The sequence below is a fragment of the Pinus tabuliformis genome, chromosome 7 (assembly GCF_031772625.1).
Source record: "Pinus tabuliformis cultivar Carrire ecotype Pingquan chromosome 7, CPIR1, whole genome shotgun sequence".
Classification (NCBI taxonomy): Eukaryota; Viridiplantae; Streptophyta; class Pinopsida; order Pinales; family Pinaceae; genus Pinus; species Pinus tabuliformis.
This window is the reverse complement of record NC_142293.1, coordinates 619,340,536-619,412,624: the sequence shown is the minus strand read 5'-3', so window position 1 is coordinate 619,412,624 and position 72,089 is coordinate 619,340,536. Positions and strand designations below refer to the sequence as shown.

Genomic DNA, 72,089 nt, shown 5'->3' with positions numbered 1-72,089 from the left:
CTCTAGAAAACAAATTCCCATCTTAAAGCAAATATTTCCACATGGTTTGCGCTCTGTACCAAGCTTCTAATCTAGGATTTCCTCATCTCACACCAATGGTCGTGTCCCAATAAGTGCATTTTATGTCTCTAATCCAAAGAATCTTTGTCACACCTCTTTTTACGTTTTTCTTTCACCCTGAAATTATATTCCTATATTTAGTTTGAGCTCAATACCAAACAAATATGATGATCAATCTTCTTATATGTCTCATTAGGGTGATGGTTACTTGATAAATCTGTGACCTCCTATTCTCATCTCCCATGCATTCTAATAGAAAGCATTTGGAAAACTTGTAATGCATTGTCTTTCAGGAGAATTTTATGTCTCTTGAGACTTGTGGAGCTAGAAGTATTGCATTGGCTAGAGAATACAAGTCAGAGAAAAAATCCACTCCATAGAGGGTGCCTCGCATGCTTGAGTTGGATTATGATGTTTCGTGGGGCTATTTTGACAGTGCCTGTTATGGCCACCCACCTCTCTATAGGGTAGGGGTTGTCATATATTTGAATCAATCTCATTTATATAGATGCAATCCTTGATTGACAGAGGCATCAATAACAAGATGGAATTCTATGTGTCATGCCTCCTACATTAGGGTACTAAAATGAAGAACCTCAATAGAATACAAGTCCTTGGGGACTCTAATAGGAGAAATATAGTCCAAAACATAGGTTTGGACTCTATTCTCCTTGAAATTCAGGGGCTTGAATCATCATTCGAATGAATCACATACAACCATATTTTGAGAGAACTCAATGAAAAAGTTGATGCTCTTTCGAAAGAAGCTTTATAGCTTCCTCTTAAACACTCTAGAATTTATGAATTCAACGATGGACAAGAAATTGATGCAATGGAAGTTCAAATTTAATTAATCATTTTTATTTTTTCCATTTTTTATTGTTATCTCTTTTTGGAAAGCTTACAACACAAAAGATACACAACACTAAAATTGAAAATGTACTAAAACATGATATTACAGATGATACTAGCAAACTGTACAATTTCTATCTTTCACTAACTTTTCACTAACATTTGAAAGTACTTGATGTAATATAAAATAATATTACATACACAAATAATTTTTTTCAAAATACACACATAATAAATATTAAACATATCTAATTTAAAAATATCATAAAACTATGAAATTACATATGAGAAAATATAAGGGAAATTTAGTTTGCATATTATGATTGAAATATTTTGTTATGTACCTTATACATTATTCAACCACTGTTATTAATAACAACCACCTTTAACAACATTTTATCATAGATTCTAAAACAAAAAACAAAAAAATCAAAAATCAATATAAGAGAGATTCCTTCTACATGTTAATTTAGTGGATCCACAATGATGATATTTCACAAATCCCATCCAAAATTATTCATTATTATAATGTTTTTTTATTTTTTTTTATTTTTTTAGATATGAACAACATCCATCGAATAGTCATATAAATTAAATGGTTGATAAATGTTGATGGTCATTAAAATATTTTTGTGTCATTTGTAAAGTTAAAAATTTGTAACATTAAACTAGAAATGGAGGTTGCAGTGAAAAAATTGTTTAGAAATCGTTAATTTTATCTATTGAATTGTATATACAACAAATAATATTCTATTTTATCAAATTTAAACAATCAATAATGTTTTATTCTTTAAAGAATAATTTTTTTAAAAGAACTGATTCAAAATAAATCACTCCTATGGACATAAATATTTAGTCACATTATTGATAAATGAATAGCCATGTCATTGAATAAAACAATGGAAAGAAGCCAAAATGGAAAGTACAGTTCCATGTATAAAAAAAAGATAAACCAAGTTTAAGATCAAACAAAGGTCCCTGCAGCATCAAAGCAAATAAGGAAATAAGCTGAAAAGTGAAAGGTCAGCAAGACTCGATCACAAGGGTTTCGATCCTACAACCTATAGATTTCCCTATCATTCATGTTTGGAAATAATCCCAACTACACCATTTAATATCCATATTTGTGTCATTCCTCGAGTACAAAACTAATCCCGACTCAGATTTTCCTCAAGGCTGAAGCAACCTGAAAGGTATTGAATTTTTTGTACAATTTTTCATCTTTGCAAGATATCCATAAAAGGGAGTCAATATCCTTTAAAATATCTACACTCATGTCGAATGGTCATTATATGTAAGGCTAAACCGTGCAATGTGCACTTGGTGTACATATGAACTGAACTTGCATTGCAACAATTATTTTCTGAAATTGTGCAGTTATATGTTTTATTAAACAATTTATAGTGCTCCCATGTCATGAAATATATAAAAAGGTCCAAGCATGTAAAATAAATATATTATTTCACCATATGTTTTGAAAAACAATAGTTTTACTATATGTGTAAAAACAAAGTTGCAATAAAGCTTTATAAATCTTGTTTTTATAGTGGTAAAAGAGCAAAAACCTCTATTTCTTTCTCTGGTAAATGTATTGTTCTTTCTTGAAATAAAAAGTAACATGTGTGTGTGCATGTTTTGTTCTAAAATTTTATTTTTTAATCCACACATTTTTCCCCTAGAAAATAAAGTGTAAATTTTATATGATAGAAGAATAAAAATAAATTATGTTGATAGATGACTCACATGTATTTAGTTATGAGATCCCTTCTTAGAGGATATTTACATGAAGAAGGTATAGCCTTTACAAAATGGACCGAGAACAATCTAGAAATTGAAAAAATAGGTCGTAGAGGTCATACAATCAGGACTAGAAATGGCAAAGGGTCCACATAGAGGAGCCCATAAACGAGAAACCAACATTACAAAGAGGGTCATAAAACCCCTACAAAAAATATTCAAAAAACCGGGGTAGAGAAAAGCCCTCAGAAAATAACAATAGGCACAGACCACCCTGATAATGGAAAAATCAAGCCTAAAACATATCATAGGCCACCCTAAGGGCCAAGCAAGAAAATTATAGAACTGGGAAACAAAAAAAAGGCTAGAAGGCCCAGAACAACTAGCGACATTGACAAGACCAGCAACCGTAGATGCATTAATAGGAAGACCATAGACAACGATAGTAGAGAACTGGGTTATGGCTCAAAGAAAAATTGAGCAAACAAACCCCATAGCAGGAACACTCGTGGAAGAAGAAATTGGTGAAACCCGAAAACACGCAAACCCAATGCGACATAGAAAGGGTACCTCATACCAGCATCCACCGTAACACCATCAAGGAATAAATACTGTAGCATGTCGATCAAAAGGGAGGCACGAACCAAGGACTAAGGTGGCTAGGGTTTTAACCTCCCCACCCTCACTCCCTCAACTCCTCCTATCATTTATGTATCTTTTAAATCTACACAATACTCTATTTTTTTTATCTCCTCTGCCTCTTTCTTCACATGGTATCAAATAAGTTTTATCAGAGCCAAATGTTTATTAGATTTGGACAAGGAGTCAAGGTTTATATCAGTGAAATATGGTAGCTTCAAGCACAAGCTTGAGAAATCCACAGATTCCTTAGTTTAATGGGAGAAACTATGACTATTGGGTAATCACAATGAAAGAATTATTTTGTTCTTACGATATATAGGATATTGTAGAGAATGGATTCCAAGAATAAGCTAATGCAATAACATACTATGCATTGACACAAGGACAGAGAAATTTGTTGAGAGATAATAGGAAGAAGGACTCCAAAGCCCTCTTCTACATATACTGATTGGTGTATGAGAGTATTTTTCCAAGGATTGTAGCATCGAAAAAGTCAAAGAAAGCATGGGACAATCTCAGACACCATATCAAGGCATGGAAAAGGTGAAAACAACAAAGTTGCAAATGTTAAGAAGGGATTTTGAAATAGTGTATATGAAGGATTCTGAGATAGTAGACTCATTTTTTACACAAATTATTGGATTGGTAAGTCAAATCATATCTCATGGTGAGACACTTTAAGAAAGAAGAGTGGTAAAAAATATTTGAAGAATTTTACGAGCAAGGTTTGATTTTATTGTTGTGGCTATATAAGAGGCAAAGGATCTCTAATATTTCTCAGTGGATGAGCTCCATGCATAACTCTTTTCTCATGAACATAGGTTGAACAGGTCAATAAATTCTTCATTAGAACATGCTTCCAATACACAAGTCTCAATTGGTCATGGTAGTGATAGAGGAAGATCAAATCCTATAGGTATAGGAATAATTCCGTATAAAGGTGGAAGAAGTAGCCCCTCAAGCTCAAGTGGAAGAGATAACACTCAAAGTCCAAGTCAAAATCCAAAGCCAAAAATCAAACACAAGGTCAAAGGTATGACAAGTCTCAAGTTCAATGTCATTATTGCCCAAGTCTCATTATATATGTAGAAAGAAAAAAGTCTTATTCAAGACTAAAGATCATATTGTTTCTTTCTACAGTATATTGCGCAAGTCTCATTATATATGTCAAAGTAATGTAGAAAGAAAAAATATGATCTTTAGTAAACCAAATGAAAATTTTACAAAGGAAAATCAAAACCAAGACAATATGTTTTTAGATTGCAATGTAGTGTTAGAGAATCAAAATTATGTATGGTTTTTACACTCAAGTAGCAACAATCACATGATAGGGAACATATAAATGTTTTCTAATTTGGATGAGAGTGTAAAATCAAAAGTCAATTAGGGACTGATAACAAAGTGTGAGTCATGGATAAAGGAAAAGTCAATATTCTAACCAAGAAGGGGGAGAAAAAGTATATTTCAAATGTGTATTTTGTTTCGGGTTTAAAACACAATCTGATAAGTATTGGACAACTTATGCAAAAGGGGTATAAAGTCTTTTCCAAAATGGAGAATGCATAATCCTAGATAAATTTTCAAGTAAAAAACTCATTGAAAAAGTCCAAATGACAAGTAATAGAATGTTTCCCCTAAGGATAAAACCATATTTGAAGGTAGAGCTTGCTCAAGCACAACTCTCAATGAACCCACAAGAAGATGAAGGAAAAATTGCAACAATCACACAAACAACCTTTCAAGTAGAAATAAAAGATGAAAATTGGCTATGGCATCTAAGATTTGGGCATCTCAACTTTGGAGGTCTAAACTTACTACATAGGAAATGCATGGTAAATGGTTTTCCACTTATAAAAAAACTAGAAAACTTATGTGAAGGATGCATCTTGGGAAAACAACATAGGGAATCATTTCTAGCAGGAAAGTCAATAAGGGAAAAGGCACCTTTGGAGATTGTTCATTCAGATTTATGTGGACCAATGCATACACCCTCAATTGGTGGAAGTTATTATTTCTTGACATTCATAGATGACTACAAAAGGAAAACATGGGTATACTTTATAAAACACGAAAATGAAGTGTGGACCAATGCATACACCCTCAATTAGTGGAAGTTATTATTTCTTGACATTCATAGATGACTACAAAAGAAAAACATGGGTCTACTTTCTAAGACATAAAAATGAAGTGTTCGGGCGTTTTTTTCAATTTAATGCTCTTGTTGAAAAACAAAGTGGACAAAATCAAAGTCTTGAGAACTACTAGAGGTGGTGAATATATTTCAAATGACCTCCTAAGTTTTTGCAAGGATCATGGAATTCAGAAAAAAATCACAACAAGGTACACACCTCAACAAAATGGTGTCGTTGAAAGAAAGAATAGAACAATTATGGAAATGGAAACGAGTATGCTAAAGCCAAATCATTTGCCGAATGAATATTGGGTTGGATCTATAACATATGCAACTTACATTATAAATAGATGTCTAACTAAAAGTGTAAAGAACATGATTCCGGACGAAGCATGGAGTAGAAAAAAGCATATCTTTTATCACATGAAGTGTTTGGATATGTGACATATGCACATGAGTTAAGAAAGAAATTACACAACAAAGAAGATAAAGGCATATTTGTAGGTTTTAGTGATGAATCCAAGGCATATAATATATATAATCCAATAACCAGAAAATGTCATAATCAATAGTGATGTACAATTCATAGAAGAGGAAGCATGGGATGGAAGTTTGGAGAAAACAATTAATATAGAACAAGTTTACCATTAGAAGATAAATAAGAATTAGTAGCAATGCGTACTTCTTCAATTATGACTCCTTACACACCTATTCAAACTCAACAAACTACTCTTCAAGTGACACTTTCAACAAGCAATAGGAAAACCGCATGTATTCAAGAAAATACTCCTCTAAGTGGACAACAAAGATCATCAACAATAGGAATTCTTGATGCAGGGACAAAAACTCCACATTCTACAAGTTCAAATTCAAGTGACACAAAAAATCCAACTTTTGCAAGCTTCAGAAGAATTTTTTTTTAAATTTCAGAGATATTTATGAGAAAAATGAAGGTGAAACTAGTGCAGATGTGAATTCTTCTTTTCTTTATACTCACATGTACATGATCCACTTAATTTTGAAGATGCAAATAAGGAGGAAAAATGGGTAGCAACAATGGATGAGGAAATAGATGCTATAGAAAAGAACGATACATGGGAATTAGTGAGCCTTCCGTAAGGAAAGGAAGTAGCAGGTATGTAAATTGGGTCTATAAGACCAAAATTGATGAGGAAGGAAGGATAGAAAGACATAAAGAAAGGCTAGTTGTTAAGGGATTCAAATAATAGCCTAGAAGAGATTTGCTCTAGTTTCAAGAATGGAAACCATGAGGATGATTTTAGCAATAACATCCAAACATAAATGGAAGGTATATCAAATGGACGTGAAATCAACGTTTTTGAATGGAGTATTGAAAGAGGAAGTGTATGTGGAGCAACCATCTAGTTATGAGGTTCAAGGGAAAGAAGACAAAGTGTATAGATAAAGAAAGCTATTTATGGGTTGAAGCAAGAACCATGGCTGTGGTATAGAAAAGTAAACTCATATTTGTTGAATAATGACTTTAGCAAAAGTGATGGTGAGCCTACCCTCTACATCAAAGAAAGTGATGGTAAGCTTTTAATTGTGGTTTTATATGTAGATGATCTAATTTTCACAGGGAGTGATGATATTCTCATTGCTAATTTTAAATAAATCATGAAAAATGGGTTTGAAATGACAACTTTGTGATTATTAAGGTACTTTTTAGGCATATAAGTGAACCAAATGGAAGATGAAAAATTTATTTCTCCAACAAGGTATGCAACATACATCTTGAAGAGGTCCAAAATCCAAAACAACAAGATTGCTCCAACACCAACAACCATGGGTTTGAAATTGAATAAAGAACATTGGAGCAATAATGTAGATCCAACACTATACAAAAGCATGGTTAGTAGTTTGATGTATCTGGTTGCAACTAGCCCTGGTTTAATGTATGCAATGAGTTTGGTCTCTAGATTTATGAAAACACCAAAGGAGACGCATTGGCTAGCAACTAAAAGAATTCTAAGGTATGTTAATGGAAAAAAGGAATATTACATTTTGTACACTACAACAAATGAATTTAGGTTGGTTGGATATAGTGATAGTGATTGGGCAAGAAGTGTAGATGATAGAAAAAACACATCAGGTTATGTTTTTCATTTCGGTTTAGGAGTCATTTCATGGGCTTTTAGGAAACAATCAATTGTTTCTCTTTTCACAACGGAAGTTGAATATGTAGTAGCAACAAGGGTAGCTTGTCAAGCAATGTGGATGATAAGAATGTCTAAAGATTTAAGGCTTGAACAAGAAGAAACATCAAAGAATTATTGTGACAACAACTCTACAATTGCTTTATCCAAAAACTCAGTCTTCCACAAAAGAAGTAATCATATTGACACAAGGTATCATTTCATCAGGGAGCTAATTAATGATGGAGAGATTGCTTTAGAACATTGTAAATCTCAAGAAAAATATGCACACACTTTCACTAAACAATTAGCAAAGGATATTAGGGTTAGTCTGAAAAAAAACCTTAGCATTATTAATATCAATAACTGTAATTAATAAAAAACATTAAAAATAATTCCAACTACTTTAATATCCATACCTACACCATTTCTAGAATAGAAAACCAACCTCATCTCAAATTTTCCTTAATGCTAAAGCAACATAAAAGTAATTGAATTTTTTTACCAGCGTGAAATTTTTCTTCTCTACCCGATATTCTTAACCTGGAGTCAATATCCATCCATCATGATCATGAAAAAGATCCACGCACAAGTAAAATGGTCATTAAATATAAAGTTGAACTACGCATCTTGCTCAGTTATATGTTTTATGAAATAGTTTACAGTGGTCCCATGTGTATATATATATATATATAATGGTCTATATATATATATATAAAATGGTCAAAGTGTGTTTAATGAGTATATTCTTTCACGATGTGTTTTGAAAAATAATGGTTTTACTGTGTAAAACTAGATTCATGAGGTATTTCTGGAAAATGTGTATTTTTTTAAATCAAAATTAATTATATATAAAGTTGTTTTTACTGTGATTTTTTGGATTTTTGGTGCTGAAATCTGTGGAAAAAATTGAAGTTAAATTTTGATTTGGATTGTTTAAATTGGTTTTTTATTATAAATACGGATTCAGCACTTTGAAAAACCTCTAGGGCACTTTGATTGTGCAAACTTACCCATCAAACTTATAATTTCAATAAATTTTTACCAAATTTTAGAAAAATTAAATCAAAAATCCCTATAAAAAAACTTCTAAAAAGTCACACTAAACACAATATATATATAAAATAAATCTAAGCATTATATATATATAACCTGGCCATCATATATATATTATTATTTTTGAATCCGGGCATCACGCTCATTTTGTTAGGTTTATTTTTCTCATTTGACTCTATCTTCTTTTTCACATGTTATGAGAGCAAGAAGCCCAGATGGAAAGCACGGTGTCACGCATAAGGAAAAAATACGGTCTGGTACAGAAAGCTTAATTTTCTAGGATTAATTGTGGGTTGAACTCTTTATATTCTTATTTACTGGTTTTGGATAGGCTATGATCAAATATCATGTTTATTGTTTTTGGATAAACGATAATCAAATGCCTTATTAAAACACTTTTAATATACTCTTAAATATTAAATTACCAATCCCTAACTTATTCAAATATTATTAAAATATCATAAAACAGGTTCTTTCGTACTAGCATTTCCCGAGAATAACTCTTCAATTAAATACCGAGGATTTGGTGCAATTTGAATATATTTTAATATATATTCATCCCATTTTAAACAGACCGTCAAATATTTAATGCATTTGCCATTCTTCTCATGTTGGAGAGGCGCAGGGTGTTCAAGTTTAATAAATAATTTCTTTAAAAAATATAAATTTAAAAAAATATTAAAATTAAATTAATTTATATATATTTATTAAAATAAAGTGAAAATTATTTTAAAATTTATAATAAATTTATGTTATATAATTATTATTATAAAATCAATTTTAAAAAGTTATTTATTTTTTTTCAATTTTGTAAATACATTTCTTTTCAATACACTTTATTCTATTCTTTTTATAAAAGTGGGTCTTTCTCCTATAGAGAGCTTAGTTATGACTAGCTTTCTCTTGTATAAGCACAAACTCAATAACATAGGAGACCATAGATTTCCTAAGATAGCTTTAAATTCCAGCCAAAACTACCTAAGGCTCAAACGAGGTTAGTATAGGTTAAACCATTGGGAGATCGACGAGAATGTTCCATTGCAAAACATTAATAACATTAAAAATATTGTTACTTCTAAGTTCAAAGAAAAATTGTGGTCTGAGAAAGATTTAGCAGCTAAAAGAAAATTAAGATATTATAAGGAGGTCATCAACCTCACCCTAGAATATCAAAAGTATCTCTCTATTTTAACTAGCTCAAAGAAGAAAATTAATATAGCCAAGATTAAAATGAACTCTCATGAGCTCCATAGTGAAATAGGTAGTTGGCCATCTCTGTGAGAATATGAACATCGATGATGAAAATCACTTCCTTTTATAGTGCTCCACGTACAACCACATTAGATCTCAATTTCATAATGTTTGTTGCAATACTAACCTTTCTAGACTTTTAAGATGTCAAAATTATAGTGAGATGGGGAGGCTTCTCTCCAAGATTTTTGAGCATGAAAATAAAATCTTAAACCAAACTAAATAATTCGTTTCTTTAGGTCTAATAAACCAAAGTTTGGTCTCAGTAGACGTTGATCATTATCATCATCATCAAATTTTTAATAAATTATATAATGATATTTTTATCATTTTAATTTTTTAATATTTTTTTTCTTATATTAAAATATTTAATATTTCATTGAATAATTATATTAAACTATTTATAGTTTGAAACCAATAATTAATATAAACAATAAAGGTATAGATATATGGTTTTGTTTTTAATAAAAATATATTATTTTAAATATTAATAAAATATAAATTAAATTTGGATAAATAAAATAACAATTATTCCTCATACCCTTAAAAATATACTAAATAAAATCAACCCATATATAAAATTATAAATATACTACATAAATTTATTAATTATTATATTACATTTCACGGGTTATATTAGAATATAAAAATTATTAATAAATATAATTTTAAATTCAGTGAATTATTAAAAAATGAAATTTTTTTAATTAAAATATCAAATTAAATAGTGGCATGACTTTTCTAAGAATATTTCCTAAAGCACTTTGAAAAATATATAACCTCAATACATAATGCGTTTAAAAGTTTTAATAATATTAATTTTTATAATTAATTAAATGATTTCCATTAAAAAGATTAAATGATTTTTTTGGTAAAAAAAATAATAATGTTTTAGGTATATACGTTGAATTTATGTAATTATATATATATATATATATATATATATATATATATATATAAAAGAATTTTTCTATAAAGTTACTTTTTAATTTGTTTATAATAATATGTTAAGACGGTATAAATATTATATATAAATAAATATATGTGAAACCATTGACCATAAAAGTTAGACTCAAATATGAATGATTAATATGTGATATAATGCTACAACAATTTTTGTTAAATTTTATTCTCTAAATTATTTAAATATTATAATCATTTTTATTGAAGTAAATTTTATAATATCGATTATAACATAATCTAATATTATATTTTTTATTTCACATTAATTTAAATAATATGTTTCACCTTTTTCTTTCCATTTTGAATAAAGGGTATAAGATTTTAATAAAATTTGTAAACCTTTTTTTTATTAAAGAATACCATTATATTTACAACTCTATTTTATTTGTGAAATTTTAATATATTATGATTTATGAGATTTCATTTTAAATTTTCTTTAAAAACATATTCTTTATATAAGTTTCGTTATAGTAGGTTGAAAACATAACTTTATCCTCACAATAATAACATATGAAAATGTACTTTACTCAAATTGAATGGTAGTAAAATATATCTTATCATTTATAACTTTAATGCATAGATCTTTGAATATCTTCAATAAGTAAAAAATAAGATTTTTGTTTGTATATTTGTATTTTTTATCATTAATTTGAAATAGGCAGATTAATTGGCCTTTGATTCGCAAACTAATAAGTTCTTTTTAAAAAAGAAAAAGTAACCATCATTCTACTCAAACTATAGGTTTTTTTTAATTTTATTCATCACATGCTTTACTCGTAAATATGAAATCATTTGTTTGTTTATTTTTCGAAGTTGATAAATTCAACTTACTATTGGCATGACCACTAATCCATACAAATTTATTAGCTATTGTTTTGAAGCTAGTAATTTATGTTTGAATTCATAATCCCCTAGTTCACATGCTTATAGTTTTAGATGATATAAATACTAATTGGTATATTTGCAAATGTTCTAATTATTTATATATAATTTTTTAGAACTAAATGTTATTTAGTGGCTTAAAAAGTCATTCTCATTCATGTGTATGGTTAATTTATAACTTGATTTCTTTTAAATTTCTAGGTGTCAATAATTTTATTTTTTTTCATGCAATTAATATTTTTTTTATTTATTATAGGTATTTTTTTTATTTTTTGGGTTATAATTTTGTGAAAGTTAGTGTATTAATTCTTATACATATTTCCATTCACATTAAAATATATAAATTTGGTAAATAATTAATAAATTTATTTTTAAAATAAAATAACTTAATTAAGTAATTTTTATTTTATTTTTTAGTTTAGTGAAGCCACTAACATTAATATGTATATCTAATCTATAACTTGGTTTCTTTTAAACTTCTAAGTATTAATATGTTTAATGTAATTGTCAGTAATTTTTTTTCCTTTTCATGAAGTTAATTTTTTTTAATTACAAAATTTTAATTATTTTAATTATAACACAAAACATATCAGAATTTTAAGATCGTTTTTATTATTTCTAATATTTTCAGTTGATAAAACAAAAAAATACAAAGAGGTCTACACATACATCATTACATAAACTCAAAGACAGTGCTACATTAGAAAATAAAATATTAGTGTGTGCATTAGTCATAAATTATCTTATTCAACTAAATTATGCACCTAATCTAGTAGCTGAGGATCACCATTGGAGTTTGAAAATGAGGGGTCTATGCCTATGATTCACTTAGTCAGAACCTTTCTTTTAATGTTGTTCATTTTTTCCAGGAGCTCGACCATACAAATGCTAATTTCCTGTTGAGTGTTAGCCCTATCTGTGAGAACTCTTTCGATAAGAGTTTTTGTGTGCTAGTATAGGTTGATAGTCTCCATATAGGTAGATTCTCTAGCGCTAGTGGAATTTCCAACATTAGGAATCCAATCTCTGGTCTCTCGCTCCACATTTGTGTCTAGGATGAACTTGTGAGCTTGTCTGACTTGCTCCTCTACATCAGATATTCCTCTTTGGACATCATTAGGGATAATATCCCTATACCTTTCAATGGTTTCCATGACATAGGATTGAGCCAAGTCCCTCTGAGGCTTAGGGGACTAAAGATTGGAGATGGTGGCCCCATGTTCTTCTTCCTTGATGGGAGGGATCAATGAGATAATGCCTCACCATGATGGTGAAGGGGGAAGAGAAAGGAGAAATCAAGGTGGGAGGGACGAGCCAATGTAGATGAGAGCAAGTAGGGGTGAATAATAGAGGACCAAGCAAGGGATGAAGGAACCAGAACAAGGGATGAAAATAAAGAGGGTTGGGATAGAACAAGAAGGGGAGCTAGTGATAAGACCAATAGACATCTAGGAAGAAACAACAGAAATGGGGAAAAATCAAAGAGAAATACGCAAGAAGTAGCCTCCTAGATGCATAGGGCCAAGGACCAAGATGGAAGTCTAGAAACAAAAGGAGCTACAGAGGACAAAGAAGTAAACATAAATTGTTGCAAATTCAAAATAAAGATGCAGAGAAAAAGCATGAAAAAGCCAAACTTGAAAAAAAAGATGGCTACACGAAGAGGAGTGACACACATGAGCAAAGAGAAATTGGAATTCTTGAGATGTATGACGATAATTAGAGCCTTATCTACATGTGCTCCATGAAATGATGTTGGCTATCCAGACCTACAATTTTTCAATGAATTCTGCCATGGTTGGTGGATTATAAATAGACCGAAGATCCTTCTTCCCAATGTGTTGTGACCTTCTTCCCGTCCCCTTGCATAATGATCTCGCCCCTGCATATATTCTACCGTGATTGAAACTTTGGGCCCTCGAATGTGGAAACCACCACATCTGTGTACATTCCTACTCCTCACACACTTCCTCTCTACGCTGGTGCAACAAACACAAAATTACTATCTTTGTATCGTTCCCTGCGACAATGACATGGCCATGCAGGTTTCAAGGTAGATGCAACCTACTCCCCTCCATAACTCTTCATTAACCTCATCTCTTGCATTACTTTGCATGGCAGACGAGCACCCTTGTGGTGATATAAAATTGTAAAAGTTTAGGGTATTGATTCTTATAAATATTTCCATTTACATTAAAATATATAAATTTGATAAAATAATTACTAACTTCAATTAAAAAAAAAAACCAAAACATTAATTTAACTTTCTTTTTGTTTATAAAATTAGCTAGAAAATTATTAGTATTTAAATTTTTAGTAAATACTCACCTTCATATTAAAACATAAAAATTAGGTATAAATAAATTTGCATATTATTTTTTTTTTTCTAAATAAAATTATTCTATTAACATGAAAGGGGTAAAATTACATCTAGACCGTAGTCAAAAGCAATTGCCCTATAGGAGCGGCAGAGAAAAGCAGAGACACTGTCCATGACAGAGAGCTGAGCTGAGAACTAGAATTCAAATCCCACGTAGGGGAGCAAGTATTGACCTTCTGAGTGTGCTTACAAAAATTCAAAGAAACATGTAGATTGAACCATATCTTGCAGGTGTGGATCCATTTATCCACATGACCCAAAAAAAAGCCCGATATTATGGGCCGCATTACAAGTGACAGGAGCAACAGAGAGAGATCTACACATCTGGACGCTCTTCCACAATTCTGCACCAACCGAACTCAGGAAGTTCTCTAGCACGAGCTGCTTCAGTTTCATCCCTAGCGCGAGCATCAGCAACATCAGAAGGACCAGGAGCCATTTCCATCACCACGTCTGAGGCAAAGTGAATTGGAATCTCCGGACTCTGCATAGTGAGAGGATTTGGCGCAGAGATAGAGGCAGGGCCCTCTTGTTGGGCACTGGACTCGCCCACCTCTTGGGATTCTTCATGAAAGATCATTGAGATGTGGGCCGTTATCCTTGGACGATTCTGAGTGCAATTGAAAGAGAAAATCGCAGAGCCGAAAGAGGGAGACGGCGAGGAGTCTGGAGGGTGGTGGCTGGGGAGATGGACGTGCCTTCTCCCACTGCGAGTGTGGGGATAATGGCCGGCGGTGAGGTCGCTGGAGAGGGATGGAGAAGTGGAGGTCGTGCTGGAGGGTGCACGCTGAGGAGTTCCCTTGCGGCTCCTCATCCTATGGCGAAGACGGGGCATCAAACAGAACGCAACAACTCTATTAAAACAAGACCGCTCACCCACCGCCACCGAGCTTAGGCTGATTAAAAAAGCATCCGAACAAAGGTAGGAGACCTCTAGAAGATACTGTGGAAGAAACAGGGGCAACTTCTTAGGATTGCCTGAGCAAAACAAGACCCACTATAACATTGCTGAAAATTGCTGAAAATGTAACATTTGCAGCATAAATAGAGTATCTATAAAGCCATCATACCATAAAAAACTAATAAAAAACATGTATCAACTATGAATCAGAAGAAGTGACTAGTGTTGGATCTCTTGCACTAGAACTTGGAGGGACAGATGAGGTAGCTATGCATGGGATATGGCACTCAATTTGAGCTAGACGGGCGTCCATCTTGTCCATGTGGAATCTCATATTTATTTTCTCTCTTTTTATATCCGCAAGGATAGAAAATATATTGTACTAATCAACCCACCTTTCCATTAGAATCATACTAATCAAAGTTTTCATCTTCCATTATTGAAATAAAGATGGGAGGTACCGTTGTTTTCAGTCCCTAATATGTCTAGAGTCCAAAACCATCTGCCCAAACTCCTCTAGTAACTTTGAGTCAGAAAGTGCATGTCCATCTTTAGTTTCCATGGTTTCAAGGGCTTGAATCTCACTACGAATACTAGTGGGAATGGCTAATTGGAAAGCCTTAACAACATCCTATGCTTTTTGTTGGGTGCGCTTGTGGCCATGAGGACCTCGGCCACCCCCCAATACCTCTCCAAATCCTCATGTGCTTATGTTGCATGGCATATGAATGATAGGGGTTTATATAGGAATAAAAAAAACATAATTCACAGTTGAAAAGACACCAGGGTTCAAACCCCAGGTGAGCACGAAACACATAAATGACAAAAGTATCCCAACATCCCATAATTGGTGAGTATGAAGTCACTAAGGGCCCAATTACCAGAAGCAATAATCTTCCAGAGTGCTCAAAACTAGACTCTAACTGACCAGAGTCACCACAACTAAACCAATTCAACCAAGAAATAGGCTAGCTCACATTGTCATCATTGGGGATTGCAAGCATTCGTGCCAAACACCTAGAAAAATAATGAGTACAAGACAAAGGAATTTGAAAGGGTTTAGAGTTACCCAAGAAGAGTTGAATTCCACCTTTTGTGTTCAAGTTGCACTAGTTGATCTTAGAATTGTGGGTATGATGACCACCAAGAGATTGCCTTCCTCCTTTATTAGCTCATTCCCTAGGTTGCCAGCTTGTTCCTGTGACACAACTTCTTTGAGCTCCATGGTGAGATTGTTTAAATTCTTCTAATGCATAATTATGCTTGGAAATTCTAGTATGCCAAGTCCTCTCTTAATTTTGGGAGGCCATCCAAATTACCAAATCAGTTACGACTCACCTCTTTGCTCAAACTACCTTCTTCCTGAATTTCACACCCAAACCTTTTAAGAATGGTAGAGCATCTATTCTCGACAAGGTGACAATTCATCATGTCTTCCTACTCCCCCCATTGGTGTCCATTGGCTATCCTTCAATAATGCACGGGGTGGCCACACCATCCCCTTCTTTTAATACCCTTTATGTCACTCAATCACCAAGGTGGTGGATGCAATTATCCACGACATCATTGGAAATATAAATAATTTCATTTTAAAATTATAGTTAAATTATCTATTAAAACATCTTCTTCTATATTGGGAAAGCTATTCTTCCCAATAATTTAACAATAATTTATTCTTAAATTTAAATTTATAATTAAAAAAAAAAAACTATACTCTTAATTATTAAACTCATAATCTATTACTAAATATTTAAACCAATTCAAAATACATTATCTATTATGGAATATTTAAACAAATTCAGAGTTACTATATATATATAAATAAATTGAAATATGCCATTTAACACATTTTTACAACAAACTTGGTTTTTGAATAGAATTATATCAAATAGAATTATAATATGATATTTAGTATATATATATAAATAAATTGAAATATGCCATTTCAACACATTTTTACAACAAATTTTGTTTTTGAATAGAATTATAATATGATATTACTAAATATTTCAACCAATTCAAAATACATTCTCTTATTGAATATTTAACCAATTCAAATAAAATAGAATAGAATAGAATTGAAATATGCTATTTCAACACATTTTTACAACAAACTTGACTTTTGAATAGAATTATAATATGTATTAATATACATTCGGGTCAATTTAAAATACATTATCTATTATTGAATATTTAAACCAATTCAAATAAAATAAAATAGAATAGAATTGAAATATGCTATTTCAACACATTTTTACAACAAATTTGACTTTTGAATAGAAATATAATATGTATTGATATACATTCGGGTCAATTTCATAGGGACGAGAGAACTGCAATGGCACTGCATTTCTAACAGACACTGCTTTTGGTAGAAGATAATTAGACTCCTGATTAAAAAACTCCTAACTCAATTTCAAAGCGACAGGAGGAAAGCATTTGTATTTCATCTCCTCCTAACTGGCGTGATCGAAATCAAAAGTATTTTACACATGGTCGTCCTGTCTGGTAACTTTTCATGCTTCGCCTTCACTTTCAAATCTGCACGTTTTTCTTCCTCTGAACATAGTAGGAGTTAGTGCTGCTAGGCCTTCTTCATTCCCCATTGATGAACAATCCTGCTGCACTCCTCCGATCTCAGGAAACTGATAGCGCTTCAGCCTATCAATTTTAATATGAGTTGGTACCCCCAAATTCAGTTCGCCATATCTCAGATATGCATAACCCTCTCCTTCATTCTCATCCTGAGGTTGAATGTTAAAGTGCTGATCAACGTCGGTCCATAGAATTTCTGGTGCACTGAATTGGGGCCGGGAATTTTGTGGTAGGTATGACTCATGCAGCTGGCTTACGAAATCTTCCGCCTTGTTACTCGTATAATCTCCCGGACAAACAATATTGCAATCCGCTGCATTTGAATAGGAATGACCAACGCTCCATGGAGTTATTACAGAAGATGCTGACAACGACGAATTGTGGATCATGATCTCGTTCTCATTTTCATTAATGATATGGCCATCGCTTTCATCTTTTTTCTTTCAAGGAGTTGCTGATCTCAACACCAGAAGGAACAGTGATGGAACAACCAAGAGAGTTATTGACAGAGCAATGCATTTCATGAGATTGTAATGTATTCCACGGGTCTACTAATTTATCACATCTCGAGGAATTTGCAGATTTATAAGAATATTCTTGCGCTTGCAGACCTGGGAATGTAAAAGCCTGAGAAATGCTGTTGCTCGTGTGAGTAGAAGTAGGATCAGTCCACAGCCGTGAACAAGAAATTAGCTGGTTGTTGGTGGGGTCTGCAGCAATTTCAAACTCATTATTTTGCTCAGGCTTCAAATCCACTACATCCTGAACGCAAGAGTGCTGGTTTTCTGCAGTAATCATGGCAGAAAATATGTCATCATGTGCCCGCAGGTACCCTTCAGGCAGGACCTCCGATGGCTTGGCAGACTCATGAGGTGCCATATAAGCATCAGAAGCATTTGCAGACACTGAATTTGTATTGTATGTGTGATCAGATTGAGAGAGGATGTTGGTTTCCCTGCTGTTGTTGCTGGCGGCTTTGCTGGAGGAGGAACAGGGGAGACTGTGCTGCTTGATGTTAAGCTTCTTCTTGATGTAAGAATTCCAGTAATTTTTAATCTCGTTGTCCGTGCGTCCGGGCAGATGGGAAGCAATTTGAGACCACCTGCATCGGCAATGCCATTCATTTTGCTGAATCAATGGACAGAAAGCAGGGACTCATGTGACCAATTATTACGAGAGAAATATGGTTGGATTTATCTAGATTGCAGATTCCAGATATTTTTGGAAATAAACTATTGACTTTTCGGAGAAGTTAGATTTTAGAATATTTCTAAAATCAACCAACAATGTCAAGTTACTGAGAAATATAATAATAAAAGTGAACCGAGCTATAAAGTACAACCTGTTACCCAGAATGGAGTGTAAGTATAGGATCAATTGTTCTTCTTGGAGTGAAATTGCACCGTGTTTAAGCCCAGGTCGCAAGTAGTTAATCCATCTCAACCTGCAACTTTTTCCGCATCTCTGGAGACCTGCACATTGTATATTCATGGCCGTATTATTATGATTCGCCAAACGCCTTTTGTTGGGTTGGGGAGGATGTCTATTCCTTAAAAATGTTATATCGTGTAAAAATAAAAATGGTTCATCTGACCTAGGAGAAGAGGGTAATCACTGAGCGACAATGGAGTTGCACACAGAGAAAAGAGAATTATCTGAGGCTATATCTAGAGTTAGCACAGGGACTTGTCTAAACACGTGGTGGTGATATTTCTTTCTTTAAATCAGATACTAAAATTAATAATAGAAATGAATTCAGCATCCTCAAAATTAAAAATAAAAAATAAAAATTTATTAACTAACTCACACCATATTATTAACTAACTCACACCATATCTAGAGTTTCAAACAGAAGAAAAGTATTTACTAAAATAAAAAATAATTATTAAATATCCAGATTTTTAAAGAGAAGAAAAGTATTTATTAAAATAAAAAATTGATTATTAACTAATTGACAGCATATTCAGAGTTTCACAGAGGAGAAAAGAGAATTGTTTTTAGTGTGGATTTTTGGAAGTTTTTCATGGGGTTTTTTTGGTTTAATTTCTCTAAAATTTTGCAGGAATTTATTAAAATCACAAGTTTGATGGGTAACTCCTGCACAATCCAAATGGGTTCGAGGTTTTTCAGGGTGCTGAATCATACGTACATTCAAAAAACCAATTTAAATAACACATCAAGATTTCCTCTCAATTTTTCGACCAAATTCAGACACCAAAAATCTACAAATCACACTAAAAACAACTCCTCAAATAAATATTGACTAAAATACTATATTTATAAATAACAAAAGTGTAAAAAAAAGGAATTGGCATCAGAGAAAAAAAGTAATAACTGAGAATTTTGAAAGTTTGTAGAACCGGGACCGTAAAAATAAAAAATAATTTTGTTTTGCATTGTAAAGGGTAATTAGTTGGTACATTTTGGAATATTGTGATAATATGACGGATGTGAATGAATTTCAAAAATATTTTGAAATATGAAAACCATCATTTTTAAAAAGTATGTTATTAATATATTAGTTAGTATTTTGAAATATGATATTAATAAATTAGTTGTTATACAGTTTTGTCAGCAAAGGAGGAAATTAATGTTATTTAATAAAAAATTTAAAAAATATATAATAAACTTAGAGTTTTTTTTTTTTTTTCATAATTTAAATAAAAATAATATCTCTTAAATATGGTTATTGATCTAATTTAAATATAATATAAATTATATTATTAATTTTCAGAATTTTTAACTTATCATAATTATTTTTAACTTGAATTTTTAATTAATTATATAAAAGTTTTTTTATGGTTGACTTTTGGAACTTATTAACGAGGTTCATTTTCAAGCCCAAGGTATTGGTGGATTTGAAAAATCCACCAGGAAAAATATTCTATATAATTAATCTCAAGATCACTATGGATAACAAAAATCTGAAATAAAAAATATCAATTAATTATTTTAATATTAAAATGAAATTATACTTTTTATCACTTTATAAACTAAATCTATTTTAAAAAACATCAATCATTATTATTAATCAAAATTAATATATATATATATATATATATATATATATATATAAAAAATTTAAAATAATAAGAGAATAGAAAATCAATTCAGTAAAATTCATATTAAATGTATTATTTAAAACTTTGTCAGTGATTAAATATATGGTATGATTGTAAGAAGAATTTCGGGGTAAATCACATGAGGAAAGACTTTTGTCGACGTGTTTCGAACCAACTTGTCCTCACGATGAACAACACTAGTTGGTTCGAAATGCGTCGACAAAAATCTTTCCTCATGTGATTTATGCCGAAATTCTTCTTACAACTATTATGAATCACAGAAGCCTCGATTCATATATAAAACATTTTAAAAATAAATAAAAACCAAAACTACCAGTATAAGTTTCTGTGAACGTTTTAAGTTTCGGTGAACGTTTTACATTTTCATAACTCTGACAGAAATCTTTATAACTATAATAGTAAAATAACTTCTCAATATATACAAATAAAATAATTTTACACTGGAAAAAAACCTAATAGAAAGCTCGATCTTACAGCTCTGGTAATTGCACCTCTAATAATAATTAAAGGAAAGGTTGAATTGAATAAAATGAAGTAACAAGTTGAAGGCTGCATCTCCAATGTCTAAAGGTTGAATGAATAAAAGAGAACCAATAAATACCTGAAATTTGCACCTCGCTGAATTGAACAGAATAAAACAGAAGATAGGGTACTTAAGTAATTACCAACTTGTTTGGCCACATAGCTCCAGGAACAGCCAATAAGGCGGTTGTTCATCATATAATTGACGAGTTTTTTGTCTTCCTCAGGTGTCCAGAGACCTTTTTTCATTTTTGGTATCTCTGGTTTGGAGGAAATGGGGGATCCTTTTTCTCGCCCTGGTGTGAAACTCATGTTTAAGCCCACTTACCAGTTGCTCCTCTCTGCAAGTGACTGAACTTGATGGTGCGCTCTCCAACCACTGTGTTTACCAGTTGCTCCTCTCTGCAAGTGACTGAACTTGATGGTGCGCTCTCCAACCACTGTGTTTACCAGTTGCTCCTCTCTGCAAGTGACTGAACTTGATGGTGCGCTCTCCAACCACTGTAACGCAGGTTGCCAGAGGTTCATCTGCGCCTGAAACTATGGAACGCAGACATTTAAACACACATTCAGAAAAAGAGAGATCGACAAACACGAGGAAGAATGGATGGAGCCCATCAGCCTTCAATTTTCAATGATGGTCACATGGCCACTTACCAACCCTTGTATTTGATTCCGCCTGTGTGTCACCATAGCATATGCGATTCTTGAATGTAAAGGAAAGGGATTTTATAACTCCCTATATTATTTCGCCTCATCTGAACTCAACCATTCTCTCACTGTGGTTGTGGTTGTGAATAATAAATCAAATGAAAAATGACCTCCTGTACTTTCCCATCAACCTTCACGCTTACATATATTTGTCAACGAAACAATAGTATCCGTACTACTCGCCCTCAAATCCCGATGCATGCTTTCAATCGTTGAACGTTCATCCAGTCAGTTGCAGTTGTGAAAGCTAATTACCTAACTTGACTCGGACATTAAATGGCCAAGCAATACCTAACTTCGCTAATGTGTCCAATTATTTAAATGAAAAAACATTAGAAGCGAACTTGCATGATATGTCCAATCATAAAAGTTCATAACTTGGGGCCGTATGTTTCCATGTTTTTCTTTTACTAGATTATGTGTGACGTGGTCGGGGAGATTCCACATAAAGCATAAGCTAGAGTATAACTAAAACAAACCACGGCTTTATAATCAACCACTCTACCCTCATCACCTCCCAATGGGAACGCTTATAGCTTTCTACGGTAAAGCGAATGATGTGATGTTGAAAATCTTTTGCTAACGTTATAACCATGCACATTGTCAAAATAAAATTATTTGTGTTGAAAGTAAAAATAACGTGATGTCAGTTTTTCTAGAAGTAAATTATGTAATCATGACTTTAAAACACTTAACATTAAGGGATGATATTCTATTTATCATTAACATTATGAGTAATATGACTGTATTAATAAAGTGGTTAATTTTCATTCATTCATGTTATTAGTTTTGAGTATGGGTAAGTTGAATGTTATATGAGAGTGTTTTTATGTCCAAATAAGTGGGAAAATTTTATGGGTTAATATTCACATGTGGGCTAATTTTTTATGTTTTTTCAAAAAAAGATTCGCCCACATTTTATACTATAAAATTATTTTACCTTGTAAATAGCCAAAATTTTATATAGACTAATATAAATCATTAGAAATAGAAATATTTTTACAAAAATATTGCCAACATTTTACAATTTTCATATTAAGGACTATTAAAATTTGTCAAGATTTCTAAACTTTAAGATGAACTTTCATTCTTAAAATTTTCCTTGGTCAAACAACTGCCCTCAAAACATGGATTAAAAATTGTGGTTGTTTCTTTGCAAAAATCTCCCCATGAGTTTATGAAATGCCACAATGAAATCCTATTTATGACCATGTTGTTAATTGTGGAACCTATTGCAACTCCATCTATTAGCTTCATTACTATGTTCATTACGTGATCATAATCAAATTTAAGAATATATGGATGAGAAATATAAAATGAGGGAGTTAGTTTTCTAGTTAAATAAGTTCAAAATTTTCCACTAAACAGGAGGAAAAAGAGTTATTTTTCCTACATGATAGGGAGAAAGCTTATCTAAATGTTTGAGCTCTATATAAAATGTGAGTAGTGTATTATTAAACCGGACATAAGAAACTAGAATTTATGAAAGCATGAACTCACTTGAACTACAATTAGAAGAAGAAAATGACCATTAAGATTAATACCAATACCACTATGTTGAGTAAAAAGTTGGTGAATAACTAGATCAACCTTAGCCTTTGCTATTCCTTGAATTCTAACACTTCACTTAGCTATTTTAAATAGGGAATTTTTTAGGGGTGAAATTTTTCCAATTGGCTATTTTTTGGCCAATTTCTAGAAAACATATTTTCCCATTTAGTTAAAAATTACATAGCTTTTGCACATGGGGAATAGAGGAGACAATGAGAAAGTGTTATGTTAAGGAACTATGTTGTGTAAAGGTCACCAGTTTGAAACTCCACAGGAAAAAATCCACCCATGCTAAGGGTTGTGGCCCACGTCGGGTGTGATCCCCAAGTGATTTCGATTGCTTAGATGCCCTTGGATTGCAACTACTCAAGCCATTGGTTAGGCATGCAAGCCTTCTTAAGACTCACATAACCTAACAACAAAAAAATAAAAAGCCACATAACCTAACAACAAAAAAATAAAAAACCTCATAGCTTTTACTTAAGTATGATTAAATTTATAATATTTTCCAAAAACTTACTAGTTTTATTAGTAAAATACATTTATTTTTATTTGGATATTCACATAAATTTTATATGTATGATTTCTCAAATTAAAATAGTTACCTAGTATACTATACATAGGTGTAATATTTGAATTCTCAAAAAATACTTTGGTTGGCATTGTTGTAGTCGATGTATAGAATGCCATCTAAGGAAGTGATAAGCTATTTTACCAATAAATAGAAGTGAACGGGTGTTTCCAAGATCTTGTTCTTGAAAAAGTCCAGAATCGAAATGAATTGATGATTAATAAAAGTCTTATGGTATAACAAACCCTTGGAAATATAATCACAATACAACATGGACAAATAAAAAAGACAACTTGAATCATTATGGCCATTAACACCCAAATATTGAATATAGATATAATTGAAATAAATATTGAATATAAATATAATTGAAATAAAAAACTAGAAATAGAAAGTTACCACTTAATTACCGAGTAAACTAAAATAATAAGAAAAAATATTTTCCAAAATTAAAATTAAAAAATTTAATTTCATCTTCCTATTTGCAAAGACAATAGAAAATATACCCTCCTTATATAATATCATTATTCTAAGTTATATTTTTTTATTAATCAGATCCCTATTTGAAATGAAGACACTTATCAATATTAAAAAAAACTTAAGTTAATAAAAACCTTTAGAAAATATTAATATCCAATATATAAAACAATTAAAATAATAAGTAGATATTAATAATTTTCCAAATAGTTAGCAATTTTCACTCCATAAAAGCTTCACCAAGCACTATCTTCACTAATTTTTAGAAAACTTATTCATAATTAGGGCTCATGTTAACATGATGTCAGTGTTTAGGTATTTTTGTAAATGAGTATTTATAATGGTTGTCATTGAAGTGTATCAACGAGGCTGAGGCTGACGATATCGTGCTTCCTTTCCATCGTGAATTTGGCATAGACTTATTAAATTTTAGTAGCTCACTAATATGGTAACATCCGGTGGCTTTTCGTATAGTCAACTAAAAACCAAACCCAATAGTAATATACTCAACTCCTAGTCCATATATTTTGTAGCAACTCATCACTTGTCCCTGTGACACCATCGTAATTCATTAGCCTAATTCGAAACTTCATTCCTTTTCCTCAAATTCCTATGCTCTATGATATCTGTTAGTCATACCATATGGGTTGGAACTTGAGAAATGGGCCAAATTTTACGTAAAATCGACATAAACGAACATGAATAGTAATAGTGGGTGCATCTATACATTGAGGGGTTGTATAACACCTACTAATGTCAACAAATGAAGGAAGGTATATATTGAGGGGATGGATAACACCTACTAATGTCAACAAATAAAGGAAGGTATTTTCATGAATATCAACTTAAAGTTGGTGTTGTATATTGATAGGAGCTAATAAGACAAATAAGAAGAGGCTTTAATTTATAAATAAGATAGATAAACACCGATTCTAGGCCTATTGAGATGTCCTCGCCTTTATATGAAATGAAAGTTTTTGTACACATGGATTTTATGATAAAAAATAAATATAGTGACGAGGAAAAGAAGAATTTTTTTAATGATCCCATGGGTTTTAGATAGTTAGGGATTGTATGGTTAAGGTGTAATGGTCACTTTTGTTTTTGAAGAATTCATTTTTACTATGCAATCTTTCGCTCCATCTCACTTCTCACCCATTCAATTCATTGTATAACTCTCTCTACTTAATCCTCCACTCTAGTGTACTCCACGTCTCTCCAAACACATGTAATACCACAAAATGGATATCTAACATGGCCTATAACTTTCTCATCCCATGCACCATATTTGCATTCAAATCACTAGTAGGAAGCATTCGCCCAAAATTTCAAGACATTGTTGATGCTAGAATTGCTCTTTGATAAATCTACCCACTAAACACCATAATTTCCAACCACACTATCATCACCCACGACATTAAGCTTCACATATCAATAATTCTTTTCTATTATTAACTTTTGGTTTTCAAAATTCCCCTTTTCTCAACAACTTCTTCTTCCTCAATCTCATGGACCATGTTAGGTTCTCATTTTCAATATTTTTTTCGCTTATTTTTCTAAAAATTTTCCTTCTATAGTCATAATTTATGATTTTTTATCCCTCACCCTCACCCTCACCCTCACCCTCACCCCATTTTGGCACAAAAACCTACAATCTATAAAATAATGCATGAAGGAACCATTTTTAAGGTAAATTATTTATTTTTATAATTTTTATATTTAAATAAGTAATTTTGATTATGAATTATTTTCTAATAAGTCACTACAAGAATATTTGATTCTATAGCAAGTATATAAATTTTGTACCCGATACCATAGTTAGAAGCAAGAAGATGGACATGATCACAAATGAGTTGGAGATGGACATTTGTTCAACAACTAGGTCATGAAAGCAAGAAGACAAGTGGTACATGTCAGTCATTGTCCAAGTCAATGGGGTTTTCATGAAAGGAGAACTAAAGTTCGTGATAACTTATAAACAAATATCATATCAGATCGAATAGAGTATCACATTGAAGATCAATCGACAGATTTATTGAACCAATTTTGAAGATGATAATAGAGGAAATGATTACCAGAAATCATATTTCTATAGGATACTTTGTCCAACAATTCAATTTGATTGGTAATCCATAGGTTTTAAGTCATATAATAAATCACTTAGAATGTTATATAAGGAGGTTATATTATAAGATAAATCATCTTGAGAAGATTTGTATTCAGTTTCCTTTAGCTAATATACAAACAATGATTTGTGTCTACACATGTTTCAATCCTAAGAAATTTGTACGCTGAGTTAAGTTAGTAATGTAGCATTTTTGCATTGAAAAATTGAACCACATTGAGAGCCCATTGTGTAAAGGTATTCGTCGCTATTCAAATCTTGATTTGATTATTTAATTCATGTTATAACTTTCATTTTAATTTCTAATTTTTTGTTTCTTCAATTCAGTATTAAAATTTCATTTTATCCATATTTATAGACTGCTAATTTCAATATGGTGTCATGCTTTCAATATAGCTAAAATAAAAATGACATCTGATTTATAATTTGAGAAATTACTTCACCATTATTATATAAGACATCATTTGAAATGCATGGTTAAGGATTGTAATGGATTGTTAAAATAAGTAATTTATAAATCATATATTTGATTAGTTCTTGTAGTATATTATTTATTAAATTTAGAACATTATTATTTAACAACCGATATTGCACATATAATGTATATGCTTCACAAGATTACGAATCAAGATTGATAATTAAATGAAATGAATTTAAAAAAATTAAATTACTTGACATTTTGGTGCCATTACCAAGGAAGCATTAAAAATAATTAGTTCAAAATTACATAGAAGCAAATAGAGATAGATATAAATGCATTTAGAAAATATTTTAGAATAATTCATGGTAATTAGAATGCATTAATAGGAAAAGAGATTCTAGAGTTAGATTTGTTCCAACCACTTGACCACTCATCACTCCATTCAGTGCAACTTGTGGTGCAATAAGAGACACATTACCTATAAGTACATTTACTAGAGGAGGACACTTAGGTCAAGTTTTCTCAAGATAGAGGGAAATCTAAATAAGAAGGAGAATAAATCATAGATATATCAAGTCCACAATGAGTAGTTATAATCTAGTCTCATCACAATGAAGAAAAATTAACAAATGAAGATCCATAATTACCATTCATTGATAATTCTATACAAGAACCATAATGTTTTGTTTCATCAGTAAAAATTTTGCAGGGAAATATATATATGATAATGAAGAATGAAAAAGAATAGAAGGAATAAGGGTAAGAGTAATAGTAGTTGACATAAATGTTAAAGAAGTATATGGCTTTATTATTCAGGATCCAACAAAAAATGTCAACATGAAAAATATTTCACCATCTGAATGCTTCTTAATTTACATGCTATGATAATAGAGATCTCAAAACTTTAATTTTTTTACTTTGAAGTATTATGTCATAGTTATGGTTACCTTGAGAGGAAAATGATGATTAAGAAGCATCGACATTGGTGTTCACTAGTTCTCTATTCCCCCCCTTATATCTTTGTTTTCATGTTCCTTTTAGGCTTTCTCCTAATCTTGCAGTTCACCCTTCTATTGAGTTTCACAATGACATAACCACCTAGAGGAGGTGCAACTCCATCCTAATAAAATTTTGTCTTAGGAGATAATTATGCCCAATGGTAATGAAGTAGCCACACCTTATTAATCACCAGCACACTTGAAAAAAAAAGCTAAAGAAATTGTTCGGGGAGGTAGAGACCAAACCCCCATGGGGATCTGTTCGGAGAAATGCAACCAGGGTAGATGCCTACCCAAAGAGGTGAAAACCATGAAACATAAGGTCATATCTAGAATGTTAGATGAATGCATACAACACATGAAGGATCACACATTGATATGAAAGTTCATAGGGCTATGATCAACAGAGAGGTCTAGTAATTTGGATTTAGAACAAATGGAAACCCAATGACTGGATAGATCTAAAAATTTGGGCTAAAGGTTTTTTCAGGGTTATATTAAAAAATATAGAAGGCCATAATAAGGTTTTGAAAATGTCCCCTAGTTCTTAAAAAATTCAAACCTCTCTCATGCAATTGTGCAAGGAGCACTACAATTTGGAGAAAGAGGAATTTCTAACCAATCTACTATGGGTTCGATTCTTCTCTCCTCCCAAGGAATTTCTGAACAAACATGTACTAGATAGTATATGGAACACAATTTGAACATTTGTAAAAATATCATAAAGCTAGAAAGAGGTGTCGATACACCTCATATGCTTACACTTGAATATATATGAACATCTCTCCCCCTCTTTCAGCTAGCTTCTTCAAGAATATGATAGTTCAAAAGATATCTATGGGCTATCCTTCCAAATGCTCTAACCCCTTTGCAATGGCCCTCTCAATGCTTATATAGCAATCGATTTGGGAATGCCAAGCTCCTCCTAGAGTTCATTAGGGAAAAAGCCATGAACCTGCCCTGTTTACAAGCCTTTTCCCCTTTGCCTTCATTCTCAGATTGGAATTTCTCCAAATATCTTGATTTTTGGAGTTTCCTTTCTTTTCTTGAGCAAATTTAAGGATTTAATATCTAGATATTTATGAGAAGATTTGTTGGCATGATCTTTTGAACATCCCTTAGGTTCACTAATGCTCCACTTGGTCTAACAACATGAGTTAGCAGGGTGACTAACGCTCCTTTATGCTTCGTAACAAGCTTTATAAAGCAGGTTGATAGTGTATAGAGAGTGTTAGTGTGGATTCCAGGCCTACACTTGTGGTCTTTGCTTCAGTCATCTTGTTGTTCACCTCTGAGTTGATGAGGAGGTCAATTTGTCGTATAAAAATCGATCACTAGATTACAGCATGTCCTCTAATCCTTTCTTGTGTATATTCTCTACTGATGAAAGCATTGAAGAGATCATGATGTCAGACGATGCATCGAGGGATGAACATCATCATCTCTCCTCCTTCCCAAATACCATTGAAGATAATCTCAGTGGTGTCTACTTACCTAATTTTTTCGAGCCTTATATGCATCTTGTTATCTGTTGGTATCTTTGCAAAATGGGGTATTGACTTTATGACATGTAACCCTCATTCGAATAGGGGGTATGGTTATATTATTTTCATTGTTTGCTACTTTAATAAGTGGGTCGCACTAATGCCAATGTTCAATAACACCAGTGAAACAACTACATACTTTTTCTTCAACCACATGATTGCTAAGTTTGGTGTTCCGCAAGAAATAGTTACAGATCACATGAAGCATTTTCGGAATCATATGATGATTGAATTAGCTGCAAAATTGTGACTTTCACATGAAAATTATACTCTGTATTATCGTCAGGCTAACATAAAAGTTGAGGTGATCAAACAAGTTCCTAAGACTATGATTCAACATATGATAGGGGTCCATAAATCAGACTAGCACTTTATTCTCTTTGTTTCCTTGTGGGAATTTCGAATTCAGTTAGGACTGCTATCGGATTAACACCCTTTGAGTTGGTGTATGGTCTAGAAGCAATCCTCCTCATCGAATGCAAAATTCCATCATTGAAACTAGCTATCTATCTTCTTCCTACTAGTTCCACAGAGGAGGAGCGTCTTTTACATCTAACTCGTATGGATGAAACATGGCGCAATGCCACATTAGCTAATAAATCTCATAAAAAGTGCATCAAAGCACAATATGACAAAATTTTCAAGCCTAGAGTCTTCTCAGAAGGAGATCTAGTTCTCTTATATGACTAGGAGTCTAACAAGTTAGGTCCAAGAAAGTTCTAGCCCATGTGGCTGGTGTTGGCTTCAGGGGGCTTGGACCCAAGTTTAGAGTTAGCTGCGCTAACCAACAAAACCCTACACTACTGACCCTTTTAGCAACAACAGGAGTAGCACAGGCTGCAGTCTCACCCAAGGAAGTATTAGGGGATGCTAGAACTAAGTTTTTGCATCCAAAGTATTATGTGATGTGTTTCTATTACACTTAGGGCTTTATTCTGCCTTCGTGAACCCTAACCCTTAAAACCTAGAAATTATAGTAACTAATAGATAAAAAAATCAAACCATTCACTAATTGCTTTAAACATTCATAACATCATGCAATTAAATAGATCTACCCCTTTCGCGCATCTATTAAGTAAAATAAATTGCAGTAAACAAATCAAACATACAATAATTTCAAAAGTAAACAATAACATAAAGGTACACAGATAATGCTCCAAAATAACCTTTATTATGATTAGATCTTCAATTATAGGGTCTTTCAACCCTGAGCACATAGTTGCGAGGGCCTACGCACTCAGCTGCAAACTTACCAAGGACTCCGCTCGCACAGTTTTAGGAGACTTCCCCTTAATCTAAGTATAGAATTGGAAAAATAGACCCAAAACTTGTCTATCTATGCTCTTTGCTATCTTGACTTTTCTATGATCCTATACGAATGTTTTTATATCTTTCTCTATTACAATACCATGGTCTGCGAACCATGGGCGGGTTGCAAAAAACTAACTCTCAACCAACTAAGGGGCTTTGACCATCCTAAAGCCCCTTTGACTCCTATCGACATGTGCGCTCTACTCCTCAAAATGTGGAGACTTTACAATATTAACAAAACTTTTACAAAATTTAACCCCAAGGGATCTTGGCCCAATAGGCCCCCAACACAAATTTGTGACACATCCTGAGTCACTCTATTGGCATTGCCTCGATCTTTGCCTATAGACTGTTGACCTCTATCTTCAATGCTTGAAGATCTACTATTCCCTATGCATCAACTTGATGAAATTCCTCAACCAATTTCTTTGTAGTTGTACCTTAGACTGCAAGGCCCATGGTTCTCTATGTTTGTTGCATAGCCTTCAACTTGCTCTACACCATTTGTGTCCACTGCCTTGCCTCATCAGCCTAGTCTTGTGTCCTTAAGGATATGATCGATGCCTTCCAATGCAACTCATCAATCTAGCTCTGGATGAACTTTTACTCATGTAATCTGGTGAACCTTTGCATTGGTGCTAAGGTCTGTGTTGTAGCTCTGATCTCATCAAACTGCACCTATTTTTCTTAGATTTCTACTTCGATTTTCTACAAGTGTGGATCCTCCTGTAGCGAGGTCCATGGCTCCATGGTCTGTTCAAAGAACTGGCTGTAATCCTTGACTACAGCTTCTAGCATAGTCATGTCTTCATTAATAGTAGCCTCATGCTGCTCTCTGACTTTCGAAGGAATGGTTGGCTGCAGCTTGTTGGACCTCATAATTACTCTCTCTTTGAAAACTTTTCTCACTTCTTTCTCTTGTTTTCCATAAAAGACGGATCCTCATCATTGATAAATGATAGATTTTGTCTCAAGGAGGACATTAAATGATTGACATGTTATACTTTTATGTTTTTTCTATTTGAAATAAGTTTTTGCAAATTAGCTACGGAACGTAGCCTATTCTGCAGCTAACTGTGTGTTCCATAGCCACTTCCATGGTTGAACAGGTTACAGGTGTCAAACGATGAAACTGGCCACATGGGCATCTCTGGAATCGTCTCGACATGGATCCTATCCTAGTCACCTAGCCCAGATCGACAAAAAAGGCAGTTCAAGACGACAGTCAAAGGTGGAGTCAAACATATGAAACCTAGAAGCAATGGGACTCTTTGTCTACCCTTTTGTGGTTAATTAATAAATCCAACAGATCTGTTGAAGCATTAACTCAGATCAGCGACCTATGTCAATGGTTCTGAGCAACCACCTTGTTCGAATTCAAGTCACTTGTAGCTGATCAAATATTTATGCAGACTAGTTGTAATACGTGTAGACCACCTGTAGCTAATTTTTCTCGAAAGACAGTTATGAATATTTTCTTTTAAATATCAGTTGAACAGAACCAGAAGCAGTTCAAAGTCTTTAGATGTATTAAGTTTAAACTTACCAGCTCTGTAATTTTGGACTTTCGTTCTTGTTTTATAATACAAAGTCGTGTGTTGATTGATAATCATTTGAAGGAGCATTTTGAATTAAATTAGCAGCTCAACCTAGTCAGTTGCAGAGGACCCCCGCGTTGAACGAGGTTTTCTTCTTTCTTTTCAGTTTTAAATTCCTCATTTTCTTTTAGCAGTGTTTATAACTTAGGTTGATTTCTTGTAGTTTGATTCCTTTTAGTTTTAATCAGTAGCATAATGTTAGAATTCAATTATGCAGTCTTGTTTCTCCAATCCATTTCATAAAGGAAATGACTTTGTCTCTAAACAGAGTAAGGTTGAAAGTAATGAGAATGCATTGTTGATTAGTTTACTCACTGTTTTTGTTATTTATTTCCTAGTTCAGGTTGTCAATGCATTGTACTAATGAATGTTTTTGGTCACCATTTCAAGCTGATATCCATCCTAAACTAAATGGTTAAGCATTCACTTTACATCAGGGTTGAAACCAATCAATTACCTTCTGCATGTTTTTATTTAGTTTCTTTAGATCATGAAGTACAGAAGTTGCTTGAATTCCATCTTAAGGAGGTTATCTTTCAAAATTAAAGGTTAAGGTAACTAGAAGTACTTCAGTTAAATTCATTCTCTGTATTTATTTCAACATGACTTACAACTTTACCTTCTAGTTTTAAGAATTATTCATGAATTAGGATTAGATGAGAAGACATGATAGATGCCCTGTTTTTTCTTTCTTTTATCTTAGATTTTTACTAGTTTTAAGCTCTTGGTTCACCTTTAGGAAATTTAGATTTGGTTTCTCATAGTTCAAATTGTACATCATTAGGAATCAAAGAACAAAAACCCCCAAAACAATATAAAATACAAAACAACGAAGTAAGAAGGGTTAACTAGCACATACAGTGCACTACACTTCATCAGCGTACGAGCCTCGGTTGATAATTTATGCAAAGAAATTTAGGACACTAAATTGACTAAACACAGCTTAAGTTGAAGCTCAGATATCTGTAGTTGCAATTCAAAACTAACCTTGCCAATCTCCTCCTTCGATTCTTTCACCGTGATAGCTAGCTTCTCGATTTTCTTTGCAAAGGCTGATTCTACTAGAATCTGGAGCTCGGGAAGCTCACTACAAGCCGGCACTATTACTGCTTCTAGCTATTGACTATGTGTAATGACTTCTTCCCATTCTTTGAGTTCCTGTGCCTTTTCCTTGAGCATCTACTGGTTGTTGGTCTTTACTTCACTGATAACCAGTAATGCTCATTGTTATCGAACCCTGAGCTCATCTAATACTCCTTGATCCAGCTCATGCAATGTCTGAATAGGGAGTGCTGCAAGGTTAAGGCTCAAATTCTTTAGATGCAATAGGCGCACCTTGTCCTCTGAAGTTTCAACATGTAGTGATCCCTCTGGTAACTATCCTGCGTGGAGGTCTGTGGTGATCTCTTTTGTCATGCTCACTTGCTTCAGGTACACTTGTCCTACACTCACTTGAATAACCCTTGTTTGGACCTACAATTCCCCTAGGCCCTGTTGTACCTTATCGAATGTCTAATGGTACTCATCCTCAATGTGGCTCCAAATAGTTTTCATGGCGTTGTGGACCACATCGTTGATCTCATCTAGGTCCCCCTGCGTGAGGACCATTGGTGTTGCACTCGTAGACTTTTCATACTTCTGCTTCTTGCGAGGTCCCGTGGAACTCCACTTCTGCCTCTTTCTAACAATGAAGGGGGAATCCAAGTCAGTGCCCCTTTCCTCTTCACACTTTGTCTCTACCTCTATATTGGTGCACTCCATTTCAGATTCATTGAGGTTAATAGTGGCCTGTGACATGGTGGAAACTTTCTCCTTTGATGCTTTTATCTCTTTGGTAGAGACATATTCTTTTGGTGCTTCCCTCTGCTTTGTAGAAGCCTCATTCTATTGTGTGGCCTTCTATTTTACTGCAACCTTCTCTTTCACAGAAGCCTTTTATGCTTCCTTCTTCTTATCTTTCACTGTTGCTATTGTAGTTGTGGTTTTCTTTGCTTCACCTTCAACAACCTCACTAGTTCCTACGCATGCATCAAATTGGGTGAGCGAGTCACTCAGACATTTACTAATGACCCCCATAATATCATCTTCAGCAACCAAGTATGGCAACTTATGCCATGTGCCTATGGAACTTTTCTTTCTGTAGATAGACCGATTATGAAAATCTGCCTTGAAATCAACAACATTAGCATACTGTGCATGCACGCTTGGTGCTAACCGTGACTGTTGGTTTATCACCATAGTCAACTCAGATTCGATTAGGACCCAAAATATCTTTGTCTCTATGATACACTTAGGGTCCTTCATCATCCACAGTGAGGGGAATTTCACAGCCTTGCATAGGTTTGGATCATGCTGTGGGAACTAGGTTTCCTCCAGCGTCCTCCATGCCACTAGTGCGATCAACAAAAGTAGCCATGCATAGTGGAATTACTTGCCATCATCCTGGGCCTCTCAAAAATCCTCTAGGAACTCATGACATAGATACTAAGCCCAATTATATTGGACTCCTTTGGTGCACTACACAACCAGATATACTACTGGTGTCGACACTTCATCAGTTCAACACTTCCTCATGATCTTCCTGACCAATATTTGTGCAACACATTGCAAAATTCCATCTGATATGGAGCTAATTGCATAACTGTGTGACTTCTTTTCCAGCCTGAAGTCGCTCTTCATCTAGTCTGTGAACTCCTTCTCCTGCGATTTCCACACAAAAGAATCTGCAGGGTCTACTCCTTGATAAGGCAGCAATGTTATTCAGTGAATCAACATATCAGTAATTAGAATGGGCCCTCCCAACCAAAGGCACCCATTGTGAACCAGCATCAATAATTGACACACACAGATAGTGTTAATGATTTTGCAGCTAAAATATAGCACCCACAACATGTTGATCAATCCCACTCACTCAACTATGACTGCCCACTTCATTGGCTCAAGTCGTGTAACATCCGACTCCTCATAGTAAACTTTCTTAAGGTATTTTCTTGGTTCCAACTGTGGGAACTTTGCATGATCCCCGAAGTCCTAGTCCTCCATCTTCAAATATGGTATGCAGGCCAGAAAATTGCCCTCAAAAGGTACATTCTTCAGCACCATTGGTGTGGAGACCTAGAATTTCACTGAATTTGGGTCTTTAGTAACCTTGGTTGTGGATTTCCTAGGTGGTATATAAAATGGTAGACGAGTAATCGGCACGACTTCGTTTGCATCAATATCTTCAGTCCCCATAGTTAGCTCTTCCTCATCTAAGTCCAAGCGTTCCCTCAGCTGCTTGGTTCCATCCATCTTACCCTTCTGTCTAATGTTCGTTGGATTCTTGTGCGACGATTTCTGCACTAGCGCTTGCTGGGGCTTCTTTTGCTTCTTTTATCCTATCGTGGAGGCAGATGGTTTAGGCCTCAGTGACCTAGGTGCTATGATAGGCATGGGTCGATTCAGATCGAGTTGGGCTGTAGTCATTCTCTCCCAGAATATTTCGTGCTGTCACTCAGGTAAATTCCCAAATCCTTGCTATGAAAGCTTCTCCTGAATTTATTTCCAAGCCCCTCTAGACATGCAGCAAGTGTTTTGGTGCAAAAGTTGAAAGAAATTTTTTAGGAAGCAGAGTGTTCAAATGTTGAGTGGAATCTTGTATTTATAGCCTAGTTTGAATTCAAATCCATCTATTCCCTCTAGATCCCTTTCATTAATACGATTTTGGTGGTATATTTCCAAAGATATGCTCCTTAAATGCTCTCCCCCCACTCCCTTTAATGGAAAAATCACCATCCAACCATCTACACTGCTTCCAACAATCACTTTTTGGCAAGGTTGTGTGGGACCCACCATTATAGCACAACTCTTTCGTCACAGCTCTCTTTTGCACCTTTCTTCCAATTGTCGCGCAACCCCTTTACTTTGCCAAACTATCCTTCTAGCAGCGTACTGTCCTGCATCCATATAGTCATTTCGCAGGGATGGGATCACCCCTGTACAACTTTAACCAGCTCCCATTGATCTTTACTAGAGAGAGTTCCCCATTCAGCTTCGTGAGATAAACTGCACCTCCACCTGCAATTTCCTTGATGATATATGGCCCAAGCCAATTCATCTGGAAATTTCCTAGAAACTTCATGAACTTACTATCATACAGCAATACCAAATCTCCACTTTTAAAGGTGTGCTGCTTAATGTGGCGATCATGCCACGCCTTTTCGTGAGCCTTCTGCACCTGTTGATGAAAACCAGCCAAGAAATGATTTTCTTCCAATTCAGCTACTTGCGCGAGGCATTCTTCCTTGGTATCTCAATCAACCATCTCTATGAATGTAGCAATCCGCAAGCTTGGCACGATGTATTCCACCGGCATCATGTCCTCTTGTCCATAAACCAGTCTAAACGGTGTCTGTCTAGTCAATTTTTTACAGGTAGTTCTATATGCGCACATAATAGCTGGTATGTGCACATCCCAATCATTCTGATTTTCATTACAAGTCTTCGTTAAAGCATTCTATGGGATTTTATTAAAATATTCCACTATACCATTTGCTTGAGGATGATATGCGTACTTTTCCGATGATAAATCTGGAAATCTTCAAGTAGAGTAGCAATTGTTTCATTAAAGAAGTGTGAATCCCTATTGCTCATCAAAATTTTAGGGTAGCCAAATTGAGAAAAAATATATTCAAAAATGAACTTTGCAGCTATAGGCACGCTACAATCCTTCACGGGTTGCGTCTCACTCTACCTAGTCATGTATTCGGTCACTATAATGATGTGTCTTGCTCTTGTATTCTTTACTAGTGGCTAAGATGGCCCCACAAAATCTATTTCCCACTTATCAAATGCCTGTAGTGACACTTGTGGGTTTAGAGGCAATTCACCGCTTCATGACGACCTCCCTGTTCTCTGACAAACATCGCATGCCCGCCAATATTCCTTGGAATCCTTATCCACAGTTGGCCACAATAGTCCTACTCGTAAGATCTTTTGCACAATTTCTCTTCCCACATAATGTCCTCCCGCAAATCATGCATGTGCTTCAGCAAGGACACTTTGTCTTTCATAATTTAGGACATACCTATGTAACACTTCATCTGATCCCATTTTATATAAGTGTCATGCAATGAAAAAAAAATCTGTAACCCTAACCACCAATTATTTCTTCTCCTATGTTGTATACCCTTCAGGAGCTATACTCGTAGACAAGAATTGGATTATGTTTGAAAATTTTTTGTCTGTGATGCACACAACAAAGATCTATGCATCAGGAAATCCTTCATCCAGATTCGTAGGCTCATCGCCATTCTCAATCAATGAGAGGTGATTTGGTCCAATATTTAATTGCCTTGGCTTCACAACTACTTCAAAGTCATATTCTTGAAAGAGAAGCAACCATCTACATATTTGCCCCCCCCAAACATAGGCTTGTTGACTAGGTACTTTAAAGCGGAATGGTCTATGTACATTTTGAAGTGAGCACCCAACAAATAATGCCTAAAGTTTTGGAGAGCATACACCATTTCCAATCCTTCACGCTATGTGGTGGAATAATTCTTTTTTTCCTTAGATAACTACCTGCTCATAAATTCTATTGGATGGTCAATATCATTGGTGCCTGGTTTGGCTATCACAACTCCTAATGCTATGTATGATTCATCTACATCTACATGGAATTCCTTCTTCCAGTCAGGGAACACTAGAATAGGCGTTGTGACCATTTTTTCCTTCAACACATCCAATATTTTCTGATAGTCACCATCCCAGTAAAATGTCAGATCCTTATTTGTTAATCTCTCCATGGGCATAGTGATCTGCACATATGATTTGATGAAATTCCTATAATATCTTGTATGGCCCAATGCCGATTACAACTCTTTGACATTTCTTAGAGGCTCAAAATTGATAATTACTGTGATTTTGGTAGGGTCCACCATCAACCCTTGCTTACAGACAACATGGCCCAAGAGTATCCCATATGGCAAGTAGAATATGCATTTCTTCGGGTTAAGGTATACCTGATACTTTTGACAAGTATCCAGCATGAGGCGAAGACTGAAAAATGCTTCTTTACTAAGCCAAACACTATGCAATCATTAAAGTAACCTTCAAAAACTTATGAATAAACTCTTTGAAAGTTGTGACTACCACCCTAGAAAATATTGCAGGGGAATTTTTAAGTACAAAGGGCATAATTGTATACTGAAAACAACCCCATTCTATAGCAAAAGTAGTCTTACTCCAATCCTCCGACATGATTTTGATAGAACCCATCTGTAAAATATAAGCTTCATGACCTCCAACATTCTCTAGTACTTCATCTGAGAATGGCATAGGGAATGGATCATGGACACAAGAATCATTCAACTTTGTTAGATCTACGTAGATTTGGAGTTCGCCATTTGCCTTATTTTCCTGAACCACCATAGGGCTAACCCGGTCTGATTCCTTGACAGGCTCAATAAACCTGACTGCAAGCATCTAATCCAATTATTTTAGCACTTTTTCGTTGTACTTAGGATTCAACCGATATGGGGGCTACTTCATTGGCTTCACATCTGGCTTTAGAGTGATCTTTATGACACCCATATCACCTACTATCCCCTTCAAATCAAAGAACTTTGTGGGAAACAGGTCCTGATACTCTTGCAATAACTCCACAACTTTATCACCTGTGTCCTCGTCCCAACAATCACCTATGTTTATAAACTTCGGTTGTGCTTCCGATCCAATGTTCACTTGCTTAGTTTTCAAGGTTTTTGAAATTTCAGGAACTTTTACTCTAGGCCCCAGGACTTCACGCTATTCTTCTGACTTAGGAATACTAATGTTCCTAGGATCTTCCTCACCTTCTTCTATGGTCACATTATAGCATTCCAGAGCATGGCACAACTGCGTACTCCAGTTAGGTTGTACCCATGTGATAGGTTCTTCAGGCATTCTAAATATGGTAGCTTTGATCTCCTATAACGCTCCATCAATACACTCGAATCAATCCTCAAAAATGAAAGTTAGAACAAAAATTTCCTTTAGAACATCCCACTCTGTGGTTCCATGTTGCAACTCTGTTTCTAGATACTAGTTCATCAGAATAACATCTAAAGTGTGGCAGAATATGTGAACTCATTTTGGCCGTGGCTCCACTCCCCATGCTTTTTTCCATTGAGCCATATGCTCACATGTATCATCCTTTCATGTATATTTCTCTTCAATGTGGCTATTGGCATACCCAAACTGTAGCTTCATCATCCATTGGTACTCCTTCCAATATGCAAAGATGTTCTTGTGTGTACCCCACCATCTGCTAGGCCTAGCTCTCATCGCGATGTCTAATGCTTGGAATTGATGTTCCTCCGGTACATCCCTTTCAAATTTATCCAGAAATAAATTTACATATTCTAAATCATCATAATACTATAAGTTGCGTACCTCAATGGATATACATCAGAGTGACTTACTAAGCCTATTGCATCATAGTGTTGATACCTCTTGCAATCTATTTTGTCAGCTTTTGAGGTCCTCATCTAAATCCGAATTTCAAGAGTTGTCCTTCTCTTAAGCAATTTCCCATCCACTATATGGTTGATCCAATATTCATCCCACATAGTAATCTTATAGATCTATCTGCTCAATGTCTTCCTCGTAATAATCTCAAACTGCTTCAATATATCATGCACCCTCAGCTTGGTCCAATGGAGCAATAATCCTCAATGCCTTCTTCTCAAATTTCATGTTGTATTTCCTCAAATTGATGACTGCGTTCATATCGAATGCCCAATCAATTCCAAGCAGCGCCGGGTAGGGATTACTATCATCCACTATTTCAATTACTTCAAAATTGGCTATGGCATGTGCCCCTTCAAGATCCACATTTATTCCATGTAGGCGTCACGTAGGAATAATCTTTTGCTAATTCACCATTCGCAGCTGGATCGAGGACCACTGTAGTGTTTGTTTTCCCATTCTTTCCCAGGTTTTTTTGGCAAAATTTTTGCATCAGATCCCAAATCAAGGATCACCTAGTCCATTTCAAATCCTCCAATATGGATAGTCAATCTCATCTCCTAACCAGTCCTTTTCTTACCTTTATGCACCTTATGCACTACATGCTTTTCAAGCAATGGCTTACCATTGCCAGCGCAATTGTCTATCAACTCTTGGAGTCCCTCTACTACGTTTTGGACCCTTAGGAGTTTAATGCAGGTATGTAAGAAAGATATTAACAATGAAGGATCTACTTCCACAATAGCATTGAATTCTTTAGGTTTCTCCATTCATGCACACTGAAATTTTGATGTAGAAGCTCTTGAATCCACAAAACTCTTCTTCGCTTCCATAAAAGTTTCCTTCACTTTATTCAAATCAAATCCAAGCTCCTTTTAAGAAGCCTTGTTATTGGCTTGATGGACCTATTATGGCCACCAACAACCCCCCCTTATTATTTAGTATTAGCAATAACACTAGGAAGTGGGGACCCTTAGTAAAAAATTCAAAAAATTCAATTAAAACTCATGTATTTTACTCCTTAAGAAAACATCGCATCGCGCAAAGAATGAGAGGACATTTCCTTATGAGTAAAAATAATAAACTACGAAAGTGCGATGCGAATTCCATCGCATCGCATGCATTAAGAAACGCTCACATTGGAAACCTTAAAATATTGCCGATATCTGATATGCGATATCGCATATCGCAATGTCGCATGAAAAAACACATAACCATTTAACGATTGTAGCGATCCGCGATCTTGCGATAGCGCGATACTGCGATCCGTGATCTTGCGATAGCACGATCAAGCAACCCTGTGATAATACATCTTAATGAAATTTGGGGTAATGCGATGCGAATCGCAGAAACATTCCATCGCAAATTTTCCCCGGCTCAACATTCAAGAAAATCTTTCCATAAACCAAGAAATGGATACGTGCTTTAATGATAATTAATGAATGATATGCCAGTTGTTAATGAAAGACGGTTTTGTGTTTTTCGAAGAGTCAGTTCACGTCAGGTGGCATGTTTTTGTACATCTGTAGAGCTTAAAGCTTTCTTGTCGATTTTTATTATCATTACTCTCTCCTCATTTGTGAATAGCAGGAACAAAAAACAGAAGTAACACGAAGCAATGTGCAGGAAGCCATAAAGGAAAAGGGTAAAGCTCCAATGCTCAGAGACAGAAAAAAGATGCCATCATAAACGGATACCACATGCAACAGAGCCGCAAATTCACAGAACGCTGCTGAGCTATCCATTACAGATCTTTTGTTCACATCCATGGTTGAATGAGTAGTTGAACAATGCTGATATCAACAGGCAGTTTAACGCTCAAGGTCAGAAGCTCACGAAAGCAGTATGTTTACAAATTTTGAAGCTTATACCCTGTGAAGGAAAAGGCGCTAAAGGCAAAAAACGCATTAGAAAAGCCCGGATCAAAGAACGGAGGCAGTTTCCGATGCGCGATTAGCACATAGCTGAGAAAATTGCTCAAAAAGCAAAGCCTCTAACTGCTCAGTCACTTGTAAGCCCGGAAAACGTAAGAAAGAAAAGGCAGAAGCAATTCGAGGATTAACCAAGTGGAACTTGGATTATTACTGGGCATACACAATAAATCCACATAGCTAGAGGATGACTCTCGAGTATATCATCGATTTTTCTGAAAAGATGGTGCCAACACTTACCATTTCTGTTTTCTTAGCTCAACCAAAAGCAGAAGACAGCTAACCGACTCTACCCAGGCAAATATTGAATGCTTGCAACATTAAGGAGCAAATGCAGAAATAGTTAGATATTAAATTTAATTTTTAGAAATAGTTTTGCTTAGAAAAAGGGCGGTCATTTAAACCGTATCCTGAATCTGTGTAATTAAGTTATTTAGTTAGTAGTATTTAAACCCTTCTCATGCATTTAGAGAAGGGTCCAGAAATTTATCAAAAACTTGTCCTCAGAACATGCACTTTTGCACCCTCATAGGAGGTTTTGGTGAATGAATGGATCAAGTTTTGTTGATGTTTGCATTTGATATCTGCTACTGATGTTGCACTTTTGTACTCTTAGTAGATGTTAGAGCAAGGAGAGATAAATCATTGTTGCTTGAAGCTTATGAGTAGGACTAGTCATAAATGGTACTTTTATCTCTTGACCATTTCTGCTTATATGTTAAAGTGATATATAGTTTTTAGTTGTTTATGTATTATTGCATGAATGCTTGAGTTATCATTTGGCACTTTTGTACGGTGATAGCTATTTATTTATGCCTAATGTATGAATAGCTCATTATGCGATATGTTGTTCACAACTGTTTCGTCTAACTTTTTATGCGAAGTGGTTCATCTTGATTGATTTCCTTTCTTATAATTGCTGAATGATCTTTATTACCAGTTGTTATTTGAAATCTCTTTAGATCACATAATAGAAGAATTACATCCCGGGTTAGTATAGATTTAGATGTACTGTTTATTAGATTACAATAGCATAGAATTAGATTAAAGTTTGAATTAGAATATCTTAGATAGGAACTATTAGATCAGCAACATCAAATTCTACACACAGACACACACTCATAGATTGGGAAATTGGTACCATTATCCCCAGTCGGACCCACTATACCAAACGGATAAGGAGGTGCCAACCAAGGTCCGGACCAGGTGGGTATCCCCCTTGTTGTTGACCAGATTTTCGGGGCTTCAACAGGACCCTGACCCAAGTTCAACGTTAAGCAGCCAAGCAAATCCCTACACTACTGGCCCTTTCGGCTTCAATCAGTGGAGCGCGGATTGAAGTCTCACCCGAAGTAGTATGGGGGAATGCAAGAACCAAGCTTTTTCACCCTGGGATGGTTGTGATGTAGGTTAGTTTCCCTAACCTTCCTTCCTGCAGATCGATAATCCATTTAGGGCTTATCAAAGTACTTCTCTTATTCATCCTTGAAACCTCCGCGAAAGTCTTTGGTCATCCTTCGTAGGCCCTAAATAGATAGATCAGGAACTTACACACCCCTATACTTACTCTTACTTCTATATCTACCCAAATTTACTTAAGTATTGGTTAATCTAACATGCATTACCGTTATCTTTGCATAAACAGATATTCCTACATGCGTTCATATGACAAACTAAAATACACAGATTCATGCATCAATATAGCATTACTTCATACTCTAGTATTCAAAATAACATAATCACAACATTCATAACAGAAGTAAAATAATGCATACACATATATTTTTTGAATATTCCTCTTTATTAATAATCTAGATTTCCAGTACAGACTTTGACTGCCCTACGCACACAGCTGCAAGGGTCCACGCACTCAGTTGAAAAATTCTACCCTAGGCCTCTGTGCACTTAGTTGCAAAGCCTCTTCCTAAGCTAAGACTCTTCGCTCTTAGCTCTCACAGACCCATACATAAAAAATAGCACTAAAACTACTCTCTTAAAACTGCCTTAGACTCTTCTAAGTCTCCCTTTTTATACAGTCCTATGGTTTGTGGACCATAGGTAAATATCTAAAGCCGACATGACTTATACAAAAGAAGGGAGGAAAACCCTTAGTAACTCTTTACATCTTCACGCTCCACGACCACAAAATGTAGAGACTTCACATTCTTTACACAAAACTTGGGTCTTTAGCCCCAAAACTAGGGCTTTTAACCCCAAATTTTACCCCAGGGGACCCATTCCCAATAGGCCCCCAACACAAATCTAGTGACTCACCCTTGAGTCAATATGTTGGTGCGAAGATCCTATTGCGAAGACTTCCCAACTCCACTTGTACCACTGTGACTTCGGCGGTGCATTGTGTTACCGCCTGCTTCATCTGCTCGACTAGCTGCTCCATTTTCTCGACCAGCTATTTCGTCACTGGCCTTATGCCATCTACTTGTACCTTCCGCTATGTTTCATGCACACTAGCCAATTTGCCTTCAATGATGGCCGTGAGCACATATTCTTCGTCTAGCCAAGGCTTCAATCGAGCCTTCAATAATGCTTCCCTATGCTGTGCTGCATCCACCTGCTCTTTCAACGCCTTTGCTTCTTGTAACTTTTCTAGCCTTTGGGTAATGGCGACAGTATGTGTCATTTATTTAACCTCGTCATATTGATGTTATAGCTCCTATGCATCTATTTCTAGCCTCTGCACATTGGGATCCTCCCGTAAGCTGGTGACTACTTCGAGTGACTGCTCAAAGAGCGCAGTGCAATCCTTTACTACACTATCTATTGTTGCAACGACATCCCTAACAACTACCTTGAACTTTTCTCTCACTTCAATTGGATTCGAAGGTTAGGCATTCAATCCAAGTTCTACAATCTTAAGGTTCAATTCAAACTGAACCTTTTCCAATTGCATCCTTGCTTCGTGCACGCTGACAGTGAGCATCCGAATTCATACATCCATTGGCTCATCTTTGGGAATGTCCAACTCTGGGACAGACTTGCATGCCTCAACCACTACCTTGGCTGTGTGCTCATTCTTGTCCGTGATGGCCTTAAAGAGATCAATAACAGAGTTATTCTGTGTAGCCATCTGAGTGTTATTCACTCTCTTCTCACTGATAACATGTAGCGTGTGTTGTTCATGGGCCCGAAGTTCAGCGATCACACCATCTTGCAAAGCGTGAAGGGCTTCACTTGGAAGCATGAAAAAATTGAGTGAAACCCCCTTGAGGGCATTGACAGTGGCCTTGTCAGCTTCGGCTTCCATAGTCAGTGCTCCATTCAACAGTGCTATTTCCCGAGGATCCAGTGTTCGCACCATCCCTGCTGCTTCTAAGGTGCCAGGTGCCAAACTAGTTGACGTCACACTGCTATGTCCCACACTGGTTTGTACCAGTGATGCCTGGATCTGGAACTTGTGTAGACCCATCTAAATGGCACCCAAGGCCTATTTCCACTACTTCTCAAACTATTGTAGCAGTTTCACAGTCGCATCTCTCACCGCATCACCAATATCATTCAAATCACCTTCAATGAAGGTGATTGGGTTGAGGGAAGTCTTGCTGGCCTTGGAATTCTTCTATAACCCTACTTTATATTGTTCCCTTGTGCACTTAACCTAGAATGGAGTAGTCTTCGGGTCCACCCCTCCCTGCTCTAATTGTCATTTATCCTCCTCTATCTCTGGGGAAGGCGATTTCCAGCTCCTGTCAGAGCCACACTCCTACTCTTCTTCTTGTCCTCCTGTTTGCTTGACTCCAGTGCGCTTTGCCTTAGTTTTATCCTCATCCTCCGTCTTCTTTTTTTCAGCCAATTATTCCATCTTCAGCCTGGCCTCTTCCTTTTTTTGTTGCAATGTAAACTTGCTAGACCCAGCTATCAAGTCTGAAGTGGTGCGCTAATCTGTCGGCCAATAGTTGAGGACTACTGTGATTGCATCATCTGTGGCCATGTATGGAAGGTCATACCACATTCGTTTAGGATCCTTCTGCGTGCACATGGAGACATGATGGAAGTTCACCTTGAACTCCACATACTCTGTCAGCTGATCATAAACAGTTGGCAACAACCGTGGCTTGCGGTTGATGGCTATGTGAATACTCATCGCCATCAAGATCAAAAATACCTTGTTGTACTTGACCCTTTGGGGGTCCTTCATAGCCCAGAGTGAAGTGAACTTCGCTAATTTTGGCAAGTCGTGTGTGATTGGAGGAAACTGACTATCCTCTCGTAACTCCCACATGACCAGCACTATGGGTAGCAGCTGCCATGCGTCGTGAAACGTCTTGCTTTGATCCTGCGCCTCTCTGTAGTTAGCAAGAAACTCGCTACAGAGGTAGCGTGCCCAGTTGAACTGTATGCCCTACGTGCACTGGGCTGCTAAAGAAACTATTGGTGTCGACACTTCATTTGCGTGACCCACTACAAAATATTGCCTGCCAAGATCTGAGTGAGTACCTTGACTGTGGGGTTGGTTATGCTAGTGATGGAATAGCCGCTGGGCTTCTTAGCGAGCTTAAATTTATCCTTCATTGCTTCGACGAGCTCGTGCTCACCTATCTTTCCTCCAAATGCCATGGCCAAATTTTCTCCTATGTGTGGTAGTCGAATGCTCCTATGGATCATCATGTCAGTAATCAGTATCGGCTCCTCTAGACATAGGCACCCATCGTGCACCAAGCACAGTAGCTGCTTGATCACTACCATGGTTATGGGCATGTGGTTGTAATGCGGTACCCATAGCAAGTTTAACGAACCTGCCTTATCCACCCCTTTTACCCACTTTCTTGGCTCGATCATGGTCACACCTGAGTCTTTGTAGAAGGCGCAGTGCATGAGTTGATCCTTGGCGTTCCATATCAGCCAGATACCAATCCTCCAATTTTAAATGGGGGGCACGCCCCAGGTGCGGTCCTTCAAAGGCTATTTTTCTAGAAGCAAGGGTGTATGTAGCGTGACCTTTCTTTCATCAATTTCCTTCGGAACTTGTGTCTTGTCTTTGCATGGAGGAATGTACTCAAGCATATTAGAGATAGGGTCGGGCCCCTCAACGTCATCGTCCTCTGTCCCCATGTCAATGTCTTCCTCATCCATGGGGATTTCTTCAACATCCTCTTTAGGCTCCAGGTCAATTAGCTTTCCCTTCTCCTGTACGGTGGGCTTTTCCTTCAGTGGGTGCTTTGTAGGTGATGTGCGCACTGGCTGTGGCGGTTTCTACTTGTCCTTCTTTTTTTTTGGACCCTCTTTGGTCGACGTAGGCCTCAACCTAGGAGACCTTGTTGATTTAGGCAATTCTGCTGGTACTTTGACACTTGCAACCTTCGGGGCAGCTCCCTCAACTACCATTGCTACTTTTGGGGTAATTCCCTTAGTTGCCATTGCTATTTCTGGGGTAGTTCCCTCAGCTTCCATTGCTTCTCTAACAGTCACGGTTTCTGCGGGCGCTAACATGATACTAGACAACAAATCCCGCATCTCCTTTGGAAACTTCTTAAATGCTAAACTCGTTATCAAAGCTTTAAAGTATTCATGGTTCATACGTTCCTGAGAGCTCAACACCTCAATTCTCAAAATGTCAAGTGTGTTTCGTTGGGAAACCACCTGTAATTTATAGGCATTTTCGAATTCAAATACGACTGTTCCCCCAAAAATTCATTCATAAATGCTGGATTGGCGGTAGATTTTCACAAATATTTCCCTTAAATTCTTACTTAACCGCCACCTCTTGCTCCATTTAGCAATTTTTCCACTGTCAAGTCATGAAAAGTGATCGTAACAATCGATTTCCGGCTGCCCTGCATGGTCCCTTCTTGGATAGTGCAACTTCCTACATGTTTCTGTTGACATTGTGAAATTTCTCCATTCCACATAGTTCCCCAATCGTGCAACTCCACAACCTGGGCAATGTAGTTTATAGTCCCATGCCTCGTTTCAGCTGCCTAGAGTGCTAAGGCTGTGCTTCCACCATGTAGCCATCTAGTTGAATCGCTGGTGCATGGATTCATTTGGCTACCATTCACTCGCCCTCGAAATGGTTCTCCATTCAACTTTACAAACTGAACTGCTCCACCATTTCTAATCTCCTTGATGACATATGGCCCTAGCCAATGCATCTGAATTTTCTAGGAAATTTATCAAACTTGCTATCATATAATAGAACTAAATCATTTACCTTGAAGGTTCTCTGTTTGATGTGTCGATCGTGCCATGCCTTTTTGCGCTCCTTTTGAACTTGTTGATGGAATCTAGCTAGAAATCTATCTTCATCAAGCTTTGTTAGTTACATGAGCCTCTCCTCCAGGGCTCCGCGATCTTCCATTCCTATGAATGCCACTATGTGTAGACTAGGTACAATGTACTCCATCGGCATCATAGCTTCCATGCCATAAACCAGTCTGAACAAAATTTGTCCAGTCAACTTCTTTCAAGTCGTTCTATAAGCCCATGGCACTGCAGCCATGTGAACATCCTAGTCATTTCTTTGAGAATTTCAAACCTTTGTGAGTTCTCTCTCCAATATTTTATTAAATGCTTCCACCATCCCATTAGCTTATGGATGATATGGCGTGCTCTTCTGATGGTAGACCTGAAATTCCTCTGTCATCGCGCTAATCATCTCATTAAGAAAGTGTGTACCGTGATTTCTCATTAAAATTTTTGGACAACCAACCTTGTCAGCACGTACTCAAAGATGAATTTCACTGTTTTTTCACCTGTACAGTCCTTCACAGGCTACACCTCCACTGATCTAGTTAAGTAATCAGTCACAGTGATGATGTAGCGTGCACCCGTCTTCTTCCTTGTAGGCTGAATTGGTCTGAAAAAGTCAATCACCCACTTCTCAAAGGGCTATAGCAATATCTACAGATTCAACAGTGGCTCATCCCTGCACGAGGGTCTTCCCATCCTTTAGCATGCATCACATGCCCTACAATACATTTGTGAATCCTTATGAAAGGTCAGCCACCATAACCCAGCGCATAGAATATTTTTCACTGTTGCTTTTCCTCCATAATGAACTCCCACAGCTCTGTCATGAGCCTCAATGAGGATGTTATTTCGTTGAAACTCTGGCACATAATGTCACAATATTTCATCTGATCCCATTTTATAGAAGTGGGCTGCAATGACAAAAAAATCTGCCACGCGCACCACTAGTTCCTTCTTCTGTTGGCTTGTATATCCTTCCGAAGCAGTACCTGTCATCAAGAAGTGTATAATACCTTCAAATTTGCTATTCATGACGCATACGAAAAAGAGCTGCACGTTTGGTAGCCCTTCCTCCAAATTTGTAGGTTCCTCTCCTGTTTCAATGCGTGACAGATGATCTAGTCCATCATTCAAGCATCCTGGTTTCATAATAACTTCAAAATCATACTCCTGGAACAAAAACAACCACCTGCATACCTTCTCCCCCAACACAGACTTGTTGACCAGGTATTTTAATGCCGAATGGTTTTTATACATATTAAAATGTTTGCCCAACAGATAATGCCTGAACTTCTAGAGAGCATACACCATAGCTAGTCCTTCGCTCTATCATGGAATAATTTTTCTCAACTTTGGAAAACTTCCTACTTGCGAATGTTATAGGGTGATCTAAGTCCACTTCAATCGACCTGTGTCAGTACTACTCCCAACAAAATACATGATGCGTCCACATGCAAATGAAATATCCTCTTCCAATTCGAGAAGACTAAGATCGACGCGGTGACCATTTTATCCTTTAGCACATCCAAGCTCTTCTGGCATTCTTAATTCCAAAAAAACATAACATCCTTCTTTAACAATTTTTCCATTGGTGTAGTGATCTGGGAATAACTCTTGATGAATTTCCTATAGTATCTCGTATGCCCCAATGTTGTGTGTAGTTGTTTCACACTCCTTGGTGCCTCCAAATTGATTATCACCGCGATTTTCATAGGGTCTACCATCAAGCCTTGTCTGCATACCACATGGCCTAGCAAGATCCAAAAAGGGACACAAAACAAAAATTTCTTCATATTGAGTGTAATCTGGTACCTCCCACATGTATCTAGCATTAAGCGAGACTTACCACATGGTGCTTCACCAGTCTGAACACTGTCAAATCATCAAAGTATACTTCCAGAAATTTATGAATGAAATCCTTGAACACCACGATGACTACACGAAAAAACATCACTGGTGTGTTCTTCATCCCAAAAGGCATCACCGTATAATGGAAGCATCACCATTCATTCGCGAAGGTCATCTTACTTCTATCCTCCGGCGCGATCTTGATCTGATGGTACCTAGAGAACCCATTAGTGAACGAATATGCTTCCTGGCCGCCAACATTATCCAAGACCTCATTGGTGAATGGAGTAGGGAAGGGATCATGCACGCAGACATCATTCAACTTCTTGAGATCTACGCATATCCATATTTCTTCCTTTTGCTTCTTTTCCTGAACCACTATTGGGCTTACACAATTAGAATCTTCCACTGGTTTAATGATACCTGCTGTGAGCATCTTGTATAACTCTAAGCAGACCATTTCTTTATGCTTCAGATTGAGGTGGTAAGGTCTTTGCTTCACAGGTTTCGCATCCAGTTTTAAGGTGATCTTCATGACACCAAAGTCCCTCATTGTCCCTTTCATATCTAAAAACTTTGTGGGAAATAGATCCTGATATTCGTGGAGTAGTTCAACAATCTTATCTACTGTCGCGTTGTCCTAGTAGTCCCAATCTTTGCAAACTTCATCTCTGCCTCCATGCCAATGTTCACCTGCCTAGTTTTGAGTGGCTTAGTTATGTCTGGGTTCTCTAGCGGTGGCCTTTAAACTTGGCAGTGTCCTTCAGTCTCTAGAATATTAAACTTCCTCAGGTCTTCATCTTCTTCTTCCACTGTGATATTGTAGCACTCCAACATGTGGCTTAGCTGGGTGGTCCAATTAAGTTGAATCAAATATAGAGGATCCTATGGTATCCTGAAAATTTTCATCTTAACCTCCTACAATGCTTCGTCAATAGATTCAAATCCATCCTCAAAATCGAATGTCATAAAAAATCCCTGGCACAAAATATCCCATTCTTTGGTGCCATGGCGAAGTTCTGTCTCCAAGTACCAATTCATTAGTATAACATCCAAGGTATAACAAAAAATATGGACCCATTCCAGTTGAGGCTTCGCTCTGTACACTTTAGCCCATTTGGACAAATGGTTGCATGGATCATTTCTCCCAGCATATTTTTCTATTAATCGCACCTTCAGATGATCGAAGCATACCCTCATTATCCTCCTATATTCACACCAATCATCAAAACTATGTATGTGCATGCCACACCATCTTGCAGGCGTAGCACGTAGTGCCCAATCTAATGCCTAGAAGTGATGCTTCTCTGGTACTTCCCTTTCAAATGCATCCAAAAAGTGATCAACATCAGTTAACCCATCATAGTAAGGCAGATTTCTTACCTCTAATGATACACAATGCAACAACTTGGTGATCATATTACACCGCAACGTAGATACTTCATGTAGGTGATTCTGCCAGTGCTCCAGTTCTTTGTCTGAATTTGATGTGCAGGAGCTCTCGTGGTCCCATGCAATACATCTGTTTGCTGTTAGATTCACCCAATCCCGATCTTGCACCATTATCTTGTAAATCTAGTCCAAATTGTCTTCACCTTCATAGTCGCGGATCGGTTCAGTATAGCATGGTCCATCCACAGGGTCCAATGGCACCACTACGTGGAGCAATTTCTTCTCAAATATCATCTTTCACTTCTTCAAGTTGATTTCCCCATTCATGTTAGTGGCTCAATCGATTCCAAGGAGCACGGGGTAGGGATTACTGTCATCCACATTCTCTATCACTTCAATATCCTCTAGTGCACTCGCACCTTCGATATCAACTGTTACCCCCTGCAACCTCCCCATTAGGATGATTTTCTGTTGATTCACCATCCTTAACTGAATCGGATACCACTATATTGTAGGTCTCCCCATTCTTTCCCATGTCTATTTCAGCAAAAACATTTGCGTTAGACCCTAGGTCCAAGATAACTTGGTCCATTTTGTATTCTACTATCTACGCAGTGAATCTCATCTCACGTCTAGTTCATGCCCTATTCCTACCAAGATTCCTAACTACACACGGTCCATCAGTAGCAGTTTCCTTGCCAGTGCACCTATTGATCAACTCCTGCAGTCCCTTCACAGCCTTACTATCACAGAGCAGTTTCATGCAGGTATCTAAGAACGTGGTAATCATGGTTGGTTCCATTTCTTCAACTGGTTTCTCTTGACTCCCTAAGGTAGAGGCCTCAACGAAACTTTTCTTGGCTTCCATAAATGTTTCTTTTGCGTGTTCTAGATTAAACCTGGTCTCCTTTTCTGGTGCTTTGTGGACCCACTCACCTTCTTTGGGCTACTTCCCCTTATCCTCACCAATCATCAATATACTCCGCAGCACAATATATACCTTTGGGTCTTGCGAGGCTCAGCCCTCATCATCTGCAGGTTCTGAGTTGATTGTTGAGGTTGTGCCCCCTTCTCCCATATCTCGGCTAACAATATAGGGCAATCCTTCGTCGCATGGTCAAATTGAGTACAATAGTGACATGACAACCGTGTCAGATTCAGGCAGTCTCACGCATAGTGTCCTAGTCCTCTACAATTATAACAAATAATCGACCCTCGACTTCTATTAGGTCCTCCTCCACCTTGGCCTTAGCCTCACCCCTGATACTCTCCTCGTGATCCTCGAGCACCTTGGTCTGGAGGCCGCATTTCTGCCTGCACCTTGTATGCAGGTGTCCTGTCCATCATTAATTCGTAACTTTAGAAATTGCACTCATGATGACCCACAAACTGACAAAAGTTGCAGAAGAGTTATTGGGGTGTCTGTACGAATTTTTATAGCAAATGAAAATTGTCTATCGCATGTTTCCCAGCCGCCTGACAGATAGCACACCATGGCACGGGCCCTGTACTTGGTCCTACTGCAGGTTTCAACCTTAGAGGCATTGGTCCCCCTGATGCAACATAATTTACAAAAACAAGATAATGATCTTTGTCATGCCCTTGTCTTTTGCATTTTAGGCACCACACTTCTTCGTGGGCTTCTAGCCAAGATATTCTATCTTTCTTCAGACTTTACATTTCGAGGCAAAGGTTCTACAACTGTGCATGAATTTGCTAAACCCCCAAATTAGCATCCTGCATTGGTGTCTCGTGCAGCCTCATCGCAGTTTCCAGAGCTTCCGCCTCCTTCCTGATCTTCTGTTGTGATAGCGCAACCCTTAGGTGAGGCATGAGCGAGGCCATAAACCATTCATGGTCAGATTTATGTTGGCTTCACAGATTGTACACCTCAATCTTTGATCCAAATCCCAGGGCATCTCTCTAGGCTTCATCATGATCTCCTTGAATCCCACAATTTATTGTGCCTCAGACTTAGGTCTACTAAATTCCATATTCAGCACAGTCTGGATATTGGCCAATGCAGATGTTGGGTTATCAGTGCAGTACTTAATGTACCAAGTTAGTGCACGATCCTGCGAATCACTAACCAATGTTTCTTTCTTCATTTGATCGTCCATGATACCCTGATCTTCCCACACAGCCTTTGCGACAAACCAAAATTGGTTCGGATCTTCATCTCCTACACCCTTGAACACAGGTAGCTTTATGGAGTTCTCCATGTTGAACGGTGGTGGAGGTGGCGGCGATGTGGGTGAGTGGGTAAGTGGTGGAGGTGAGGATAGAGGCAGTGTGGATTGATGAGGTGAGGATGGAGGCATGTAGCTATTCATAGGAATCCATGTCTTATCAACTGAATAACACTTAGCCGAGAAGCCTGTGCTACTCCTTTTTCATCACTCAGAGGAGGCTCAATCAACAGGCTATATTCAGGGTCTTTTCTCCCTTCATCCCTGAAATTCCTTCCACTTCCCGTAGCCCCAATCATCAAGGTAACTGCATAATCCACTTTCATACAAGAGCATCTTAATCCAAGTATTTAATGATTTCAAATACTTACCTTACAGCCCCATGAAGAAGCAGTTCTCTGCTTTGCTCTAACTGACAGAAGTATCGACCATGAACTCTGTCAAAAACCCTCCTATGATACGATTGAGCCAATGATCGACAGCACGCGCGATATTATCTTCAGAGGCTTCCAATTTTCGCACTAACTCTGGGGTCCAGACAATCAGATCGTCAATCCTCCAACTCCCTTGGCCGTCTTCCCACTTCGCGATCCACTCATATAATTGAACCAGGAAGGAACAAAAGAATATTTTGTGTATCTCTGTATACAAATATCTGTCGAACCACTGTTCTTTAGTCAATCACAGATTCTTGTTTTCTTAAGCCCCAATTCATGGATCTTTCTGTCCAACTACTCTTTAGTCTCCTTCTTAGTTGGATTCGAATGGTGCAACATCACACATCTCGTTATGCAGATCCCGTGCCGATAATAGAACCATTTTTTGGCTTGATGGGTCCTAACCTAGGTTCAACATTAAGAAGCCAAGAAAATCCCTACATTACTAGCCCTTTCGACATCAATCTGCAGAGCACAGAATGAAGTATCACCTGAGGCAGTATGGGTGGATGTAGGAACCAAGTTTCTACACCTTGAAATGGTTGTGATGTCATTATTTTCCCTAACCTTCCTTTCCACATATCGATAAGACCTTTAGGGCTTATCAAAGTACTTCTCTTATTCATCCTCGAAGCCTCTATGAAAGTCTTCGGTCAGCCTTCACCGGCCCTAAATAGATAGATCAGGAACTTACGCACCCCTGTAATTACACTTACTTCTGTGTCTACCCAGATTCACTTAAGTATTGGTTACTTTAACATGCATTGTAGTTATATTCAAGTAAACATATATTCCTACTTGCATTCATATGACAAAATAAAATACACAAATTTTCGCATCAATATAGCATTACTTCATACTCTAGTCTTCAACATAACATAATCGCAACATTCATAACAGAAGTAAAATAACACATACACAGAAAATTCTAGAATATTTCTCTGTATTAATAATCCAGATTTCCAGTACAGACTCTGACTGCTCTATGCACACATCTATAGGGGTCCGCGCACTCAGCTGTGGACTTCTACCTTAGGCCTCTACGCACTCAGCTGTTGTTGGCTTATGGGGGCCTGAACCAAGTTCAGAGTTATTTAGCCAAAAAAATCCCTACACTTCTGGCCCTTTCTGCATCACCCTACGGAGTGTGGACTGAAGTCTCACCCGAAGTAGTATGGGGGGATGTTGGAACCAAGTTTCCACACCCTTGAGATGGTTGTGATGTCAGTTTATTCCAACTAGACCTTACCTTCGTGCAGGTCACTTCGCACTCTGTTCTAACCTTCAGTACCTTCACGATCTATTACCATTGGCTTTCGCGCAACCCTAACCAGGGGCTGAGATGCTTTCACACCACTAGAGCAGTGAACTGTCATGTTTCCCAAACTACGCCAAGTATCTTACATATCTTATTAACAGAGATTAATTATCTTACGTAAACAAATATTCTAACTTGTGTTCACTTACAGGAAATGAAGACGCATAATTGATAGAAAATTCTCTTTATTAATACTTCCATATGATTACAGACTCGACTCACCCTGTGCACTCATCTGTAGGGGTCCACACACTCAGCTATGGACTACTAGGCCTCTGTGCACTTAGGTGTAAATCCTCTTCCTACGATATGGCCCAAAACTAGACTTTAAACTTCAGAGCTATCTCGCATATATCTTCATTATTCTATATATTTCTTATTATGTTATCAAACTACTTAGAGCTTTGCTCTATTTATACAATCCCATGGTCCGCGGACCATGGGTAGATCTTCTACAACCGACATTACACTATCAAAATAATGGCAGACAACCTTATGACTCTTTAACAACTACGTGCTCCGTGCTAGCAAAATGCGGGGTCTTTACATTGGAATTACAAAATTGGACCAAAATCTGGGTTCTAAGCCCAAAAAACTTCCCTTGGGGGATCCCGCGCCCAACAAGCCCCCAACACAAACATCGTTACTCGCCCTCAAGTCACTCTATAGGTGGAAATATCTTAGCGTGAAGACCTCCCAACTCTGATTGGATCGTTGCAAGTTTGGCAACGCACTGAGCAACTGCCTATTGAACTTCCTCTACGTGTTATTTGGTGACCGATGTTGCTGAATTGCTGCCATGAATCCTCTCCTGAGTTGCTTGCAGTTGTGAGAGCTTTGCTTCAATGGAGGTTGTAATTGTATGAGCCTCGTCGATCCATGGCCATAGGCACGCTTTCAAAACTACCTCTTTATTCTCTCATCTATATCCTTTGGAACCTTAGCTTTACCCTTTCGCAGGTGAACATATTTCGGCAGCCTGGTGATAACTTCCATGCCCTAGGTTTCAACTTCCATCTCTACATCCTCCTCCTCCACCAGGATTTCTTCAAACTCTTCCTCCTCATCGGCCTCCAAATTAATGGCCTTCCCCTTTTCCTCTAGTGTGAGCTTGGTCCTCAGTGGATTTTTGGGCGAGACGCACACTAGTATCATGGCCTTCTTGTCCTTCTTAGGTCTCGGCATGCGCAGTGATTTAGGGATCTCAACGATTATTCTAGCGCTCTCTGGGGCTTCTACTTCCGCAATTCCCTGCGCGGCTTCCTCAGCTGTCACTACTCTTGTGTCCATGGCTTCTTCAGGTGCCGAAATAGTGCTATTCCATAGTTCTCTCAGTGTCTCTGTTAATCGCTCAAACAACAAATTTGCTTTCAGAATATCGAATAAGTCTTGGTTCATGAATACCTGAGCATGCAACAAATTAGTTCTCAAATCACCAAGTGTTGTTTATTGGATAACCACTTGTAATTTATAATTCCTTTCGAATTTCCATTCGACCATTCCCCCCACATTCGGTCCATTAATTCTAGATTGATGGGAGATTTTCTAGAATCTATCCCATAAAGTTCACCTTAAATTCTTGTTGCCTGCTCCATTTGGCCTCAAGCCAAGCATCAAATCGTGAATAGTGTCTTTAATGGTCATTTTCTGATAGACTTGTGTGCTAGTGCAGCTATCTTCGTGCTGTCGCGGACCTTGTGACACTTTGCTATTGCACGCAGTCCTGTCGTTGCGTAGTTCCCAGGAAGAATAGTTTATAGTCCCATGCCTCCTTTCAGCTGCTTAGAGCGCTAAGACTGTGCTTCGTTCGGCTAGTCAGGTGGCTGGGCCACCTGTGTATGGCTTCAAATGACTTCCATTCACTTTTCTTGGGAAGGGATCGCCATTCAACTTTACCAACTTTACCACGCCACCATCTATAATCTCCTTAATAACATACGGCCCTAACCAGTGCATTCTATATTTCCCTGGGAGTTTATGAAACTTACTATCATACAAAAAAATAATATCATTTACCTTGAATGTGTGCAACTTGATGTGTTGGTTGTGCCATGCCTCTTTGCGCTGCTTTTGGACTTGTTGTTGGAATCCAGCCAAAAAACGTTCTTCTTTGAGCTCTTCTAGCTATGCGAGCCTCTCCTCTAGGGCTCTGCGATTCGTCATACCTGTGAGCACTTCCTTGCGCAAACTAGGCACGATATATTCCATAGGCATTATGGCTTCCACTCCATAGACAAGACGAAAAGGTATCTGTCCCATCAGTTTATTGCATGCTATCCAATAGGTCCATAACACTATTGGTATGTGTACATCCCAATCACTTCGCTCTACATTGCATACTTTAGTCAGCATGGTTTCCAGTACTTTGTTGAATGCTTCTACTATCCCGTTAGCCTATGGGTGATATGGTGTGCTCTTCTGATGATACACCTAAAACTCTTCCATTAGCGCACTGATCGTTTCGTTCAAGAAGCATGTACCAAGATTGCTCATCAAGATATTCAGACATCCAAATGGTGTTAGTACATGTTCAAACAGAAACTTTACAGCAGTCGCACCCGTGAAATACTTCACTAGCTACGCTTCTTGATGAGCCCCAATTTTTGGTACAATTTGGGCTCATATTGGCCTACTTACCTCGTTCAACCATTCACATTTTACCACTTATGCATTCATTTCTTAGTATATTCGTGTTGTTTGTAGGAAGAAGGGAAGGCATTATATCTATGTGACTAATACATGATGATTTCAGGTTCTTGGCATTAAAGAGAGCAAAAGACCACGCAAAAGGAGACAAGGAGACAACAAAGGTGGCATTGCATGTTTATAGGGAGGTTGTCTACAGCTTTAAATGACTTCCCTCGTTCTTTTCAACTTAACTCCGAGCTCTAACAACTCTCCCCACCGAGCTCAAAGGCAGCCAACACGTTCTACAGGATCAGCAGTTTTACAGCAGTTTGACTTTCAGTTGGACAGCCAAGCTCCACAAATGAAGGCAGCCAGCTTGATCCTCATTTTGTATAAATATGGAGGCCGTAGCCTTTGTTAGAAGCTTTTTGACTTTTGGAATTACTATTGTAATCTCTGAGCACGAGTTACAGCTCGGTTTTTGTTATTTTGTAAGCCAGTTTTGGCATGACATTAGACTTTTGATTATGAATAAAGGCAAGCAGATTTGGATCTAATTCTGAGTTTTTAAGGGAGCTATAGCTCTCAGGTTAGGGCCCAACCTGAGAGCAATAGACCTCCTCTGTTTTGTAGTGTTATTTGCCTTTCGTTCCAGCACTTTGTTTCTTTACTTTGACATGCAATTCGAATTTACAGTCTGCTGATTTAGTTTTCATGTGATTGAGTAGGATTAGCTTATGGTTACTTTGCTTTCAGCTACTTAGATTCGATAGGAGGTTTGTAATACACAGGAGCTCCAAGAAAAGGTTGTTAGAGATCACTGCCATCTCTGTGTAGGGATTGGGGTGCAGTCCATATCAACCACCAAAAAGAAGCGCAGTCTTTTACTTCCATGCAAGCTGCAACATAGTCATTTCCATTGAAGATCCATCCATGCACTTTTGATATTGAACCATACTTCTACATTTTTCATTCAATGCACGACTTCTTTTCTCAGTTTTACATTGTTGTTCATAGGTTTAATGGCACAGGTATCATAGGTTAATGAATTCCCATTTTTGGTGCAAGACATAAGTAATTTGTTTTATTTACACTGCTCCATATCCTTCTACTTCCTTTTTCTTCTTCTTAACCTCTCCTCAAGCCACCTACTCGACCTCTGTTCAGCTCGTTCACCTTCCAACTCTTTCATTGCCCACGTAGCTTCATCTTTTTGACCTTTCGTTGCTGCCATCCTTCCATCCCCCAATCAACTCCATACACTCTCTCTCCATCTTATTCCTCTGCCCCTGAGCCATCACCAGTTCCATCTCCACCTCACCTATCTACCCAAACCATTCCATCCCTTCACCATCACCCAAAACTTCCACTTACATCACATCCTGTAGAAGTTAGCAGACTTCCTGTAGAATTCCTTAGTTTTCCTGTAGGATCCCCTGCAGACATCCTGTAGAAGCCTGCAAACTTGGTTGCCAAGCATCCGAATGTTGTAGACCTCTGTGGACTAATGCTAGGGACCCTCTGGGACCTCTCCTAGCCCCCCTGACCTTTCCCAAGCTTTCCTCCCTTTCGCACCACCTCTGCACAACCAAACCCTAATAAGAAACAAAATCATCATCGCTCCAACCAATTAAGAAAAAATCCAAAAACATGTTCTTTTCAATCAAAGTAGATTAAGTTCATGCATTCCACATCATTAGAAGTAATGGCATCATTTCCAGACACTTGCACTCCACCCATTACATCCTAGAGGTTAAGCTAGTCAGATTAGGGTTTACTAGGGTTTCCATGTTTTGGTTGGCTTTCAGTTCATTTTTGCAAAATAGATTAATTTCCTTTAAGATAGCCTTCATCCATCATTTAGCAAGCTTCTTCTGAGAGCATATAGAAGTTGGCTTGAGCCCTAGTGGACTTGTGCCAGCTGACCAAGTGACAGCTGCGACAAGAGCTAGTACTTGTGCATACAGCACCGTCGCTTCCAAGTTTGTACGAACTACCGGGTTGATAAAATTAGATAGAGGGAGCCCCAGGAGTTGTAGCATTATTGCTACAATACTGGAGCCCACCATCTTTTTGGCGCCATTACCGGGGAAGCGTCAGAGTATTAGTAATTGTTGCTTTTCTTCTATTTTCTTACTCTTGCCTTCTGCTAAGTAGTTTATTTCATTTCCATTCTGCAAAAGTAGCATAGACATTTCCTGCTTTCATAGATTAGCATTTCCTTCTTTCATAGATTAGCATTTCCTGCTTTCATAGATTAGCATTTCCTTTCTGCAAGCGTAGACTAGCATTTCCAGTCTTGCAATTTCATTTGAGCAAAGTAGATTAGTTCTTTCCTGCTTTCAGTTTAATTCCGCATCTTGTATAGTTAGTTGTAGATCAACCTATTTCAGTTTTGCAGGTACCAAAGAAAAAAAAACAAAAACAAGCAAAAAAGAAAGTCTTTTCCATTTCATGCCTCGTAGGAACCGAGATAGATCAGGCAAATTCCTACCCAACACCCCCACCACATCACTGAGTCACCCTTCTCTCTTCTTTGGTGACAGTGACCTAGAAGAACCTATAGGTGAACATCCAGAGATATACAAAGATCCTATAGTAGAAGAAGAGTTAGAGACCACTCCATCTGAAGCTATGGCTGACAATAGAAGAGAAGATGAGAGAATAGAAGGTGCCTTCCCCATCCGAGAGACCAATGGAGAAATGAAAATGAAGAACGTTAGCCCCTCCGCCTTACCTCACTTCCATGGACTGACTACTGAAGATCCTGATACCTTCCTGTTTGAGTTTGCTGTCCTCTGTAGAACCTATGACTATACTGAAGATGAGCAAAAGCTGAAACTCTTCCCTTCAACTCTTAATGATGCATCATTACGCTGGTTCATGGGCTTACCTGGGAATAGTATCACCACTTGGGCTCAGATGCAGCAAGCTTTCAATACCAAGTACAGGGATTATTGTAGGTCTAAGGAAACCAAGGGAGAAATCTTTAGGATGACCATGGGAAATGATGAGTCCTTAGAGGATTATGAGGAGAGGTTCCAACTAAGCTATAAGCGGGCCAGGTGCACACTTGACCCTGAATCCCTCAAGTTGGTCCTGCTCCGAGGAGTCCCTGAAGACCTCTTAGATGGCCTTCACATGTTAGCTGGGGGGGACATTTACCAACTGCCTTATGAGGACATCAAGACTGTGTTTAGAAACCACTCCAGGGCAGCTAGGAAACGAGGTAGGGGAAACCTCCTCTCAACTAGTGTCCCTTTCTCCAAACATGAGCTTTTAAATCAATTAGAAGATCTCAAGAGTGAGGTGAGACAGACCATTGCCATGCAGCTGGACACATTCAGAATCCAGCAGAAGAAAGAAGAAGCTGAGAGAGCCTTGGCTGTCTTCTGCCCTAGGTGCACAATGAGACACCCTAAGAACGAATGCCCATTGCATTCGGTTGAAGTATGTTTCGTTTGTGAGGAGGACCATCCCACAAATCAGTGTCCAACCTTACCTGGGTTTAAAGCCATGTACCAAGGGACAGAAGCTCCCACTGAACCTCTCTATTACCTCAACCAAAGGAGGCCACAAGGATCTAGACCTTATCAGCAGGGGATGCAAGGGGAACCTCAAGCTTATTACAGCCCCAACCAATCGACTCCTATGCCTTCCTGGGGTCCCCCTACTCATCCTTCCTGGTCCATGCCTCTGCCATGGTCTTATCCACCTCAGTACCCTACTCAACCTGCTTCTCATTCATATCATTCACATGCCCAGCCACAACCTCAATGGAATGCACCTCAGTCGGGGTGGAGGCCCCAATACAACACTCCTCCTACCATCTTGCCTCCACCACCAGTTCAACCTCAGCCATTACCTCCTGCTCCTCCAAGGCAACCTCAAATGCCTGCTCAACCGAACCCGAACCCCAACAATAGACAGGCCCAGCAGGTATACACTGGGGAAACCTCATGCCCTACCTATGTTGTGGAGATCCAGGAGATCAATCTTCGATCTGGAAAGACTCTACCAGATCGCCAACCTCCTCCCCCAGAGGATGAGGAAGATAAACAAGAAAGTGAACCAAAGGCTATTCCACCCTTTCCTGAGAGACTAACAGCCACCACACAACCCAACCCAGAGGAGGATGAGCTTCTGGGTGAGCTCAAGCAGTTGTGTGTGAAAATACCACTTCTCCAAGCCATCAAGGATGTGCCAATATACAACAAACTGGTTAAGGAAAAGTGCTTCAAACACCCAGGCAGGCGGAAGAAAGATGCTTCAACCATTAATGTCATAGGACAACTGTCTGACCTAATGCTAGGACAAGTCATCTGCCCAAACTACTTAGATCCTGGAAGTCCTGTAGTAGATGTCCACATCAATGGCACCATCATACCTCACACCTTGATTGATTTGGGGGCTGCCATTAACGTGATGACCAGGGATACCATGCTCAAACTCAATCTTCAGGGTTCCTTGAGGAAGACCTCGACAGTACTGCAATTAGCAGATTGCTCCACCGTGACTCCCGAAGGGATTGTGGAAGATGTCTTGGTCTCTATTGACTCTTGGGAATACCCTGCAGACTTCCTGGTTCTGCAACCAAAGGCAAAGCTTACTGGATATCCTCTCATTTTGGGAAGGCCTTGGTTAGCTACTGCAGATGCTTACATAAGTTGTCGTGCAGGAAACATGACCATCAAAAATGGTCCCATGTCCAAGCAGCTAGTCCTATACCCTCCTGCCCAACCCTCCTTAGAGCATGACTTACCACTCTGGTTGGAAGAAGGAGAGGAAGACGAGGTGTACTCAGCACCTTTGTGCACCTTAGATACCACTAGAAGAGACCCCCCAACCGAGGATGACTTGATCGAGACCTTGATCCAGAATCCACCTTCCAGTGCACTACCCTTAGAGAAATTGGTGGAGGATGCCCAAGCTAGCACCTTAGTGGATCTTTGTACAACCAACCCTGTCACTCCCAGAGTCAAGAATGTGGAGTTCAGCCTTGAGAGAACGTTGAAGATCAGCTCCTCTCTATCTCCTTCCTAGGAAAAGGAGCTGTGTAGCCTGTTGGCCAGTCACCTAGATGATTTTTCTTGGAGCTATAAGGAAATGAAAGGAGTCCATCCTTCGGTCTGTACCCATCATATATACATCAAAGAGGATTGTAAACCGGTTAGGCAACCCCAGAGGAGAATGAATCCAGCCCTTAAGGACATTGTCAAGGAAGAATTGCAAAAACTGTTGGATGCCGGATTCATCTACCCCATCTCAGATAGTGAATGGGTGTCCCCTCTGGTGTTGGTTCCCAAGAAAAATGGGAAATGGAGAATCTATGTGGACTACCGAGAACTGAACAAAGCTACTAAGAAAGACCATTTCCCTCTACCTTTCATAGATCAAGTGTTGGATGGACTGGCAGGAAAGAAGTTCTTCTCTTTCCTGGATGGGTTTAGCGGGTACAACCAAATCCAAATCAGCCCAGAAGACCAAGATAAGACCACCTTCACTTTTCCTTGGGGTACCTTTGCCTACCGAGTTCTTCCCTTTGGGCTATGCAATGCTCCTGCTACCTTCCAGAGAGCTGTTTTGAGCATCTTCTCGGAGTTGGTCCATGATGCAGTGGAAATCTATATGGATGACTTCACTCCTTATGGGGCCAACTTTCAGGAAGCATTGTCCAATCTGGGAAAAGTCCTAACCAAATGCATCGAGATGAACTTGTCCCTTAGTCCTGAAAAATGTGAATTCCTAATGACTGAAGGGACCGTGCTAGGCCATACCATTTCTTGCCAAGGGTTACAGGTGGATCCTAACAAAATTGCTCTCATCAAGAAGGTTCCACCTCTTCAAAAGGTAAGGGATGTCCGGAGTTTCTTGGGATTAGCAGGATATTACCGGAGATTCATTAAAGACTTCAGCAAGCTAGCCTCGCCATTGTTTGGCCTGTTGGCAAAAGATGTGGAATTTAAATGGACTGACGATTGTCAGAGGGCTTTAAATGAATTGAAGGACAAGTTGGTGTTAGCCCCAATCCTGAGAGGTCCAAACTGGGCCCTACCTTTCCACATCCACACTGATGCCTCGAACAAAGCCATAGGTGCAGCTTTCGGACAGGTTGAGCAAAAACTTCCATATGCCATTTACTTTGTTAGCAAAAACTTGTCCAAAGCTGAGTTGAATTACATTGTAACCGAGAAAGAATTCTTGGCTGTGGTCCATGCACTGAACAAGTTCCGACATTATATTACTGGTTACCAGACCTTTGTACATACAGACCATGCTGCAATTAGATATTTAATGAATAAACCTGATGTGAATGCTCGTATTATTAGATGGTTACTTTTATTGCAGCAGTTTGATTTGACCATTGTTGACAAACCAGGTAGAGAAAATGTTGTTGCTGACTTTTTATCTAGATTGGATTTGTCTGCAGATGAGGATGGAACAGTGGATGACCAGATGCCCGATGAACATCTGTTTGCTATTTCAGTACTCTCTCCATGGTTTGCTGATATAGAAAACTACCTTGTTTCAGCACAGTTCCCTCCGCACCTATCTTCCAGAGAGAAGAGCAGAATCATCAGAAAAAGTGCCTCATTTACATGGATCGGGGGCAATCTGTTCAAGCTTGGCCCCGATCAGATCTTAAGGCGTTGTGTAAGGGAGGAGGAAGTCTTTGATATCCTCCTCACTTGTCATGATGGGCCTTGTGGAGGACATTTTGCAGCAAAGAGAACTGCCTTCAAGATCCTGCAGGCAGGCTACTATTGGCCCACACTTCATCAAGATGTCAGAAGACATGTCAGCCAGTGTGACCAATGCCAAAGAATGGGGAAACCGACCCAAAAGGATGAGATGCCTCTCCAACCTCAGGTGACTCTTGAGCCATTTGAGAAGTGGGGTATGGACTTTGTGGGCCCAATCAACCCTCCTTCGAGGCAAAGGTCTTACATCATTGTGTGTACTGACTACCTGACAAAGTGGGCAGAGACCAAAGCAATCAAAGCAGCAACAGAAGAAAAGGTGGCCGAGTTCCTAAGAGAAAACATCTTCTATAAGTTTGGCTATCCAAGAGAGCTGGTCACCGATCAAGGGAGCCAGTTCACCTCCAACCAGGTTGAAGATCTACTAGCTCATCACAAGATCAAGCATAGGACTTCCACCCCCTATCACCCTCAAGCAAATGGGCAGGTGGAAGTCACCAATAGAGCATTAGAAGGGATCTTGACTAAGGTGGTGAGCAGCAGCAGAAAGGACTGGGCAGATCGCCTGGTTGAAGCCACATGGGTTTACAACACCACTTGGAAGACCACCACCGGCTTCACACCTTATGAGCTGGTCTATGGGAAGAAAGCTTTGCTGTCCATTGAGTTTGAATACAACACTTTGAGGATGGCAGCTCAGCTGGACCTAGATCTCAGCCATGCACAACAAGAAAGGCTATTGTAGCTGAATGGCCTAGATGAGCACCGAATGCAGGACCTCCTTCACTCAGAAGTGGTTCAACTTCAGAGAAAGGTGTGGCACGACCAACATCTCCATGACAAGCAATTTCAGCCGGGAGATTGGGCTTTGTTGTATGACTCCAGATACAAAATTTCAAAGGGAAGCTGAGAACCAGATGGCTAGGGCCATATTCAGTGGAAAAATGTCATGACAATGGATCTGTGCTTATTAGGACCATTGATGAGGAAGCCATCCCCATGCTTGTCAATGGGCATCGATTGAAGATCTACAGGAAGCCTCCCTCAAGACAAGAGTTCATCAAAACTATGGAGAAGGCAGTGTTGGTCATAGAGAAGGGTTCTGCCTCTGCTTTGGGCATACCCTGAAGAATCTAAAAAAAAAAAAAAAAAAAAAAAAATAATAATAATAATAATAATAAAGATCCTTGGGTGAAAACCTTTCTGAGGCGCCCAAGGCAGGTGGTAGGGGTGAAAACCTCATTAAGGCACCCCTATTGTCTTTTCAAAAAAAAAAAAAAAAGATTGGAAAAAAGATCCTTGAGTGAAAACCTCTTTGAGGTGCTCAAGGCAGATGGCAAGGGTGAAAACCTCAATGAGGCGCCCCTGTTATCTTTCAAAAAAAAGAGCGAAAAAAAAAGAAAAAAAAAACAAAAGAAAAACAAGGTCAACAGATTCATTATGTAAAATTGCATGCAGGTGTTCTATGGAGGAGAGGAAGCCTCTCAACTCAAAGCCAAGGGTCCTCATCATGCAACAATGACACCTCACCAGCACCTCCTCCAAGAATCCTCATTTTCTCCAAGGTATGTGCAATTTTATTCCAGCTTGAGTCTTCTACAGGAAGACGCAGATTTTCTACAGGAAAATGCAGAGTTTCTACAGGAAGATGCAGGTCTTCTACAGGAACGTGCAGACTCTCTACAGGAACGCATCCTTTCTACAGGAAACACTGTATTTCTACAGGAAGCTTCCTGTAGGAGCTCAGAACGGGCCAGAATTCATTTCATGAGGCGATCTAAAGGCTAAGGATCGGTTTGGACGCATGCATGCCACGGTTGTCAACCATGCACATTGCTGTTATCTTGCTCCACCGTCCTTGTCGACATGCAACCAAGTACCTGCACCAACAAAGAAGATCGATGAGTCTCGAGAAAAAAGCAACCTGTAAATGGAAAAAGCACTAGAGATCTCACACCATATTCATCACAGTCAGCCCAAGGCTCCGAGAGCATGATCGTGAGGCCATCCATAGTCGTGCAGCATGCACCCAAAGAGGAAGAACTGTTCCAAGACATCCCGCGGGAGTCCTGTAACAGTTAAACCTGCTAGAGTGGATACCATTCACCGCGCCGGCCATCTGAAGGGAAACGTGGGTGCATGCAACTAAAGCATCCCATCCATCGACGACAGCTCATGAACATAGACCTCCGGGCCTGTGTAAGTTCACCAGCAGCAGGTAAATCGACTTATCAGCATCCAAAGAGCCGAAACAACGTGTACAGCCACGCAGGTAAGTGTCTCGACCCTTCCTTCCATCAGACTGCATGAATGTTACTTTGATTGATTGCTAAGTGTAAAGGTGAATTGGTTGAGCGACTGTGTGGCCATTTGGCCGGCCACGTCGGCCAATTAATGGTCTAGTTGGATGTGTGGGTGGCGGCCGTGACAAAGAGAATGGGCAGCATGCACGTGAGAACGATCCCGTCGAGGAAACGAGTTCAATAGGAGAGGCGGCGGCAGATCCGCGAGAATTGATGCGGCAGCAAGTGAACGCACAGTTGAATGATGGGGTGATGTCACCCAACGGTCCGGCGGGGACAGCTCACCCTCCGCGCCACGGATTTCGCCGAATTTGAAATCTAATCGGCTCGATCGCATTCATGCATTTATCACCCACCGGCTTGAACTCGAGCGGCTATCCTGATCCTTCTGCAGTGTGATACGCCGAGCTTTTGGCTATCAGAGCGATTGAGAAGCACGCTCAAGGTGCAGACCGACTGCAATCTCTCCCGAAATCCACGCGCTGCATTCTACAGGATCGCTGTCATTCTACAGGAACGATGCATTCTACAGGAACGCTGTCATCCTACAGGAACGCAGTTTTCTACAGGAAAGCGGGTGCCGCACGTAAAAAGGTGGCCAATTAAAGAGGTAACCCTGAACTCTTCATGCAACTGGTTATTAAAGGTGGCAAGGTTGTCGTCCACAGTCCGGTCATAGAAAAACGGTGAAATTGTTGTCTGCTGTGCCTATACTGTCATTCTACAGGATGTTGAGTAATTAAATTGTGTTAAAGTTCCTCAGGGATAAGTTTGTGGGTTATGTGCATGATATCCTACGCTCTGTCTCAGTAAACCAAAACCTCTTCCACAATCACCACCTCTGGTTAACAAAACTGTGTTATCATGTTGGGTGGGTTTATTAGACGAGAACCCACTGATTCAGCCAAATTAAGGGAAAACCAGGAAGTGGTAGAGCTCTTCACACGGGTTCAATGGATATCTTTTTGTGATAAGTTGCAGGGTTACGATGATGAAGTGGCCGAAGAATTCTTGCAGTCTCTGAGGCCGAAATCCAAGACACTGGCCACAGTGAACTTCAGAGGTCTAAGCCTCAAGCTCACCCCGCAATATATCAGTCGGATCACTGAACTTTCGATGGGTTTGCCATGGGATAAGGAAGAAATAAAGTTGAGCCAGCAAGCCAAGAAGGAATTCTTTCCACCTGAGGAGGAATTCTCAGAGGACAAAAATGGGGTGCGAAGAACCAACTTGCTGCCACCATGGAATGAAGTCAGCTTGCAAATCATGAAATATTGTGAAGGCCATTTTAGCATCGTGTATGCATATCACTTTCGGTTGCTCACTGAATTGAGGCACCGGATTGATCTTCCTGTAGAACAAAAACTGAGCATCCCTTATTTCCTGTTGCAGTCTCTAATGGAGTGTGCCACAAAGCTAAAAGAGGGCATACCGGATCAGATAGCCCACCATGGGCTGATCAAGCTTCTTGTGGAGGATGCGCTGCATTCATATAAGGTTCCCCTCTCATGGGAATCATTCTGGAATTTGACAAGAGATGGAGACATTAAAATGTTGATTGAAGAAACGGGGTCCTCCAGCAGTGAGGAACAAGAAACAGTGGTCGAGGGAAAGAGAGAAAAAGGCCAGAAGACCCCGACCACAGTGCAGAAGAAAGAGCAAAAGAAGAAGCATAAGGAAAGGGATGACAAAGAAGAAGGTGGCACACCCATCTTGTCAGCAAGAGAAAAGAGGTTGAAGAGCAGAATGGACAAAGCTGAGGTAGTCCACGTCAGCCCAAGTACCTCATCAGCACCTGCAACCAAAGCAAAAAGCAAAACCCATGCGGCTAAGCAAGAAAAGGTGGTGACACCCGTGTCTACAGGAAAGCAGAAACAGGCTTCTACAAGAAGCCCGAAAATCATTGAGAATCAGGCTTCTACAGGAAGCCTGAAGACAGAGAAAGGGTCTTCTACAGGAAGCCCGAAAATTACCAAATCAGGGGCTTCTACAGGAAGCCCGAGAGTGGCTAAAACCGGGTCTTCTACAGGAAGCCCAAAATTGGTAAAGAAAGGATCTTCTACAGAAGGCCCGGAAGTGGGCAAAGCAGGGTCTTCTACAGGAAGCCCGAAATCTGAAAAGAAGGGGCCCTCTACAAGGAGCTCTGAGAAAGCAAAACGCAAGAAAGAGAAGGCTGGTATTCTCGAAAAGGAGGCAGCAGCTGCGCTGGCCGCCCTCAGTACACCTCCAAAGCCGAAGGAGAAGAGAGAGAGGGAGACCCCTCTACCATCTGAAGCCAGGAGAAGTAAGAGGATAAACACGGGCAAGCCGCAGCCTCCACCCAGCAGCCAAACCATTTTAGGGGATGTCCCTACTTCACCCAGTGCAAGAACCCCCTCTAAAACATCAGCCACCCCCGAGAGGGGAAGCCCAAAAATAACTTCCTGGACACGAAAAATAGGCCAATCGCCTTCCGAAGCCCGACTCAAGGAAATGGAAAAGGGGGAAGAAGTGCCACCCTCGTCACCACCAGGGGCAGAAAAGGCAGGGCCACCAAAAACAGGAAAGGAAGAGCATGCTCCGGGCTCTAGTTCTCGGCCAAAGATGAGGAGCCAGAGCAAAGTTGCTCAAGGATGAGCAAATAGTTTAGCTGGGGGGTGATGATGAGCCCCAATTTTTGGTACAATTTGGGCTCATATTGGCCTACTTACCTCGTTCAACCATTCACATTTTACCACTTATGCATTCATTTCTTAGTATATTCGTGTTGTTTGTAGGAAGAAGGGCAGGCATTATATCTATGTGACTAATAGATGATGATTTCAGGTTCTTGGCATTAAAGAGAGCAAAAGACCACGCAAAAGGAGACAAGGAGACAACAAAGGTGGCATTGCATGTTTATAGGGAGGTTGTCTACAGCTTTAAATGACTTCCCTCGTGCTTTTCACCTTAACTCTGAGCTCTAACATCTCTCCCCACCGAGCTCAAAGGCAGCCAACACGTTCTACAGGATCAGCAGTTTTACAGCAGTTTGACTTTCAGTTGGACAGCCAAGCTCCACGAATGAAGGCAGCCAGCTTGATCCTCATTTTGCATAAATATGGAGGTTGTAGCCTTTTTTAGAAGCTTTTTGACTTTTGGAATTACTATTGTAATCTTTGAGCACGAGTTACAACTCGGTTTTTGTTATTTTGTAAGCCAGTTTTGGCATGACATTAGACTTTTGATTATGAATAAAGGTAAGCAGATTTGGATCTAATTCTGAGTTTTTAAGGGAGCTATAGCTCTCAGGTTAGGGCCCAACCTGAGAGCAATAGACCTCCTCTATTTTGTAGTGTTATTTGCCTTTCGTTCCAGCAGTTTGTTTCTTTACTTTGACATGCAATTCGAATTTACAGTCTGCTGATTTAGTTTTCGTGTGATTGAGTAGGATTAGCTTATGGTTACTTTGCTTTCAGCTGCTTAGATTCGATAGGAGGTTTGTAATACACAGGAGCTCCAAGAAAAGGTTGTTAGAGATCACTGCCATCTCTGTGTAGGGATTGGGGTGCAGTCCATATCAACCACCAAAAAGAAACGCAGTCTTTTACTTCCATGCAAGATGCAACATAGTCATTTCCATTGAAGATCCATCCATGCACTTTTGATATTGAACCATACTTCTACATTTTTCATTCAATGCACAGCTTCTTTTCTCGGTTTTACATTGCTGTTCATAGGTTTAATGGCACATGTATCATAGGTTAATGAATTCTCGTTTTTGGTGCAAGACATAAGTAATTTGTTTTATTTACACTGCTCCATATCCTTCTACTTCCTTTTTCTTCTTCTTAACCTCTCCTCAAGCCACCTACTCGACCTCTGTTCAGCTCGTTCACCTTCCAACTCTTTCATTGCCCACGTAGCTTCATCTTTTTGACCTTTCGTTGCTGCCATCCTTCCATCCCCCAATCAACTCCATACACTCTCTCTCCATCTTATTCCTCTGCCCCTGAGCCATCACCAGTTCCATCTCCACCTCACCTATCTACCCAAACCATTCCATCCCTTCACCATCACCCAAAACTTCCACTTACAGCACATCCTGTAGAAGTTAGCAGACTTCCTGTAGAATTCCTTAGTTTCCTGTAGGATCCCCTGCAGACATCCTGTAGAAGCCTGCAAACTTGGTTGCCGAGCATCCGAATGTTGTAGACCTCTGTGGACTAATGCTAGGGACCCTCTGGGACCTCTCCTAGCCCCCTTGACCTTTCCCAAGCTTTCCTCCCTTTCGCACCACCTCTACACAACCAAACCCTAATAAGAAACAAAATCATCATCGCTCCAACCAATTAAGCAAAAATCCAAAAACATGTTCTTTTCAATCAAAGTAGTTTAAGTTCATGCATTCCACATCATTAGAAGTAATGGCATCATTTCCAGACACTTGCACTCCACCCATTGCATCCTAGAGGTTAAGCTAGTCAGATTAGGGTTTACTAGGGTTTCCATGTTTTGGTTGGCTTTCAGTTCATTTTTGCAAAATAGATTAATTTCCTTTAAGATAGCCTTCGACCATCATTTAGCAAGCTTCTTCTGAGAGCATATAGAAGTTGGCTTGAGCCCTAGCGGACTTGTGCCAGCTGACCAAGTGACAGCTGCGACAAGAGCTAGTACTTGTGCATATAGCACCGTCGCTTCCAAGTTTGTACGAACTACCGGGTTGATAAAATTAGAGATAGGGAGCCCCAGAAGTTGTAGCATTATTGCTACAATACTGGAGCCCACCACTTCTGTCTAACGAGTCAAATACTCTGTTGCAGTGATAATATACCTTGCGCCTATCTTTCCTTGAGGTTTCATGGGTCCTACAAAATCTATTTCCCATTTTTCAAAAGGTTGCAATGCCATTTGTGGATTCAAAGGCATCTCATCCCTTCACAATGGCCTACGTGTTCTCTGATATACGTTGCATGCTTTGCAATATGCTTTTGAATCTTGATGAAGGGTTGGTCACCACAACCCTGCATGTAGAATGTTTTGCGTGGTTGCTCTTCCTGCATAATGTCCTCCCACAGCTCCCCCATGAGAATTTGTGAGGATATTTCTTCGTTCAAATTCAAGTACATACCTTTGCAGTATTTCATCATTCCCCATCTTGTATAAATGCC

At 38.1% G+C, this 72,089-nt stretch overlaps 1 protein-coding gene across 1 annotated transcript; it reads right to left on the bottom strand.

Moving 5' to 3' along the window:
* Window positions 1-18,035: 18,035 nt before the first annotated feature.
* Window positions 18,036-21,820, bottom strand: LOC149248962 (uncharacterized). The gene is made up of 3 exons (XM_089451502.1): window positions 21,355-21,820; window positions 18,949-19,078; window positions 18,036-18,708 (listed from the first exon to the last, which is right to left on the bottom strand). The coding sequence occupies exons 1-3, from the start codon at window positions 21,521-21,523 to the stop codon at window positions 18,036-18,038; spliced, it is 972 nt and encodes a 323-aa protein (XP_089307628.1). The 5' UTR covers window positions 21,524-21,820.
* Between the last annotated feature and the right edge of the window lie 50,269 nt (window positions 21,821-72,089).

What these genes read in the sequence shown, in the direction of transcription:
- LOC149248962 (XM_089451502.1), bottom strand. Translation starts at nt 21,523, where the DNA reads ATGAGTTTCACACCAGGGCGAGAAAAAGGATCCCCCATTTCCTCCAAA. An exon ending in CTATGTGGCCAAACAAGTTG is followed by an intron (nt 19,079 to 21,354) that starts GTAATTACTTAA and finishes TACAATGTGCAG; the next exon opens with GTCTCCAGAGATGCGGAAAA. An exon ending in CACTCCATTCTGGGTAACAG is followed by an intron (nt 18,709 to 18,948) that starts GTTGTACTTTAT and finishes TTGCCGATGCAG; the next exon opens with GTGGTCTCAAATTGCTTCCC.